Below are 72089 nucleotides of genomic sequence, written 5' to 3' on the forward strand. Positions count from 1 at the left end.
TGGCTCAGTGGGTTAAAGCCTCTCCTTCGGCTCAGGTCATGATCTCAGGGTCCTTGGATTGAGGGATTAAGCCCCTCATCGAGCTCTCTGCTCGGCAGGGAGCCTGCTTCCTCCTCTCTCTCTGCCTGCCTCTCTGCCTACTTGTGATCTCTGTCTGTCAAATAAATAAATAAAATCTTTAAAAAAAAAAAAGAAAGAGAGAGATTATGTACTATATATTTTAAATGCAGGGAGTTTTAAAAAATCATCATAGTGCTTAAATACCTGTAATGGTTCCTCATTATCTGCAGGATCAAGTCCAGACTTTCTTATCTGGCTAGCAAAATCACTGGTTTGTTTGTTTGTTTAGTTAGTTACTTCAAGATTTATTTAGTTATTTTTTTATAGAGAAAGAAAGAGAGAGAGAGAGCACAAGCAGGGAGAGGGACAGGATGAAGAAGAGGGAAAGGGAGAGGATCTCAAGCAAACACCCTGCTGTGTGGAGCCAGACTCCAAGTTTGATCCCATGACCCTGAGAACATGATCTGAGCTGAAATGGAGAGTCCGAAGCTTAAGCGACCAAGCCACCCGGGCACCCCACCATGTATTTCTTTCATTTTCTTCCCTTGCCATACTGTCCTGCTCCTCACTTTCCCTTTCCCCAGGTTGCCCAAGTTTCTCATTGCTCCTCAAAAACACCCATTCTTCCCACACCTTTGCCCACTCTTTCTTTCACCTGGGATTCTGTTCCTTCTCCCTACCTCTGAAGATTCAGGGCAGATCTTGCCTCTCCTCTGAAGATTTCATTAATATGTAAATTGAGATATAAAGAGATATAAATTACCTGAGATCACATCACCACTTACTATTGATATGATTTTGTCAGGAGTATGAATATTTTCCTCTCCCCTCCTAAAAACTTTCCTCTCCCTGCTTTAACTCTGCTTAAAATTATATTTAATTAAAAGACATAGAAGGGAACTTCAGCCAATTTTAGTTTTAAAATCTCTACAAACAACGTGTTGACATATAAAAATTTTCCAAATTCTGCCTTAGTTCTCTGTAACACAAAGAATATACACCTTTATATTTAGAGACTATTGTAGTCAGTTTGAGCTGCCGCAACAAATATTCCATAGAATTGGTGTTTTATAAACAACAGAAATTTATTTCTCACAGTTCTGGAGGCTGCTAGTCCAAGATCAGTGTGTTAGCTAGTTGGGCTCTGGTGAGAGTCCTCTTCTGGGTTACAAACTGCCAACTTCTCCTCGTATCCTGACAAAGCAAACAGAGGGCAAGCTACATTTCTGGCCTCTTCTTTAAGGGCAGGAATCCCATTCATGGGCTCCATGCTCTTGACCTAATCACCTCTCAGTGGCCCCACCTCCAAATACCATCACTTGGAGATTAAATTTCAACATACACATTTTGAGGCGATACAAACATAGAGTTCATAACAGAGACCACTGTCATCGATTTTGTTTAAATGGTTCTTAACAATGGCAATGGCTAGGAGAGTCTTGCCTGACAGTGTTTCCTAAAGTCATAAATGTAAAGCCTAGAAGTACCTAGACAAATTACCTCCAGACCCTAATGTGAGTTTCGCTAATTCTAACTCTGAAGTTTTCTGCTCCTTCTCTTGGAACTTCAAAAGCTGTCACATTAACTCTCCAAATTTCCCTGAAAGATCACAGGACTTTTTATTTTAGGGGATAGTCACCACATCTTTACTCTTCCCCCATTAGTTACATGAAAGTTACCGTGTGCTTCCCCTAGTGTCAATTCTGAAAAGCCTCAATGGTTTCAAACATTTGTCTAGAATATGTAGTGAACACTTACTCTGGTAATGGCCTAATTTGAGAATTTAATATTTCATTTAGAGTAATAAGTAGAGACAATACAATGGAACAGTTAAGGCTATTGGCTATGGAGTCAGTACATAAAGCCAGTAGTCTTAACTGTGATACTGTACTGATACTGTAAACCAACCTCATGCTGTATAATCAGCTCTACTATGAGCCAGGCATGTGTATATATAAGAAGCATAGAAAAAATGATCACAGAAGTGATAATGATGTTGAAAACAATGATGATGAAAAAGACAATCCTCTGAACAGAGAACTAAAATTCCATCAAAAAAGTTGCAAGTTCTTTCTCCATGGTGGATATTTAATAAATTGTTGCTTTATTTGGACTTTCTTAGACATACACTTAAGTTGGGAAAAAGTACAAACATTTGTGGAACATCCTGGAAGACATTTTATTGTAAAGACTTTGAGGGGTAAAATGAAATTTTCTACTTATTTCAAACAAAAGGTCAATGACAGTTCTGGACATATAGCCAATGCTCAAGGACTAAAGTTAATCAAATGTTGAGTAGTAAATACATACCGTAAATACTTTGTTCTAGTCAGAACTAGGGGAGTAGTACATCTTGTTTTATACTTTCTTACATACTTGTCCTTTATATTTTTGGAATTAATGTTTTGTGGTTTTCACAATTTGCCAGGAACTGCATGATAATTTGATTTGGGCTTAGATACAAAATACAACCGAATATACCATGGGGTTTTATTTTGATCATAAATATGGAGACTTCTGATATCATGAAATTTATTTCTTGGAAAAATATCCTAGCAAATAAAATCAACCCATAGTTGATGTGGTGGGAATCAAGTCATTGCCCAAGCATGATATTGAGTAAAGCAGGTAAATAGGAGGAAACATATCCTAGTGAGACAGGAAGGCATTCAGGATAGTGCTAGCAAGTTTTCTTCTCTACACACACACACACTTCACTAACCCCTTTTTGCTTCAGTCTACTGTTAGTTAGGGACAAAGTACACATTTTAGATAAATTATGAGAACAAATAACAAATTTGCTGTTGGCTCTATGATGTGAATGATTCTACCCTGTTTTCTATTAGAAATAAGAGAAAATAATTTGTAAAATTATTTCAATAGGTGTTGTAGCCTATGTAAAACTATGAGTGAAAAAAATAATGAATATTGTGAAGATGTTAAAGTAGAAGAACGTGCCCTCAAAATGTGTGGCTCTCAAAATAAATTTTATTTGGGAAAAGTTAAGAGCCTGTAGAAACATATCTCTAAAACGATCGCTGGCAAATTACTAGTTCAGGTACAGAAATAATTTTCATCATGCAGCATTTTTTTTCATTTGAAGGAGGACTGTATATAAACTTTACATAATGTAAACTGGAAAGACAGCATCTTTAGATCATAACCTCATACATATGGTATCCTCCTAAGTTAAAGAAACACATAAAGAGGGGCGCCTGGGTGGCTCAGTGGTTAAAGCCGCTGCCTTCGGCTCAGGTCATGATCTCAGGGTCCTGGGATCGAGTCCCGCATCGGGCTCTCTGCTCAGCAGCAAGCCTGCTTCCCTCTCTCTCTGCCTGCCTCTCTGCCTACTTGTGATCTCTCTCTGTCAAATAAGTAAATAAAAAATCTTTAAAAAAAAAAAAAAAGAAAAGAAACACATAAAGAAGTTTAAATAGCATTCAGCCTCAAATGAAACTGGTTGGAAGAAATTGCCTTGGTAAGAATACCCAATGGAGAGAGAGCATAAGTTTTCAGGTGGCTCAAACCAAAGTGACTTCAACTTTATGGCAGTGCAGTTGACAGCGTATTTAAGCCAGGCTTATTTACCATTCTACAAAAGGCCATATTTCCCTGGCAGACATATATGAAAGCGTGGATCATGGTAGGTCTCTTTTGAGACTAGTTTAATGAATATTTTAGCCAAAAGTATAAATACATATTGCTTCCCATAACTATGGATTTATAGTTCTGCCAATAATATACCAAATATGCATAAGCTCTTCCATTTTTATGATTGAGTGTCAGTTAATATGGTTTTCCCTTCCCCTAATATCCTGACTCTCTCCCAGTCTTCCAAAGCAAGGTATGATGACATAAACACTATGGGAAAAAATCTAAGTACTGACACCAATTTTTGGAAGAATTCTTCTATTACCACGTTGCTAAATGATTGATGAACATTAAATCATTAATGGGTAAGATGAAATGTAAAAAGAGAATTTTTTAGAAAACTATGTGGTTGGAGGTGGGGTTCCAGCCGCAGACAACAGTGTTGCCCATTATGAGAGTTACCTGGAAAGAGAGTGGGGAGGAGTCCATGGACACCAATGTAGATCATGAAAAGCTGATTAAAGTGCAGAAAATTAGGGAACTGGTTTCAAAGTGGCAACAATTACAATACAAAAGCATTAGACCAAGTCATTTTGGATCTTTGAAAATATATACTTTTATATATATAATATATATATTATATATAATATATAATATATATTATATATATAATATATATATATAAAATATATATAAGGCTTTCTTATATGCTAATGCAAGGTTGCTAACACATACATTTATTAGTCATAACTAATATATATGTTGACCGCCCTCCAGGAAATGCATGAATAATTGCAAATGGCAAAGTGATAATTGTCATTCATAATAGTATTCAATAACCTATTATTTCACAAGTCACCTCCCTTCTGGTATTCTTCCATAAAGTGCTTTGCCATTTTATCCCTTCTATTCTCTATCACTGGCTGCTTCTTCGGTAAAGGCTCCCTTTATATTTTTGTTTGCTTTTTGTTTGTTTGTTATTTCAGTTCCCTCCTAATAATGGGTCACTGCGCAGAGATTCTCTATCACTGGCTGCTTCTTCGGTAAAGGCTCCCTTTATATTTTTGTTTGCTTTTTGTTTGTTTGTTATTTCAGTTCCCTCCTAATAATGGGTCACTGCGCAGAGGGTGGAGATTTTGGCAAATGTGTCTTTGCTTCTCCTACCTGTCTCAGTGTGATCCTTTGATCCTTCGTTGTGGGTCAGGTGTTCAGCTGGTTCTCAGGTTCTTTTCAGAGAGACTTGTTCCAAATGTAGCTGCATATTTGTTGGGTCTGTGGGTCCTGAGTTCAGGATCTCCCTACACCACCATTTGAATCACCTCCCCTAGGAAGTATTTTAACAGCAGATATCACTATAACTACATCACTCTCAACTAAAAGTTACACTTATTTACAGCAAATTCATTCTGAATTCTGATTAATCAGCATTGTAGTAAAGACATTCAAAAACGTAATTCTCATTTGGAGCCATCATCCACTCCCATTTACGTTCATAGTCATTGTCGATCAGCTTGTGTATGTGAACTAAAGAAAAGATCATGGCCTCATGAGTTTCTAAATACTTAGGGCTCCCATAGGATTTTACTTGGAAAATGAATTATGTTGATCTAAAATTATAAAAAAAAAGTTTAAACTCCTTGTTTGATAAATATAAAATATTTTTTAAAAGTAGCTATTTTGGGGGATGCCTGGGTCACTCAGTGGGTTAAAGCCTCTGCCTTCAGCTCAAGTCATGATCCCAGGGTCCTGGGATTGAGCCCCATATTGGGCTCTCTGCTCAGAAGAGAGCCTGCTTCCCCATCTCTCTCTCTGCCAGCTTCTCTGCCTATTTGTGATCTCTCTGTCAAATAAATAAATAAAATCTTTTAAAAAAACAACAACTTACTAGGAAATACACATAATAAAATATTGTTTAGAACGGTCCATTTTATCTATGATTATTAATTTAAATGCAATCATCAATCAAAAGTTAAATGCAATTATCAATCAATTCAAGTTAAAATCTGTAATATCTTTATCTTGTGAAAAGGAAATATTTTTGCCTACTGTTTTGTTTCCTATTTGTTACAATATTTAATGGGGAGTAAATAAGGAAAGCACATAGCCTACTGATCATGACTAAATATTTAAAAGCATTTAAGGTAATAATTATTTAAACTTATTCAAATAAAACCAAATTCACCAAATTTTGTAGATGTATGCTGTAATCATCATCAGATTCGACAACTTAATATATATTTAAATTTGGGTGGGTTTTTTTTTTTAACCATTAAACATAGCTTGAGCCCATATTTCACAAAGCCTTGGGAATGATTCAAGCCAAAAAGAAAAAAATATATATTAGTTGAATTTAATTCTTTTCAGCCAGTTATGCCTAGGGAAATACATATTGGAATGTAGATAGTCAGTTCTCATGTGTTTGAAATGAAAAATTAATGAGAAAGTAGCAAGTTTGTGGAACTTGGTAATAAAGCTATTGGTAACTTCTTAAATCCATAAAAGTTAAATCTAAGGAAAAGTTGGCAGAGAGCAACTGATTTTCAAACATGATGAATTCATCACAGGTCGAACCTCCACAGTTACATGCTGAAAGGCAAATGACCAGGAGTGCTTACTGAGGAGTTCACTGCCCATTGAAAACACGTGACTCTTAAAACTTTTGTTTATGCATAGAAGTGTGACTTTAAGGACTGGAGAAATCTATTTTAACAAAAGCTAAACTTTTCTGAAACTTAAGACCACCCTGGACTGTGACTTTCTCAGCTCCCATAAAATAAACTAGGACTTATTTTGTCATTACTTAAAAGAAAGACCACCAAAGAAAATCCAAGGTGCAGTTCCATGCAGTGATTCAATAAATAGTCCTTTTTGTGGAGTCGGCATTTAATATTGCCTTCAAACTAGTGTTCAAAGCTGTTGTAACCACACACACAGTCTACATGGATTGCTCTGGTTCCCTGAGGTTAAATTCAGATATTGACCCTTTGGACATTGTGGAGAAGACAAGGATTAAAAGTGGAAATGCTGCAAAACTGATTCAACTCAAAGGTATTGGAAAAGTAGCAGGCTTTGGTATACAATAGCATATGCAGTCAGATCAGAAATGTATTCAAATCATTTCTGGAGGAACTCTTGGCTCCCTCCCTTGGTACTGCTAGTCTTAGACAATTCACTTAACATTTATGATCCTTGGTTTCCTCATCTGTAAGGAAGAAATAATAATCCCAACTTCATAGAGTTCCTGTATGGAGTAAGTAATCTATATAGTTTCCTACACACAGGAAATGTTAGCTTCCTTTCATCCCTATTTCTGGGAACCCGTTTTTGCCAAACACCGGTTCAAATAGTCTGGCAAGAGTTAGTTAACAACAAACAGGAGGAGGAAGTGAAGATAGGGAAGTCATGAAAATTAGAACTAAAAAATAGAGGAGGCAAGGTAAGAAAGTAGAGGGCAGTATAGTCAGTAAAATGCATTTGTTGCTATTCTGCTCAGATTATTTTTTTTCCTTTTTATGCTCTAAGCTTTCTGTCATTGCATTACTTGATATCCAATAATTTCCAAGGAAAAACAAACAGAATACATGTCACCAAAGCACAGTTTACCCAAGAAACCACAGGCTCCAGGTGTTGTGTTTTTATACATATACAATATGTGCACCTTCTAGGTTAATAAGCAAAGAAATTCCCAAGTGATGTGAAAGATTCCAATTACTAGAATGCCTTTATTCTGTTTTAAATTATATGGCATAAAACCAGTCACACTTTCTGGCGTGCACACACACACACACACAGACTTTTCAATCTTAGTACTATCATTTGTATTATTTCATTTATTCCTTTTTTCACAAAGCATTTAACCTTGAAAAGACTCCACTAGTCCATCATCAATAGATCATTTTAAGATAATACCAAAAAAAGACAAAACTTTTATTTTAAAGGTAAGTCTTATGATAACTATACTCAGAGAACAATATCCTGTATACAGAAAAAGAAAAAGAAAGAAAGAAAGAATAGGAAAGGAAGGAAGAAAGGAGCCATTTGAATATGGAATTCTGAAAAGGGGTCACTTACTTGGTTTGGGTTACTTTAGACACCAGAATTTTGTCTATTAAGCTGCCCAGTGCAAATATCTATGTATAATATTTACATGGGCTTTTAAGTAGAAACTTTATGAGAATGACTAAAGGATTTATTTATTCATGATTAAACCCATATTCTATGATGAGAGTTATGTTTCTATTTGGCACTTCTATATAAACTAATGATATAATAGTTATCATTCTGATATTTATATTTAGTTTCTCCACATTAACTAATTGGTGGTAACCCATATCCAAAGGTGGGAGACAGTCTTTGTCCCCTCCAGATCATCTTTGTATGCCTTGTGTTCTTGTCCAACAGAGTCTGGCCTTTTCTGATACATCTTCTTTTTGGTTCTGGGCTCCTAGTGTGTTCACAGTCAGACCTGTTAACCTAGTCCAGTTTTCCTTTGCCTCTCAGACAACTGCTCTGAGATTGCACTCTCTCTGAGAGATCAGAATTCTACAGCTCTGCTTCTTATGACCTCTTGGGGATCTATTCTTTGCTTCTTTTTTTAAGATACAAGACTCTGGCTGGAGAATTTCAAGCCCCTTTTGCTAGGTAAAATAAAATTATGACCTTCCTAGAGCCATAATTGAAAATGGGTCCTTCCATTACTCAACCCCTTGACATTTCATGTGCAATCCATTCTACACAACATTCTTTGACAACAGTGTCAGTCCCTAACGGCCCAGTGCTGTAATGGATGACATATGTAAGATCTTAAGCCCAATATTTTGGTAAATGCCTGTAAATTTTATTTTAGGCAGATTTTAATATGACACATTCTTACCATATTTATCAAAAATATATTTTACTTGTGATTTCTTTTGATATGTATTTTAATAGCTATTAACATTCTATAAGAAGTTTCAAACATGAGCTATTTATACATAAGCCATTTGAGAAATAAGAAAAAAATTATGGGAAGTGAAAATTATTAAAATAACATGTAGGTCAGCTTTGCCCTCAAATTTCACTAACATGGCTGAAATCACATCTCAGACCAAATCCATGTGATTTACTTTCTATCAACAACAACTTACTCTATCTCTTGAAAGATATGTCTGATGAAAGCATGTTTGGAGCCAATAAGAGACTCCCTTAGAAACACTTGTTTTATGTGTATACAAAATTAAATCAACAAATATTTGAAAAATGCAACCATAAGAATTAAAAGATGACAAGCACTGAAAATTAAGAATACATGAATGCTTTTCAAGTATTCACAAAATCATAGAGGAGTTAAAGGTTAAGAAACATGGGAGAATAACATGCTGACATAATAATACATGGATATATTTTATTTCTATTAGAAAATATGATATAAAGGAATAATTAGAATGTTATATGTGACTTTTTCTTTGGCTTATTATTTTGAAATAATTTCAAACCTACAAAAATGTTTAAAGTTAATTAAAGAACACATCCTTTACCAATGCTTTAGTGTTTTACAAAATTTGTTTCATCATTTTCTCTCTGAGAATGAATCCCTAATAACAAGAATATTTGCTTATATAACCACAGTACAGTAATCAAATTCAGTAAGTTTAACCTTGATAAAAATATTTTTTTACTAATTTGATTTAATCTATACTCCATATGCCCATTTTCCCAACAAACTTGTAATATTTTTTTTCCCCTTCAGTCTATTATCCAGTCTAGGATCAAGTATTGCACTTAGAAGTCATATTCCCTTAGTCTTTTTTAATCTGGAAAAGTAGCTCTGTCTTTCTTTGTTGTTCATGACACTGACATTTTTGGAAAAGATATATATTAGAAACCACAATGGTGGTATCATTCTGATATCACCAAATGCAGTCCAGCTTCACAAGCATCTTCCTTGACATCCCTGTTATATATTTGTGTTTCCCTTTTCCACAGTGAAAACTGTGTCTCCCACCATAAACACACTTACCCATTTGACTGATCCTATAATAACAACAGCTTTCAAATTCCTACATTCATACAACCAGAAAAAAGAAAGCTAAAAGAGTTTAAGATCTAGAGTCAAAGTACCATATTCAAACGATTTGGATTAGTTCTTTTTATTCCTTCAACGTGGTCATGTCATTGATTTGAAATACAACTGCAGTTGACTCATGAACAACACAGGGGTCAGGAGTACCAATCCCCGATGCAGTCAAAAATCTGCATGTAATTTTTGAGTCCCGCAAAGCTTAACTACTAATCTCTTACTATTGACCAGAAGCTTTACTGATAACATAGTCTATTAACACATATTTCATATGTTATATGTATTATATAGTGTAATCTTACAATAAAGTAAGCTGGGGAAAATGTTGTTAAGAAAATCATAGAAAAAATACATTTACAGTACTGTGCTGTATTTATCCAAAAAAGTCCACATATAAGTGGACCACTGCAGTTCACACCCATGCTGTGAAGAGGCAACTGTACTGGAAATATTGTTAGTAATCAGTTTGGTGGGATTGTTATTCTCTAACTTTATTGATTTAATGTCATTTTTAAATATGTGGAATATTAATATGCATTCAAATGCTAACACTGTACATAAAAGTACACCCAGACACACGTCTTCCTGCCTGCATCTCTTTCATCCCATTCCTTCCTTACGGGTAAACACTTTCAGTGTTTCCTGATTTATCCTTTCATGTTTCTTTTTGAGAAGGTAAGTGGGTATGTGTTTGTTTCCTTATACCCCATGTTTCTTATATAATAGTTAATATACAGATTTTTTCATATTTTGCTTTTTTCACTTAATAATGTATCCTAGAAATCACTTCTTATCAGTTCATAGAGCTCTTCCTCTTCCTCTTTTTTTTTTAACAGGTGGGTAGTATTCCATTGTGTGCATGCAATTTTTTCAATGAATCTCCTGTATTTAAGCATTTATAACAATTTGCAATGACAAGTAATGTAATAAGAATAACGGTGTACATATGTAGTTGTGTACAGTTGGAAGTGTACCTTTAGAGTAAATTCCTAGAAGCAGAATTTCTGGGCCAAAAGATTAGAGCATATATAGTTTTGATTAATTCCACTTTATCTGACATCAAGATCTAACCTTCTGATTTCTTAAGCTGTTTTTATGTGCCTGCTATATCTCTTCCCATATGTTTACTTAGAGCCTCTTTGAATCTTGTGTATTGGGCATGACTCCTATAAATGTATAGACTTGCATTTTGCTTTATTAATCAATTTGAAAATCTTTTTCTTTTAATAGATGATTTAGAACCATTTACAGCTCACAATAATGAATGTGTTTTGTACCAACTCTAATATATTATGTGATGCTGTATTTACTTGGTTTACTATGGTGTACTTGCCATTTTACTTTCTCCTTGTGGTATGAATCTCTGCTAGTTTTAAAATTTATGTATCGTTTAGGAAGATTTATCTTTGTCCTATACCCAATTTTGGATTTCAACACCCAATTTTCATCAAAAGTTAATGGGTATAAATAATAAATAATTTAATTTAAGTACAAATGTTTCTAAACACTAACAAACACTTTTATACGTTACAAACTCAGTTTTAACAGGGCGTTAGACTGTACACCACTGTGGCAGAATATCTCAGCTGAGAGAGAATGAGGCTCAAGTCTTGCCCAGAAGATTTAAACCAGGACACACATGGTCCAAATTCTTCTTGATTCTATTGAGCTCAGTTTGCAAATAAATGATCTTGAAGGATAAGGGTTCGGGACACTTCACATAACCTGTTTGTATAGGTAGGGTTATGATGGCTATACCTCCTTATCCCAGCCTCTTCTTTGCCCCCACACTGTTATTTTGATACAGCTAAAAGTTCAACTCCCCAGCTCAGCTCCAGTCCCTCCTAATGAGGGAAGCGTAACACTATCCAGGCATCTCCCAGCACGGTGATCCAAATGTCGTTGCTCCGCACAGTCTGATTTATATCAGCTTGGTTAAAAATCACCCACATGTTGGAAACCCCCTATGGAGAGGTGTGTACTGGCCTCAGGCCACAGCTCGCTTCTTCTTATTTTCTTCTCTTTGCCCCAAAATCTGTGGTTGGAGGGACCTGCTGTGTACTTGTGAAATTATCCTCATAGGGACTCAAAGAAGAACTCTGGCCTCCTTGAAATAATTTACACCTAATTTAGTTAAAGGAGCATAAATGATGGGCCTGCTTTCTACCATCAATAAGAAGCATCGCTTGCAAGATTTTTTATGCAAGGGTTGAGCACATGCTGCAACGCTTTCTATCTTCTGGGGCTAGAAAAAAATCTCTTAGAGTAAGAGATTATTTTTGACAATATGGTTCTAAATCCTTGGGAGGAAAAAAAAAAAAAAAAGTCAGGGCAGATGGCCTGGGGCCAGTCAGGAAACCCTTAATCACCCAGAAAAACAAGGAAAGGGAGAGGTCATTATTCTTAGTGGGCCAGACTGTAAAACAATGTTTTTAAGTCTTCAGATTTATAGCAAAGCACCTTGAAATATCTCAGGCAATTATGAAGAACAAAACTGCTCCAAAAGGCATTATGCAAAATTTTCCTGCTCTTTTCCCTTAAACAAACAAAACTGCCTAACAGTCTTCTAACCTCACTCCAGAGCTTTCCCTATTGTATCTATCACTGAATACTTTCATCGTGCTAGATTTAGCACAATGACTAAATAAACCCTAACACCATCACAATTTAATGGAAGGAGAAATTAACTGGGGACAAGATGCATACACTTATTCCTTTTCAAGCATATAATGGATGTAATGGATGTAATATCTTCCACCTGCATAAAGACTACAAGAGATTGGACTAGACAGCCTTCAGGTGGGTGGGCTATACTAGACCAGTAGTCATAAATCCTGAAATGAAAGGCAGTAGTAGAGATTTAATAGATAATGAAATTAATAGTTGTTGAGCCCTGCTATGTGCCAAGTTTTCTTCTAAATCCTCTCATTATAATCATTATATAATATACACATTAAATAATTTAATATTTATAACAAACTGTGAAACAAAAGCTTATTATCAATGTTTTTATAAATAAATTGCGACATTCATTGATTAAGAGACTTGCCCAACCTCATGCAGCTGGCATGTGGCAAAGTTAGAACTCATTTCTGAAGTCCATGCTCATTCTAGAGCTCCAAACTAGCAATGGGCTGGTCCATGTGGAAACAGGGCCTAAAACATCATATAACAAAATAACGCAATAACCGTTTCCCATACCAAAAATTAATAAGAGTGACTATCACCATGTCACTCTTATTTACAGTACATATTCACCAACACACTCATAATATCGTTTTATCTCTATATGTAAAGGAGAGAGAGTGAAAAGAAAAAAATCGATAATCTTGAATAGTCATCCTATGCTATCATGAATCTATCTCCAACTATAAAGAAATTATGATCAGACATGAAAGGAAGTCATTGTAGAAGAACAGTTACCTTCTAGAAATAGGATGAAGCCAAGAAAAATTGTTGAAATTTCTAGACATAGTTGACTACTATTGCAATGAAAATAAAATTTGGTTCTATTTGAGGTGATATTAACATGCAGTTTAGAACAATTCTAGAACACAAGAGGTAGAAACCCTGCACCTTATTTTTATTACCACCTAAAAGATAAAAAGGGAAAGATAGATTTATAAAATCCATGTATTTCCTTTTTATAGCAAGCCACACACAATAAAGAATTGATACCTAAAATAAAAAGAATTGAATATAGGGCTTTTGCATCTAGCATAAAAATAGAGAATACAAATTCATAAGATCTTAAAATGACAAGAAAAGTAGCTATTAGCTGTTAAACACAAAAGACTTACAGTGAGCATACCCAGGCACAGATGTTAGGAAGCTCTGACAATGAGTGGGAATGTGGTAAGATACAGGTCATAGATCAACAGTTTAGCTTTCACATTCTTAGTGGTCCAAGTAGTATTTCTGATTTTGGAATTTCTTATGGGTCTTTTCATATGAAAGGCAACATACTTTTTTGAAGAAATAATACACACTTAGAAGTCAAGCAAACTGTGTCTTAGTCCAATTGAGTCACCTACTTAGGTGACTTACCTGGGCCACAGTTTCCTCATCTATAAAATATAAAGAAATACTAACTAGATTATTATTTATATTAGATTATTATATGAAATAAAACTAGATTCAAAATAATCTAAGATCATTTTCAAACATAAAATTCTGATTCTGAGCTATATTATGTCAATAAAGAATTTTTTGTTTGAAAGGGTGGCTTATAGTCCTGAGGTCCTTAAACTCTTCTCCCTGAAAGGAAATCAGGATAAGTGTTTATGGGAACATGGATGGAAAATCACATTCAGAGACAACTCCAACAAATTATAGATATACGTTCCTTTGACCTTAATATTTACTAAGTTATGTGCTACTGATATGACTTTAAAAAGAATGATATATAACGTTTCTAGAACATAACTTTTTTTTCACAACTAACATACAAAGGTGAATTATTGATGCTAATATCAAGTTTCCTGGCTCTCAGCAAGAATCATTCCATTTGTATTAATTAACCATTGGAAACCTGGTAAATGTTTGTCCAAATGAGTAAGTGCTGCTGTTAAAAAAAAAATAGAAGATTAAATGCATTAGGTAAAGTTACACATAAAAGTTATAAGCTATAAATTATAGAACTGTAAAGTGATATGGTAATTAAGAGTACATGAGGAATTTAAATATAAAGCTTATACATTTTTAGAAGAAATGCACACCAATCAATATGAAAAAGTATGCCTACAGATAAAATAGTGAAGATCTTTTTGTGGAAACAATAAAGATAGAAACTAGAAACTAAATTATCTTGGAAGAATTAAGACCAGATGTCTATGAATCAATAAATCAGTAGGGACTAAATTCATATTTTAGAGGAAAACCTCTCATTTTGGACCACACAGTAAATCCCTACTAAGCATCATTTACAATAAATACATATTTTAAAAATTGATTCAGAAAGGTTAATAAAAATAGTCATATATACAACATAATAAATGCACACAAATGGAATGGTATGGTAACCAGAATTCCAACATATCTCCCAAGATTTCCTTCCCCCTGATGTGCATGCCCTTAGACTAGAAATATGATCGATTTCACTCCCATGATTAAATTATGTTATATGACACAATCAGTCCTAAAGAGGGAAGTTATCTAGGTGGGCCTAAAATAATCACATGAGCCCTTTCAAAGCAGTTTTTTCCAGCAGGTAGAAGAAGAGAAAGTCAGAGATCTGAAGCACTGTAAAGATTTAATATAGCGTTTCTGGCTTGAAAATGAGGGTGGCCATTTGGCAGCCTCTAGGAGCTGTGAGCAGCTCCCAGCTGACACCTCAAAAGGAACTCCATCTTAGGAACATAAAGAAAATAATCATGCTAACAAGAATACACTTGGAAGCAGCTTCTTCTCCAGAGCCTCCAGACAAGAACTAAGTCTTATATCTTGATTTCATCCTTGAGAAGCCAGCAATAATATTCATATTACTGACATACAGAATGGTGAGTTAATAAATGGGTGGTGTTTTAAGCCACAAAGCTCATGATAATCACTATGCAGCAACTGAAAACGGATACACAGAGAAAGGTATTTTAAGATCTATTTGAGATTGATGGGTGCCTGGGTGACTCAGTCAGTTAAGCATCTGCCTTCAGATCAGGTCATGATCCCAGGGTCCTGCCCCATATCATGCTCCCTGCTTGGTGGGAGCCTGTTTCTCCCTCTCCTTCTGCCTCTCCCCCTGCTTATGTTCTCACTCTCTCACTCTCTATCTCTGTCAAATAATTAAAATCTTTTTTAAAAGATCTATTTAAGATTGAATTGAAGCCATAAGATATTAAACAAGACAAAAAAGGCATCTTATTACAGAAATGATGCAATTCACAATGAATATATAAAGTAAGTATGAACAAATAACCACAAAATAACCTGGCTCAACACTCACAGTGAGAAAACTATAATAAATAAAAGGATAAATATTTACAAACACATTAGCAGAAGTAAACTTTATTTCACTTATTTCAATCTATATTGGATACAGTGAGCAAAAATTAAGTAAAGATAATAGGAAACCTGATAACATAATTAGTGGAATAGTTTTAATTTGAATTTGGGGCTCCTGGGTGGTTCAATCAATTGAACATCTGACTCTTGGTTTTGGCTCAGATTGTGATCTCAGGGTCATGAGCTCGAGCCCGGACTTGGGCTCTGCATGCAGCACAGAGCCTGCTTGAGATTCTCTCTCCCTTTCTCTCTGCCCCTCCCACTCATACTCTCTCTTGTGTCCATGCTCTTTCTCTCTCAAATCAAAAAACAAAAAACAACAAAAAAACACCTTTTTTTAAGAAATATTTAAACTTGACTTCCCCAAAAAAGTCAATACGATTTGCTTTTAAGTGATAGTGAAAATGGCTTCATTTTAACTTCCAGTTTTAATGATTTGTTACCAGAAAATTTTATCTGAGGTTGAATAATACACGACCACTTTTTGATCGGAGTTCAAGAATATTATTCCCATTGTAAGTGCACAAATGTTAATTAAAGTCAACAGTGGAGATAATCTATGGAGAATAGAAAATGAGAAAAGAATCTAGAGAGGCCCATGAGGAGTCTCAGGATTTGAACAGAGGAAGAAATGAGTGATTGAGAAGGACTTTCCAGAGAGGTAGAAGGAAAATTAGAACCTAAACTTTTTACACATAGAAAGGTTTTCAGGAAGAAGATCATATGGACACTGCCAAGTGCTGCTGAAAGTTCAAAAAGCATAAAGAATAAAACAAGTTCTATTGGATTTGTTGACAACATTACTAATGATCTTAGCAGGGGACATTTCAATTGAGAATATGAGGAAATGGATAAAGCAATTTTTTACCACAAATTTGATAACAAAGAATTAAGAGTAGCAGGAGGGGAAAGTGGTATTGAAGAATTATTTTTAAATAGATGAAGAAGATCTAAGAATATTCAATTCCTCATGAGAAGGATCTGGCAACCAGAGAGAGAAAAAGACATGGAGAGGGAGAGGGAGATTCATGAGAGGGAAGTGGTAAATGGAAGTGTTTCTTGTGTTGGAACACCATTTTCACTCAAAGGTTCTTCAGTCTAGATGTGAAAGAAATCAACAAGGCTAAAGATTGTAACTAGTACTTATGGCCAAAATTTTTTTTAAATCTTTGAAAGTGGTAGATTCAGTTTCTTCTAAAGGTCATTCTGGAACATATGAGCAGAAGAGGTTTTTGGTGGCATATTCTTTAATGGTATCCCTATCTTAACCATGGTATAATTAGAAAACTGAATTTTAGAATTAGTCAGACATATGTTTTTATTCTCCTACACCTTGTGATAGATATTTGATGTTGGGCAAACCTTTCTGAACCTCAAGTTTCTCATTTTTATAATTTTATAATGGTAGGGGCACCTAGCTGGTTCAGTTGATAGAGCTTATGACTCTTGATCTCAAGGTTGTGAGTTTGAGCCTCACACTGGGTGTAGAGATTACTTAAACATAAAGTCTTCAAAAATAAATAAGTAAAAATAAAATGTGGATGGTAATTTCTATCTTGCAGTATTGTCAGATAGTTAAGGTGATGAACATAAGTTATATAAGACAGTGGCGGACATATGAAAGATGTGGAACAAATATTAAATAGACACCGCCAGTCCCCCCCAACTGTGCACACACATAAACTCATTAGCTATGTTCATACACACTAGTTTTGATAACTATAATTCAGCCAAATTGTATTTCCAAGTATAAATCTAACATGGAACTGATATAACAATGAGAGCCATGACATACATATATACTGAAGAGACAGAGATTGGCAAATAAAAAGCTACATACCTAGCTAGGAAGATAGATAGATTAGTTGCTACAGGTAATATTACTACAAATTCTCCTTATCTAGGCAATATTTTTAGAAGGTCTTCAAAAATAGTATTTCAGAGTTTTCTATAATATTTTGCCGTTGTTTCATGTCTTAAGTTTCTATAAATTTTTTAAGATATTTTGGTTTCATAGACATAAAAGCAAATGAGGATTGAGTAATCAGACAGAATTAAGATTATTTTAACAGTGAAAATTAGAAAAATATCTTCCAGGAAGCCAAAATTAGGGAGAAATTATGGAAAATGCTTTCAATTATAAGGATTTAGGCATAAACATTAGATTTTAATGATAAATTGGCCAATAATAATAACAGGGGGAAATACTACCATTATGCAATGATAAGTATGGTGAAGTGAGTCTATCTTCATAAGATTAATTACATGTTGGGGCACCCGGGTGGCTCAGTGGGTTAAAGCCTCTGCCTTCAGCTCATGTCATGATCCCTGGGTTCTGGGATCGAGCCCCGCATCGGGCTCTCTGCTCAGCTGGGAGCCTGCTTCCTCCCTTTTCTCTCTCTATCTGCCTCTCTGCCTACTTGTGATCTGTCAAATAAATAAATAAAATCTTTTATAAAAAAAGTCATTGTGAAACACACAATACTTTAAAAAAAGATTAATTACATGTTGAGGATAAGATTTATCACCTTCTTTCATTTTTTGTTTTGATTTTTTTCATCATTCTCTTTGATTAAGGGTTTCCATAGCAGAAGCCAAAACTTTGTAACTCATATAAACAAGGCCACATAACAGACATTCAATAACTGTATACTGACACATATACGGGTATACATGTATGTATATGAAGGTAAATGTGAACAAATAGTAAAAAATTGAATTACAAATTCAGTAAGCAGAAAAAGTGTTTCTATGAAATGAGATTCAATGTAATACTCAAAAAGTCAACAGACGTAGGTCTGAACCTTGACTTCCACACTTACTAACTGTATTAGTTAGGGTTTTCTAGAGAAACAGAACCAATAGGATGTGTGTATATACATAGAAAGAAACTTAAGGAGTTGGCTCATGTGATTGTGGAGGCTTGGCGAGTCCAAATCTGAATCTACAGGCCAGAGATTCAGGAAAGAGTTGCACTTAGAGTACAAAGGCAATCTGTTCTTGAACCATGAAGAGCCAGTGTTGCAGATGGAGTCCAAAGGCAGACTTACCAGCAAAAATCCCTCTTGCTTGAAGGGGTTATTTTTTTGTTGGTATTTTATTCTATTCAGGTCTTCAACTGATTGGATGAGGGACCTATATTATGGAGGACAATCTGCTTTATTCAGAATTACCCAATTTAAATGGTAATCCCATCCAGAAACAACTTCATAGAAACATCTAGAATAATGTTTGAGTAAATATCTGGACACCTTGGCTCAGCCAACTTGATATAATAAATTAACCATCATATTATCTGTATAAGCTTAAGCAAATAAATAGCCCTCTCTGAACTTCTGTCTGGGTAAAATTAGGTTAATAATATTTACCTTCTTGAGTTATAAGATTATGTACATATACTTAGCATATAGTAGACAATTAACAATAATTAGTGTTCCTCTACATGTTATATGTGTTCAACATCCCTCAATTGTAAGGAAATAAATGAATAAGACTAAAAATGGAAACCAAATAATAATGTTTTGAATATGTAAACTCACAGAGCTGATGAAGCACAACACAATAGAGAATATTTTATTCCTGTTTACTCTCTATGCTTACGGGGACTATATTTTATGGTGTTCCTACAACTTCATTTAAGGCTCCATTGGTGAGATGCCCCAAACCACACCTAGGTATGTGTTAATGATCATTGATATGCCCTTTGCCATTCTGAAGCAATCATCTGCTGTCAAATTCTTGTGACATGTAAACCAGCAGAGTTTCACTATTTTTAAAAAATGTTTCAGTATATTGCCCAGCCAAAAACTAAGAAATATTAATGACCTTTCATTGGGAAGATTAAAATAGAATTTTTTAAGGATGGCTAAATGCAGCCAGTTAAAATAGAAGCTGTTCATAATCCCTGACCTTTGCTCCAAATTTTACCAAAGCCTCTTTCTGAGGTTTGAGGAAGTTCAGCATTTCCCCCCAATTATTCTTCATTTTGCCTCTCTCTGCAGTTTCGCTTTCCAGCTGGAATCTAACATACCCAAACGTCCCAGATGAAGCTGTTCTTATAAGATGTCCAGCCCAGTTTTCAAGACTTAAGAAGTTCAGATAGTTCAGATAAGGTCTGGGATCAGTAGCCAAGCACTTGGATACTTACCTAAACTGAACCTTCTAAGTTTTGCCAGATATTAGCTCCTATAACTGGAGATAAATATTACCTCTAATAAGCTCTCCATGTCTTAGATATATCTGGCTCTCACACAACGTTAAGATGTTACACACTTGACAGTTTGCATGTTTTTGTGGAGATTTTTGTTTTGTAATATTTTAGTAAATTAGAGTCAACAGAGGAAATAAAGAAGTATTTGCTGAGCCATTTATATTTTTGCCAATTACAAATATTATTTTATACTTAAAGATGTACAAGTTTTAGGTATAGAAATGGGGATCACCTAATTCTATGGCAGATGAGGCATATGGTACACAACTAGGATTCACTATTTTTCTCCCAACATAACCAGCATGAATAATAGGTAAATATTTCAGAATCTAGACAGAAAACCAAGTGCAGCAAATTCATTTTTATTTAAAAGAAAGAAAAACAGGGATAATGGCTCAAAATGGCTACTTTGCTGAACACAACTCTCCCCTCCTACTGGAGATCCCAATAAAATGATAGTAAAGAAATAAACCTTTGACAGTGAAGACAAAAGGAAAAGGATAAGAACAGGTAGGAGACTGTAAGAAATCTATACAAATCAGAGATAAGATGTAAGAGTGTTGCTTACATGGTTAAAGATGAGCAAGAAAGGGCAGTCCAGAATGTACAAGAGGGAATTACAGGAGGAAGAATGCTGACCTTCCACCCAAATACAAAATGGTTGGAGGTATAGGATCAGTTCAGCCAGTGGTAAGAGTGAGGAGGAAGGCCAAAAATAGGGGCCCTGTGAATGTTGTGATCTGTAGCAATCATCGATTACATTATCAATGACCTCATTTCCTTTCAATGCATACCACACCCTGGATCATTCCCATGGGTGTCCTTTCTCCAACTAGAATGCCTTATTCAACAGTCAGCATCTAGGTATGATTCTCCACCTCTGAGGAAAATCTCTGTCCCTAGCATAGGAGGAAGAAAAAGAAATGTACTATACCCAAATCAAGGCAGGAATCACAGAAAGTAAATCATCTAGAGGAACATTTCATAGCTAAACAGTTGAGTAGCATTATCAGATGACTAAAGAAAAGAAACAGTCCTGCTTCTAGTAACGTCACTCTAATATTTTTTGTAACTTATGAGGGTTCCCTGAGAAATCTACTGGGTCTTGTTTTGAATGACCTAGAGCGGTGTAACATGGCGATAGACATACGAGATAGGTTCTTGTGCTGAAAAAGTCAATTAGCGAATTATACTCATCCAGACATCTTTGGGCCTGAGTGTCCTCATCTTTAAAATGGGGAAGGGGGGATTGGTAAGTGAATTATGTCTCTAAGCGTTCTATGCTTTAACAATCAATTGTTCTGAGAATGATGAAAAACTAACATGTTTTTAAAATAAAGAGAAAAAAAATTATTAGAAAGTTAAGGCTATTGAGCTATTAAAGGTTACTGAGCATGACTGTAAGACTCTTCCAGAAATCTGACAACATTTAAAGAGGGCTTAGAAGGGGAAAAAATTCCACAGAGGCATAAGTAACCAAAGAAATTTTTTTTTAGATTTTTATTTATTTATTTGAGAGAGACAGGGAGAGGTAGAGCACAGAGGGAGATTAAGAGGGTGAAAGAGACACCATGCTGAGCAGAGAGCAAAATGTGGGACTTGATCCCAGGACCCTGAGATCATGACCTGAGCTTAAGGCAGATGCTTAGCCAACTGAGCCACCCAGGCACCCCAATAACCAAAGAACTTAAATATTTATTAAGTACCCAGCATGGGCATGTATTTTGTTAAGGCTGGTAATATAGCAAAAACAAGGTATATTCCTTACATTCCTGGTGCATACAAATAAATGTAAAAAAAAGAAGAAGAAGAACAGAAGAAAGAAGAAAATAAAAAGAAAAGACACAAATGATCTGTGATCAGGGCTGTGATAGGTTAGTGTGGGATGCTATGGAAGCATATAGGAAGGGTATCTAATCCAGACGTAAAGTGTCAGGAGAGTTCTTCCAGAGAAAATTTTGTAGAAGGCGACCCAATAGGAGTTAGCTCATCAAATAGTAGAAAACACTATCAGAAAAAAGTTAGAATGGATTAAGCAATTTCTTGTATGTTATCTCTGTATGACAGCCATCAAATGAATAGTTAAACATTTTAATGGCCAATTCCATGAATTTAAGTTAAGACAAACTTACTAAAACATCTACTTCACATTTACTACAGAGAAGTGTTATCTTGTAGCAATTCAAAATTGCCTACTGTGTGATATAGACAAAGTTTGTTACCCCACAAAATTCAGATGTTGAAACCTATTCCACAATGTGAACTTATTTGGAGGGGAGTCTTTGGGAGCTATTAGGTCATGAGGTTGGAGACCTGATGAATGGGATCAACGCCTTTACAAAAGAGACCCCAGAGGGGCACCTGGGTGGCTCAGTTGGTTAAGCATCTGCCTTTGGCTCAGGTCTTGATCCCAGGGTTCTGGGATGAAGACCCCCACCAGGATCCCTGCTCAGTGGGGAGTCTCTTTTCCCTCCACCTCTCCCCCCACCACTCATGTTATCTCTCTTGCATGCTTTGCTTTCTCTCTCTCTCTCTTTCAAATAAGTAAATAAATAAATGATTTTTTTTTAATAAAAGAGGAGAGACTCCAGAGAGCTCCTTTTCCCCTTCCACCACATGCATATACAGTGAGAAGAGGGCCATCTATGAACTAGGAGGTGAGGTTTCACCAGATATGGGATCTGCTAGCCTTGATCTTCCCAGCCTTCAGAACTATAAGAAATAAATTACTATTTCTTATAAGCCACTCAGTCTATAATGCTTTGTTATCACAGCTTACACTGCCTAAGGCACACTGTAATATTCTGGAAAGTAAATTTTTCAAGGGAGGAAGATAACAATAGGGTGGAAAGGTGAAGGGGCAGAGATAAAAATGTCAGAAATCAAATTCTTCTTGCTCTGTTAAAAATCAGATGAGAAACTTTTTCAATAAGACAAAACATTTCATTATAAGAGATAGCAATACCTAAAAAGATCTGTTGAAGAAAAGACTAACTAAATTTAAAAAGGCCCAAATCTGAAAGTCAGGACTGTATTATGTCAAGATATATACAAAGAAACCCTGACATTTATAAAGCAAAAATTGGTGGAATTAAAGGAAGACCAACATAAAAACACGTAAGTCTTGCAAAAAACTCTTTTCAAGGGGCACCTCAGTGGCTCAGTGGGTTAAGCCTCTGCCTTCACTCAGGTCATGATCTCAGGGTCCTGGGATCGAACTCCGCATTGGGCTGTCTACTTGGTGGGGAGCCTGCTTCCCCCTCTCTCTCTGCCTGCTGCTCTGCCTACTTGTGCTCTCCGTCTCTGTCAAATAAATAAATAAATAAAATCTTTTTAAAGAGGTCAGAGACCATACCTGTTCTCTGCCACAGCAAGAGGCTTTAAAGGTAGAAGAACATCAGTCAAAAAGAGCACAAAACCCCTGGGGATAAAAATACATTATATGCTTCTCCATGTCCTCATATCAGGGAGATCATATGATAGTTGTCTTTCTCCGATTGACTTATTTCACTAAGCATGATACGCTCTAGTTCCATCCACGTCGTCGCAAATGGCATGATTTCATTTCTTTTGATGGCTGCATAGTATTCCATTGTGTATATATACCACATCTTCTTTATCCATTCATCTGTTGATGGACATCTAGGTTCTTTCCATAGTCTGGCTATTGTAGACATTGCTGCTATAAACATTCGGGTACACGTGCCCCTTCGGATCACTATGTTTGTATCTTTAGGGTAAATCCCCAGTAGTGCAATTGCTGGGTCATAGGGTAGTTCTATTTTCAACATTTTGAGGAACCTCCATGCTGTTTTCCAGAGTGGTTGCACCAGCTTGCATTCCCACCAACAGTGGAGGAGGGTTCCCCTTTCTCCACATCCTCGCCAGCATCTGTCATTTCCTGACTTGTTAATTTTAGCCATTCTGACTGGTGTGAGGTGATATCTCATTGTGGTTTTGATTTGTATTTCCCTGATGCCGAGTGACGTGGAGCACTTTTTCATGTGTCTGTTGGCCATCTGGATGTCTTCTTTGCAGAAATGTCTGTTCATGTCCTCTGCCCATTTCTTGATTGGATTGTTTGTTCTTTGGGTGTTGAGTTTGCTAAGTTCCTTAGAGTAAATGAAACAAGATGGGATTGGGAGGGAGACAAACCATAAATGACTCTTAATCTCACAAAACAAACTGGGGGTTGCTGGGGGGAGGTGGGATTGGGAGAGGGGGAGCGGGCTATGGACATTGGGGAGGGGAGGCGAACCATAAGAGACTATGGACTCTGAAAAACAACCTGAGGGTTTTGAAGGGTCAGGGGTGGGAGGTTGGGGGAACAGGTGGTGGGTGATGGGGAGGGCACGTTTTGCATGGAGCACTGGGTGTTGTGCAAAAAGAATGAATACTGTTACACTGAAAAAATAAATAAAATGGAAAAAAAATACATTATATGTTTACAAAAAAAAAAAATTGGAAGGGGAGGCGAACCATAAGAGACTATGGACTCTGAAAAACAACCTGAGGGTTTTGAAGGGTCATGGGTGGGAGGCTGGGGGAACAGGTGGTGGGTAAAAGGGAGGGCACGTTTTGCATGGAGCACTGGGTGTTGTGCAAAAACAATGAATACTGTTACGTTGAAAAAATAAATAAATTAAATGTTAATAGACCAAAAAAAAAAAAGCACAAAAGCTGCAAACAGGTCGGCACAGGGGTTTATTAAACAGAGGAGAGAAATAGATGAAACAAGAAACACTGGCTAGGGCTTAAAGATATCTTTAACAGCCATGGAGAATTCCCATAGACCTATCAAAAAGCACTGACAAAAAAAAGATCAAAGGGAAAAAACATACTAGAAAACTCAAGAGTTAATTCAATGCATGGTGGAAAATTAATACTGAATTTAGAAGAAATGCATATGCAATATTTCTGGAAATCTTTTCACTTCTTTGATGGTAAGAGAGGAATTGTCAATAAATGAACATAGGCAATATGTGAAAAAAACCACATTTTATAAATAAAATATTTTAGAAGATAAATTGAGTAATAAATGTGAAAACACTTGGCAATGTATTAAGTACAACACAGATGTAGAACATTGTCATTAGAACACAGGCTGTTTGAATCTTAGGTATTTATAATCTATAAGTAAAAACTTATCATGTGCTGTGTGACAGTGGATGGTGGATAGAAATGAAAAAGAAGAAAAGAAAAAAGACTGTAGCTTGTAAACCTCAGCACAATGATCAATTATCAAATTACAGTCAAACAACACAGCACATCTGCAATCACTCAGAAAGCCAAGCTTCATCAGATTGATAACTGTAAGATACTGCTGCTGGTGGTAAGACGCTTATTTGTTTATTAAAATAAACCTTTCTTTCAGGGCACCTGGGTGGCTCAGTGGGTTGAGCCTCTGCCTTCAGTGCAGGTCATGATCTCGGGGTCCTGGGATTGAGTCCCGAGTCAGACTCCATGGTCGGCGGGGAACCTGCTTTCCCCTCTCTCTCTGCCTGCCTCTCTGCCTACTTGTGATCTCTCTCTCTCTCTCTCTCTCTCTGCCAAATAAATAAATAAATAAATAAAACCTTAAAAAAAATAAACCTTTCTTTCAAGACTTTTTTTTTTTGATAGTATAAAATCACCTTTAAGTTAAAGTCTAATCAATAGAAACTTTCTTAGGTAAAGCATAGTCATGATATCTTTGTCTTTCTTTCTCATTCCACTTTTCTTAGTCTCTCCATATCAGACTATTTCCCTCATATCCAAGAATAAAGACAGAAAGAGGGGGATGGGGAGTCATGCCATTTGATTCACTCAGCTCTAATTATTAAGTTGCTAATTATGCCAAGCACTAGTCTTGCTGCAGGAGAAAGCAGCGAACAAGAAAGCCACATCCCCTTTGTTATATACCGCACACCTTTGTGGGAGAAATAATAAAGAAAGATGGAAAGGTAGGTAGGTAAGTAGGTAGAAATGAGAAGGATTTTAGAGGTAAATGTTATGCAAAGAAAATAACCGGTGACTATTTCAAACCAGGTAGTCAGGGAAAGTCTGTGAAGCAGGGACAGATCTAACATGTAAAAAGGAGCCAGCCATGTAAAAATTAGGAAGAAATCAATTCAGGTAGAAAGAAAAGAGTTAGTGCAAAGGCCCTGAGGTGGAAGCACACGTAGCACTTTCAAGAAGTGCACAGTGTGACTGGAGTGTTCCTGGGAGAATAGTGGATAAGCAGGAAGATGGGATGCTTATAAGCATGTGGTTGCAGAAAGATCTTGCAGGATTTTGTAAGCCAGAAAAAGGTGTTTGGATTTTACTCTAAGAGTGATGGAAAGTATTGCTGGGTGTTTATCAAGCAAGTGGTAGGATTGGATTTAAGTTTGAAAAAAATGACCCAGCTGCTCTGTGGGATAGAAGAGGAGGCCAGAAGACAAAGAAAGAGCTGCTATCAGCAATCAGGTGAGAGATGGTAAGAGATAGGCTACTGGTAAAGCAGAGAGAGAAAGGGAACAGATTGAGTTCTTAAAAAGTACTTATTGTGAAATATGTCATTTAGTGTAAAATGTTAAATTGAGATACCCCAGAAAGGAAATATTCTAGAATATGTTCCCACATCATTCACCCTAAGAGTTTTTGGACACAGAGCATCTTGCAGCACTAAGGCTTAAACAGAGAACTAATAAAAACCAAAGAAACTATTCCTTACCATCTAACTGACATATGAAACAATAGACTACATGTCCAGTGTTCTCACAGTGGCAGGAATTATCTGATTTTGAAGATATAATGTTTTAGATTGTCCTCCTGCATCCAGTTTGGTTGCCTCAGAATCAGACAGGTTAAATCATCAAAATCAATACGTGTAACAAAAGGGAGTCTAATGTACATTCATGAGTACCTGCTTTTGCCAGAGCCTGTACTCTGTATTTTTCCATGTGTGCCTAACAACAACTTTGGGAGGTAGTATTACGCCCACCTACTAAGTGAGACACACGGAAGTTAAATAACCTACCCAGATTCATCACTATTAACAGAGCCAAAATTTTAAGCTCTATCTAAATCCAGAGGCCAAGTCCTTTCCAACTGTGTTAGCCTTTGTCTTCTTTTAGCAGAAAGTCTGCAATTTCTTTTTTTTAGAGCTTTTATTTATTTATTTGAGAAAGAGAGAGAGAACGAGTGGTTGCAAGGGGCAGCGGGAAAGAGAGAGAAGCAGACTCCCTGCTGAGCAGGAAGCCTGTATGGGGCTCTATCCTAAGACCCAGAGACCATGACCTGAACTGAAGGCAGATGCTTTAATTGACTGAACCACCCAGATGCCCCAAAAGTCTGCAATTTCTATTAAACATTCCTAATAGTTTATGTCCATGATTCCAAAGTACTCAGTCACAAAAATTAAAAGAAAAAAGGAATAATCTAGTACACTGTATTTAAGAAATTGACATATTTCACTTTTTTTAAGATATTATTTATTTATTTGACAGACAGAAATCACAAGTAGGCAGAGAAGTGGGCAGACAGAGAGAGAGAGGAGGAAACAGGCTCCCTGCAGAGCAGAGAGCCCAATGTGGGCCTCGATCCCAGGACCCTGGGATCATGACCCAAGCTGAAGGCAGAGGCTTTAACCCACTGAGCCACCCAGGTGCCCCTATGTCAATTTCTTAATGATAAACCATATCAACCTAATGAATATTTTATCAAACTATATTTTAATTACTATTTTTTTTCAATTTTTCTTAGGTTTCAGTATGATTAGTTAGCCAGTGTCTTAAGGATTCTCAGAATAGGGTGCCTGGGTGGCTCAGTTGGTTAGGCAACTGCCTTTAACTTGGGTCATGATCCTGGAGTCCCAGGATTGAGTCCCATATCAGGCTCCCTGCTCAGTGGGTAGTCTGCTTCTCCCTCTGACCCTCTCCCCTCTCACGTTCTCTCTCTCTCATTCTCTCAAATAAATAAACAAAATCTCTTTTAAAAAAAAAAAGAGTTCTCAGAATAAATGTTGGCACAACATTTTTTCCATTCTTTCCAGCCATAAAATCAATTAACTCATAAAATCTTAACCTATTCTCCCAAATCCTCATCACTCTCCTTCCTTCATGAGCTCCCAAGCCGTGAAACTGGAGGAAGCAGGATTTAAAGTCACTTTCAGAGACAAGCCTATAGAAGTGGCCTTCTATGGGACATCCAGATGACCAACAAACACGTGAAAAGATGCTTACCATCTCTCATCATCAGGGAAATACAAATCAAAACTACAATGAGATACCACCTCACACCTATCAGAATGACTAAAATCAACAATAACAGAAACAACAGGTGTTGGCAAGGATATGGAGAAAGGGAAATGCACTTGCACAGTTGGTGGGAATGCAAACTGGTGTAGCCACTCTGGAAAACAGTGTGGAGTTTCTCCAAAAAGTTAAATATAGAACTACACTAGGATACAACAACTGTACTACTAGATATTTACCCCAAAGATACAAAAATACTAATTCAAAGGGTTAAATGTGCCCTGATGTTTATAGCAGCATTATCAATGATAGCCAAATTATGGAAAGAGCCCAAATGTTGATCAAGTGATGAATGGAAAAAGAAGAAGTGGTATATATACAATAGAATACTACTCAGTCATAAAAAAAAATGAAATCTTGCCATTCGCAATGATGTGGATAGAGCTAGAGAGTATTATACTAAGAAAATAGAGAAAGACAAATACCATATGATTTCACTCATATGTGGAATTTAAGAAATGAAACAAATGAACAAAGGGGTAAAAAAAAGAGGGAGGTAAACCAAGAAACAGGCTTAACTTCAGAGAATGAACTGATGGTTACCAGAGAGGAGGTGGGTGGGGGGATGGGTCATATAGGTGATAAGGATTAAGGAGCACACTTGTTGTGATGAGCACCTGGTGATGTATGGAATTATTGAGTCACCAAATTGTACAACTGAAACTAATATTACACTCTATGTTAACTGAAATTAAAATAAAAACTTAAAAAGAAAAAAAAAGTGGCCTTCAATGAACCTAAAATATTTGCTCTTCAAAATTGTTTCTCTGATAAACTACCACAACTGAACCAGGAAGAAATAGAAAACCTGAACAGACCCATAATCAGTAAGGAGATTGAAACAGTCATCAAAAATCTCCAATAAAACAAGAGCCCAGGGACAGACAGCTTTCCAGGGGAATTCTACCAAACATTTAAAGAAGAATTAATTCCTATTCTCCTGAAACTGTTCCAAAAAATAGAAATGGAAGGAAAACTTCCAAACTCATTTTATGAGGCCAGCGTCATCTTGATCCCAAAACCAGACAAGGATCCCATCAAAACAGAGAATTACAGACCAATATCCTTGATGAACACAGATACAAAAATTCTCACCAAAATACTAGCCAATAGGATCCAACAGGACATTAAAAGGATTATTCACCATAACCAAGTGGGATTTATTCCAGGGCTGCAAGGTTGGTTCAACATCCTCAAATCAATCAATGTGATACAACACATTAATAAAAGAAAGAACAAGAACCATATGATACTCTCAATAGATGCTGAAAAAGCATTGACAAAGTACAGCATCCCTTTCTGATCACAACTCTTCAAAGTGTAGGGAGAGAGGGTGCATACCTCAATATCATCAAAGCCATCTATGAAAAACCCACAGCAAATATCATTCTCAATGGAGAAAAACTGAAATCTTTCCCGTTAAGGTCGGGAACACGGCAGGGATGTCCATTATCACCACTGCTATTCAACACAGCACTAGAAGTCCTGGCCTCAGCAATCAGACAACAAAAAGAAATTAAAGGCATCCAAATCTGCAAAGAAGTAATCAAACTATCACTCTTTGTAGATGATATGATACTATATGTGGAAAACCCAAAAGACTCCACTCCAAAACTGCTAGAACTCATGCAGAAATTCAGTAAAGTATCAGGATATAAAATCAATGCACAGAAATCAGTTGCATTTCTTTACACCAACAACAGGACATAAGAAAAAGAAATTAAGGAGTCGATCCTATTTACAATTGCATCCAAAACCATAAGATACCTAGGAATAAACCTAACCAAAGAAGCAAAGAATCTATACTCAGAAAACTATAAAGTACTCATGAAAGAAATTGAAGAAGATACAAAGAAATGGAAAAATGGTCCATGCTCAAGGATTGGAAGAACAAATATTGTGAAAATGTCTATGCTACCTAAAGCAATCTGCACATTAAGTGTAATTCCTATCAAAATCCCATCCATTTTTTTTCAAAGAAATGGAACAAATAATCCTAAAATTTATATGGAACAAGAAAAGACCTCGAATACCCAGAGGAATGTTAAAAAAGAAAGCTAAAGTTGGTGGTATCACCATTCCAGACTTCAAGCTATTACAAAGCTGTCATCATCAAGACAGTATGGTACTATCACAAAAACAGACACATAGATCAATGGAACAGAGTAGAGAGCCAAGAAATAGACCCTCAACTCTACCGTCAACTAATCTTTGACAAAGCAGGAAAGAATGCCCAATGGAAAAAGAGCCTCTTCAACAAATGGTGTTGGGAAAATTGGAAAGCCACATGCAGAAAAATGAAACTGGACCATTTCCTTACACCGCGTGGCTGCAGCAACTTCTTCCCAGGAACATCTCCAAAGGCAAGAGAAGCAAGGGCAAAAATGAACTATTGGGATTTCATCAAGATCAAAAGCTTTGCACAGCAAAGAAAACACTTAAAACCAAAAGACAACTGACAAAATGGGAGAAGATATTTGCAAATGACATATTAGATAAAGGGCTAGTATCCAAAATCTATAAAGAGCTTAGCAAACTCAACACCCCAAGAACAAAAAATCCAATCAAGAAATGGGCAGAGGACATGAACAGACATTTCTGCAAAAAAGACATCCAGATGGCCAACAGACACATGAAAAAGTGCTCCACATCACTCATCTACAGGGAAATACAAATCAAAACCACAATGAGATACCACCTCACACCAGTCAGAGCGGCTAAAATTAACAAGTCAAGAAATAACAGATGCTGGCGAGGATGTGGAGAAAGGGGAACCCTCCTCCACTGTTGGTGGGAATGCAAGCTGGTGCAACCACTTTGGAAAACAGCATGGAGGTTCCTCAAAAAGTTGAAAATAGAACTACCTTATGACCCAGCAATTGCACTACTGGGTATTTACCCTAGAGATACAAACATAGCTATCCGAAGGGGCACATGCACCCGAGTATTTATAGCAGCAATGTCCACAATAGCCACACTATGGAAAGAACCTAGATGTCCATCAACAGATGAATGGATAAAGAAGAGGTGATATATATATATATATATACACACACACACACATATATATATATATATAGTATTCCATTGGCTGCATAGTATTCCATTATATATATATATATATATATATATATATATATATATATATACACACACATATATATACATATACACATATATATGTGTGTACATATATATGTGTATATATATACATATATACACACACACACACACACACACATATATATATATATATATATATAATGGAATACTATGCAGCCATCAAAGGAAATGAAATCTTGCCATTTGCAATGATGTGGATGGAACTAGAGGGTATTATGCTTAGTGAAATAAGTCAATCAGAGAAAGTCAACTATCATATGATCTCCCTGATACAAGTAAGTAGAGATGCAATGTGGGGGGGCTTGGGAGTAGGTAAAGAATAAAGAATAAATGAAATAAAGATGGGATTGGGAGGGAGACAAACCATAAGAGACTCTTAATCTCACAAAACAAACTGGGGGTTGCTGGGGGTAGGGGAGTAGGGAGAGGGTGGTGGGTTTATGGACATTGGGGAGGGTATGTGCTATGGTGAGTGCTGTGAAGTGTGTAAACCTGGTGATTCACAGACCTATACCCCTGGGGCTAATAATACATTATACATTTATAAAAATAAAAAAAATATTATTTAAAAAATTGTTGCTCTGTCCCCCTTTAATATGATGTCATGTCAGCTTCAGCTAGGACTTCCAAACTTTGACAAATTATGTACAGAGTAAAGATTCTCACTTAGGGTAAACATTGCTGTGGCTCTTGTCTGCATAAAGATCATAAAGTAATGAACAGCAGATAGTGAAAGGTAACTGCCTCTTTTTTTTTCTTTTCATATTTGAAAGAGCCAACAGTGCTCCTGTGTGCAGAGACACTAGGCAAATATTTACTTTTAAGAAAAAGCTGATGGAATCTTGTTAAATATGTTTGTTCAGATTCAAATGTCTTGTTATGCTCCATTTTCTTAATCTGTAAATATTTGAACCACATTTGTCTTCACTACCTGAATCATTTCCAAAACTTTTGCCTCTAAATTTTTTCTTTACAAAACTTCTACCCAGTCAAACTGGGAGGCCAAAGGTTGAAGCTAACTATTTTTCAAAGAAAAGGTTTAAAAAAATAAACTCTTAATTTTATGCCTTCCCCTTCTCCAAACAAAAAGAAACAAAGAAAAATGACCTTTTCTCCTAGATTAAAAAAAAAAACTATAAAGTCTACTTGGTAAGATTTGAATATAGACTGTATATTAGACAGCAGGCAAGTACTGCTAATTTTATCAGGTGTGATAATGGTATTAGGATTAGAAAAGAAAATGTCTTCATTGTTTAGAAGTATGATAAAATATTGTTAGATGAAGGTTTACCATGCCCCTAAATAACTTTTAAATAATTCAGGAAAAAAAGTCTTAATAAAGTTAAAGAAAACATGGCAAAAGTTTTTACTGTTGGAGCTAGAGATCTCGTACACCGTCATAATTGGGGTAGTTGCTGGCTACAGCAAGAGCCAATCATGAGGTGACCACATAGAGTAATCTGTAACTCCCTAAAATCAGGAGCAGTAACAGTAAAATCAGCACACTATTCTACAATTGTTTAAATGTTTCTGTATCTTTGAAATTTTCATATTAAGTATTTGAATAAATAAACTGAAACGCATGATTTCAAATAGTCACCTTTGGGAAGAATGTCTAAAGTGAATGCTTCATAATGAAAGTGGAGGAGGCAACATCTCCTAATATTAGTTGTTTGCCAATCCAGTCAATGTCTTGTCTAGATGACGGGGAGGTAAAAAGAAAGTGAAAAATGATTTGGTCAAAAAACAACGAAGAGTTAGAAAACTTTTGTTTCTTGTAGCCAAGTGGCAAATCCAGTCAGTAATACTCCACACACAGGAAACCTGCCTCATCAAATCATGGTAAGGTCAATTCATAAGTTAATTTGCACACCCATCTTGAAATGTGAACATATTCATGTCAAAAAGAACACTGTCTTCTCGGTGCTTCTCAGTGTACTTATGAATCAGCATGGGATCTTGTGAAAACACAGATTATAGTCAGTGGTTCCAGCAGGATCTGATAGTCTTCATTTATAAAAACCTCCATTGATGCCATTGCTGCTGGTCCAAGGGCCTACCATCCAGGCAAAATATAGGCCCAGTGAATGTCAAAATACAAAGATCGATCTTCTACCATGTTGTATATGTATGATACAGTCTTTCCCATGCAGAGACTTATAGATTCTCTGTACATCTATATATTTAGAATCTTGGAACCAATACACACAGATTGCTGAGATTTCCCTTCTTATGCAAATGTCCATCAAAATAGAGTTGTATTCTATCTGGTCCTCTCTTTTGATTAACTATATGCTATGACAATATAAGTATAAAGCAAAAATTCATCTCTAATATAACTATATATAATGTTCTAAATGGAAGATAAAAGAATTTGTATTATTCTGATTATTTGGTGAAATTCTTCTAAAAGATTCGATAATTTTTAAATGATTTTATTTATTTATTTGGCAGACAGAGATCACAAGTAGGCAGAGAGACAAGCAGGGGGTGGGGGGAAGCAGGCTCCCTGTTGAGCAGAGAGCCCAACGTGGGGCTTGACCCCGGGACTCTGAGATCATGACTTGAGCCGAAGGCAGAGGCTTAACCCACTGAGCCACCTAGGCACCCCAAGATTCAACACTTTTAAGGGAAGTCTTTAACATTCACTCTTACAATTTAGAATTCTATTAAATTTTATCATTCATTGTAATAGTAAATGCTATGCATATTTTTATTGTTACCATCAGTTATTTGTTAATATTATATTTATGATTTAATTTTTTTAGTAGAATTAGAATTTCAGATGTCACATTTAAAATTAAGTATAAGTAATTAAATATATGTATATATTACATATAGCATATACAATATTGTGAGTAAATTGGTACCATACGATATATGGCTTGAAGTGCCTGAGAGATTTTCATTCTTTTTTTTTTTAAATATCCAGTTGGAATCTCTTTTTTTTTAAATATTTAATTTATTTATTTGACAGACAGAGATCACAAGTAGGCAGAGAGGCAGGCAGAGAGAGAGAGAGAGGATGAAGCAGGCTCCCTGTGGAGCAGAGAGCCCAATGCAGGACTCGATCTCAGGACCCTGAGATCATGACCCGAGCTGAAGGCAGGGGTTTTAAGCCACTGAGCCACCCAGGCACCCAGCATTTTCTATTCTTGACACGACTTAAAGTCTTGGTGGCTATGGTAGTTTGTATTTTTCAAAAGTGGAAACACCTATACAAACATCTATATGTTTTTTTTATAATGTGGCTGGCACTCTTCCCAGTAAAAGGTGATATCTATATTCCCTCCACCTAGATCTGCATGGGTGCTTGTGACTGCCCAGACCAATGTAATACAGCAGAAGTGATGCTACCTGTCTTCTAAGGCTAGGTCTCTAGAATCCAGTCACCATGTTGTGGTAAAGTAAAGGCCATGTGGAGATTTAAAAAAAAAAAAATGTGGCTGTGAAAACCAACAGCCCCAGCTAGACTTCCAGTCAACATACATATAAACCACTAGACATGCAAATGAACAAGTTTTCAGTGCTTCTAGTTTCCAAACTCTGCATCTTCTAGCTGAGACCCCAAACATCATGGAGCAGAGAAAAACTATCTCCTCTGTGCCCTGTCTGAATTCCTAATCTAAGGAATCTGTGTGAAATAATACATGTTTATTTTCCTCTAACCCACTAAGATCTTGGGTAATGTATTTATACAGCAGTAGGTGATTAACATACATTTTGGTATCTGGAACTGAGTACTGCCATAACAAAAACCTAAAAATGCAGGAGTGGCTTAGGGATTGGATGAAGAGCAAACACTGGATGAATTTTGAGAAGCCCATCTGTGAAAAATCTAAAGGGTCTTGAACAGATTGAACTGAAGTATTAAAAGAACCTTGTAGTCTTCTACAAGTGATGTGGGAAACAAAGGCAGAAGGAAATGTAGATAAAATTAAATGTCTTTATAACCTGCTGTCCATTGACAAATACTTGAGATTGGCAATTTTTAATGTTCCTCCTGGATTCTTTAGTATATGAAAGTCCTTTTGGAAGTCCCCTTATACTTACTTCTCCCAACCCCAAGTTATATAACCATTTGCTCCTCACAATCCCCAAGGCAGCATCCAGCAGCAGCTCTTTCTGTCCACAGGTCCTATGGACAGAAACTACCTTTTTTGGCACCAAAGACAATAAACTACCTTTTTGGCACCAAAGACATCTAAAGAATTCTTTCTTCGCTGTGGGCTCTGAATCCCACCCACCTCACCGACATTCAAAAAAACTACATCACAAAGTTGTTGGTAAAAGCAAAAAAGAAATAAGGGAAATACTATTGGAAAAAGAAAAAAGGATCTTGATTATGTTGCAGCAAACAGTTTACCAACATTTTTGATTGTGATAAGGTGAGAACATAAAAACTGTACCTCATGAACTGGGTGAGAGAGCCAAGGAGATTTCTAGGCACTACTGAAAGCATCATATGGATGCTTCTTCAGCTTATAGTAAAATGCAACAGAAGAGAGAAGCAAAGGAAGGACTATTGAAAAGCGAAGAATCATGGCCTCTCCAGACTATACACAATGCTAAAATTAAGAAGTTGCCTCCAAGTAGGCCCAATCCAAGGCCCAATTAGGAAACATGGTGTAAAGATAAAACTAAAGGCGTGACTGGAAAATTCTTCGTTGAGACCTCAGGAAGGAGAAAGGCAGTGCCTCTGAGAACTTTTGTCAGTAAAAATGCCCTCAAGGGGTTTGAGTGGTATCCTCTCATACAAATAACCGGGCAACTCTTGGGATGTCCTGGGTGGCTCAGTCCATTGACCATCTGACTCTTGTTTTCACCTGAGGTCATGATCTTGAGGTCATAGGATTAAGCCCTGCTCTGTGCTCAGCTTGTAGTCTGTTTGAGATGCTTTCCCTGTCCCTCTCCCTCCCCATCTGCTCCTCCCACTCCCCCAGACCCCTCCCTTGCATGTGCATACTGCCTCTTTCTAAAATAAATAAATAAAACCTTAAAAAAAATTGGGCTCCTGAGGTGCTGTCCCTCAGGAATTTCAGCAGAAGCCCACAGTAGATCAGGACTTATCCTAAAGGGTTTGTCTCTAGAGTGAACCCCAAAAATATTCAGGAAAGACCCACAAAGCTTTAAGGGATAATTGTGTTAGTATAAATGTCACCAGATTGGACTAAAATGGGAAGGGACAGTACAAAATGAAAAGAGCCATTAGAACCAAAAATATAAAGTAGGCCAAGAAAACTACTCACTTGGAAATGCAAACTAATTTTTATGGCAAACAGGAGAGGATGATTTAGAGATTGGAATGAACAGACACAAGGGCCATCAAGAATCAATACCAGGAAGCAGCAGGAATGAAAGTTTATCAGGAAGTGGCAGGATATACCCCCAATGGATTTCAGAATTGTTATGAACTAGTAATTGCCATGTGCCTCCCATTTCCTCCTTTTCTGAATGGAAAGTGGTTATCCTACTCCTGTCTCACTATACCTGTTGGGACATTAGGGACAGATAGTTTTTCTCCAGGTTTTCAGGCTGGTAGGAATTAGAGGAGCTTTACTTTGGGAAGTCTATATAAAAAGCTTCATCTCTACCTGGGCCTGATTTACATTATGAGATCCTGATTCTCAAGCTGATGTTATAATGAGAAGAAACATTGGGGGTTCTTGGGAGACAGTAAGTATATTTTTTTATTTGGGAGCAATATCAACCATTAGGCATCAGAGAGCAGACTATGAACCCCATTGATCCTCACCTCTCTGTGTTCAGACCCCTGTGTAGTGCCTTCCCACACTGAATCAAAGCTGACCTATGTGACTAAAAGAATACATCAAAAGTAGCTGCATGTGATTTCCAAGGCTAAGTTATAAAACGCACGGAAGCTTCAGCCTTAGCCTTTTGGATTGATCCCAGGGAACACAGCCATCATATGTTAAAGACAATCAAAGCAGCCCTGTGGAAACACCCATATGAAGGGAAACTGATGTTGTATCTTGTCAAATGCTTTTTCTGCATCAGTTGAGAGGACCATGTGGTTCTTCTCTCTTATTGATTTGTTCTATCACATTGATTGATTTGCAAATGTTGAACGACCCTTGCATGCCAGGAATAAATCCCACCTGGTCATGGTAGATAATCTTTTTAATGTACTGTTGGATCCTATTAGCTAGGATCTTGTTAAGAATTTTAGCATCTGGAGAAAGGGGAACCCTCCTACACTGTTGGTGGGAATGCAAGCTGGTGCAACCACTCTGGAAAATACCATGGAGGTTCCTCAAAATGTTGAAAATAGAGCTACCCTATGACCCAGCAATTGCACTACTGGGTATTTACCCTAAATATATAAATGTAGTGATCCAAAGGGGCACATGTACCCGAATATTTATAGCAGCAATGTCCACAATAGCCAAACTATAGAAAGAACCTAGATGTCCATCAACAGATGAATGGATAAAGAAGAGGTGGTATATATATACAATGGAATACTATGCAGCCATCGAAAGAAATGAAATCTTCCCATTTGCAATGACATGGATGGAACTAGAGGATATTATGCTTAGCGAAGTAAGTCAATCAGAGAAAGACAATTATCATATGATCTCCCTGATATGAGGAAGTTGAGTTGCAACACAGGCGATTTGGGGGGTAGGGAAAGAATAAGTGAAACAAGATGGGATTGGGAGGGAGATAAACCATAAAAGACTCTTAATCTCACAAAACAAACTGAGGGTTGCCGGGGGTGGGGGAGTAGGGAGAGGGTGGTGGGGTTATGGACATTGGGGAAGGTTATGTGCTATGGTGAGTGCTGTGAAATGTGTAAACCTGGCGATTCACAGACACAGATCTGTACCTTTGGGGCTAATAATACATTATATGCTAATAAAAAATGTTTAATTAAAATAAATAGAGAATCTTAGCATCCATATTCGTCAGGGATATTGGTCTGAAATTCTCCATTTTGGTGGGGTCTTGGCCTGGTTTGGGGATCAGGTAATGCTGGCTTCATCAAAAGAGTCTGGAAGTTTTCCTTCTGTTCCTATTTTTTGAAAGAGCTTCAGGAGAACAGGTATTATTTCTTCTTTGAATGTTTGGTAGAAATCTCCGGGGAATACATCAGGTCCTGGGCTCTTGTTTTTTGGGAGGTTTTTGATCACTGCTTCAATCTCCTATTAGATATTGGTCTATTCAGGTTGTCAATTTCTTCCTGATTCAGTTTTGGAAGTTTATAGGTTGCCAGGAATGCATCCATTTCTTCTAGGCTGTTTAACTTATTGGCATATAACTTTTGATAATAATTTCTGATGGTTGCTTCTTTTTCCTTGGTGTTAGTCATGATCTCTCCCTTTCCTTCATAATTTTATTAATTTGGGTCCTCTCTCTTTTCTTTTGGATTAGTTTGGCCAAAGATTTATCAATCTTACTGATTCTTTAAAAAAAACCAGCTTCTAGGGGTGCCTGGGTGGCTCAGTGGGTTAAAGCCTCTGCCTTTGGCTCAGGTCATGATCCCAGGATCCTGGGATGGAGCCCCACATTGGGTTCTCTGCTCAGCAGGGAGCCTGCTTCCTCCTCTCTCTCTCTGCCTGCTTCTCTGCCTACTTGTGATCTCTGCCTATCAAATAAATAAAATCTTTAAAAAAAAACCAGCTTCTAATTTCATTAATATGTTCTACTGTATCTCTAGTTTCAATCTCATTGATCTGTGCTCTCATCTTGATGATTTCCCTTCTTGTGTGTGGGGTTGGCTCAATTTGTTGTTGATTCTCCAGTTCTTTAAGGTGTAAAGAGAGTTGGTATATTCTGGATTTTTCCTTTTTTTTTTTTTTTTGAGGGAGGCTTTAATGGCTATGTATTTCCTCCTTAGGACTGCCTTTGCTGTATCCCATAGGTTTTGGACCAAAGTTTCTTCATTCTTACTGGTTTCCATGAATTGTTTAAGTTCTTCTTTGACTTCCTGGTTGACCCAAACATTCTAAAGCAAGGTGGTCTTTAGCTTCCAAGTGTTTGAATTCCTTCCAAACTTTTTCTTGTGGTTGAGTTCCAGTTTCAAAGCATTGTGGTCTGAGAATATGCAGTGAATAATCTCAGTCTTTTGGTATCAGTTGAGCCCTGATTTGTGACCCAGTATGTGGTCTACTCTGGAGAAGGTTCCATGTGCAGCCAAGAAGAATGAATATTCTGTTGTTTTAGGGTGGAATATTCTGTATATAACTATGAAGTCCATCTGGTCCAATATGTCATTCAATGCTCTTGTTCCTTTATTGATTTTCTGCTTGGATGATCTGTCTATTACTGTGAGTGGCATGTTAAGATCCCCTACTATTAATGTATTCATATCAATATGGCTCTTTATCTTGATTAACAGTTGTCTTATGTAGTTGGCTGCTCCCATACTGGGGGCATAAACATTTTCAATTGTTAGATCTTCTTGGTGGATAGACCCTTTAAGAATGATGTAGTGTCCTTCTTTATCTCTGACTACAGTCTTTAGTTTAAAATCTAATTTATTTGATATGAGAATTGCTACACCAGCTTTCTTTTGAGGCCCATTGGCATGAAAGATGCTTCTCCATCCCTTCACTTTCAGTCTGGATGTATCCTTAGGTTCAAAATGTGTCTCTTGTAGATGACATATGGATGGGTCCTGTCATTTTATCCAATCCATTCCTGATTAAAATGATTCAAAGTAGAGGGATAGAGGAAAAATTCCTCAACTTCACAAAATCTATCTATGAAAAACCCACTGTGAATATCATCCTCAATGGGGAAAAGCTGATAGCCTTCCCCTTGAGATCAGGAACATGAAAAAGATGCCCATTCTCACCACTCTTGTTCAACATAGTACTACAAGTCCTAGCAACAGCAATCAGACAACAAAAAGAAATAAAAGGTATTCAAATTGGCAATGAAGAAGTCAAACTCTCTCTTCACAGATGACATGATACTTTATATGGAAAACCCAAAAGACTCCACCCCCAAACTCCTAGAACTCATACAGCAATTCAGTAATGTGGAAGGATACAAAAATCAATCTACAGAAATCAGTTGCTTCCTTATACACTAATAATGAAAAAATAGAAAGGGAAATTAGAGAATTGATTCCACTTACTATAGCATCACGAACCATAAGATACCTGGGAATAAATCTAACCCAAGAGGAAAAGACCTGTACTTGAAGAACTACAGAACACTTATGAAAGAAATTGAGGAAGACACAAAAAAGATGGAAGACCATTCCATGCTCATGGATCAGAAGAATAAACACTGTCAAAATGTCTATACTGCCTAGAACAATCTATACTTTAAATGCCATCCCAATCAAAATTCCACCAGCATTTTTCAAAGAGCTGGAACAAACAATCCTAAAATTCGTATGGAACCAGAAGAGACCCTGAACTGCTAAGGACATGTTGAAAAGGAAAAACAAAACTGGGGACATCACATTACCTGATTTAAAGCTTTACTACAAAGCTGTGATCACCAAGACAGCATGGTACAGGCACAAAAACAGACACATAGACCAATGGAACAGAGTAAAGAGCCCAGATATGCACCCTCAACTCTATGGTCCAATAATCTTCAACAAAGCAAGAAAAAATATACAGTGGAAAAAGACAGTCTCTTCCATAAATGGTGCTGGGCATATTGGACAGCTATGTGTAGAAGAATGAAACTCAACCATTCTCTTACACCATACACAAAGATAAACTTGAAATGGATAAAAGACCTCAATGTGAGGCAGGAATCTATCAAAATCCTAGAGGAGAACATAGTCAGTCATCTCTTCAACATCAGCCATAGCAACTTCTTTCAAGATATGTCTCCAAAGGCAAAGGAAACAAAAGTGAAAGTGAACTTTTGGGACTTTATCAAGATCAAAAGCTTCTGCACAGTAAAGGAAACAGTCAACAAAACAAAGAAAAACCCACGGAATGGGAGAAGATATTCACAAGTAACACTACAGACAAAGGGCTGATATCCAAGATCTATAAGAACTCCTCAAACTCAACACACACAAAACAGATAACCATGTCAAAAGATGGGCAGAAGACATGAACAAACAATTCTCCAAAGAAGACATACAAATGGCTAACAGACACATGAGAAAATGTTCATCATCATTAGCCATCAGGGAGATTCAAATCAAAACCACATTCAGATACCACCTTACACAAGTTAGAATGGCCAAAATTAACAAGACAGGAAACAATGTGTGTTGGAGAGAATGTGGAGAAAGGGGAACCCTCTTACATTGTTGGTGGGAATGTAAGTTGATGCAGCCACTTTGGAAAACAGTGTAGAGATTCCTCAAAAAATTAAAAATAGAGCTTCCCTGTGACTCTGCAATTGCACTACTGGGTATTTACCCCAAAGATACAGATGTAGTGAAAAAAAGGGCCATCCATACCCCAATGTTCATAGCAGCAATGGCCACAGTCGCCAAACTGTGGATAGAGCCAAGATGCCCTTCAACAGATGAATGGATAAAGAAGATATGCTCCATATATACAATGGAGTATTATGCCTCCTTTAGAAAGGATGAATACTCAACTTTTGTATCAACATGGACAGGACTGGAAGAGATTATGCTGAGTGAAATAAGTCAATAGAGAGAGTCAATTATCATATGGTTTCGCTTAGTTGTGGAGCATAAGGAATAACATGGAGGACATTGGGAGATGGAGAGAAGTGAGTTGAGAGAACTTGGAGGGGGAGATGATCCATCAAAGACTGTGGACTCTGAGAAACAAACTGAGGGTTTTGGAGGGGAGGGGGTTAGGGTGAGCCTGGTGGTGAGCAATGGGTGTGGTGCATAAACAGTGAATTTTGGAACACTGAAAAGAAATAAAATAAAATGGAGGGGGGGGGCTGAGACTTCCAGGCAATAGCCACACCAGTTTGCAAGTCACATGAGGGAGCTAAGTTAGAAGAGGATCCTCCAGCATCCATCAAGCCTTTCGATTAACTTCAGTCTTAGCTGACAGATGACTACATCCCCATGAGATGACACAGAGTCAGAACTGCCCAGCCATGCTAGTCCCAAGTTTCTGACCCACAGAAATCATAAAAGATAAATAATGCTAAATTTCTTTATCCTGTAAGTTTGGGGGCTGATTTGTTACACCCTGTTGCATAACTAATACAGGGGATTCATGATTCCTTTATATAAAATAACAGATGTACCATTTTTTATACCATTGTTATAGAGCATGGCTTTACATAGCAGTATGTTATTTTAATATATCACCTAATTATTTTTCTTTTCTCATTTTTTTTAACACTCCTTCCCCCCAGACTCTCCACCAATAAAAGTAGTCCAAGAGCCCAAGGTTCCTTGCATCAGGGAAGGAAAGGTCAGATATCATGCAGAATTTAAAAATCACTGCTGACATTTCTTGGCTGGGTTTCAAAATAGATTTAACTTAAGTCCATAACAAGTCAATGATCTGAAAGTAAGAACATTTGCCTTGCAAGAGGCAAAATTTTTTTACTAGAGAAATGGATTTTTTTTTCCTGAAAGTCTCAAAATTGGGATTTACTTATTGAACACCATGCCAGAACAACTAGAAGTTAGAGTTTTTCTCTCAATGATAGGAGGATGTGGCTGAATATTAGTTCCTACCAGATGGACTCTGAGAAGGAGAAAAGGGAGAGAGAGAGAAGGAATATGATACAAGTTGAGACATGTTTAAGGTGCTGATGAGGGCTGGTGCTGTTTGCTTTCAATCCTAGCTACAACTCTTCTCGGGAAAAAGGAATACATGAAATTAGTAAAATAAAATCATTTACCCTTATCATTTTTAATTTTTTCCATTATCTAAAACCAGCCTATTACATAAAGAATTCTGAACAAAAATACAATTGATATATTAGTGGCTATTTAAGAAGAGACCAACAAATGCACAGAAAAATGTTAAAGTTATATATAGAGAAAGCAAATATAAACCATAAGGTTCTGGCATTGACACAACACAATTGTGTAACTAGTCCTCAAAATTTTTTTTTCTGTTTCTTAAAATATTTTATTATGATCACATGAGCACACACCCAGATTGAGGCCACTCTGCCCTATGCCAAGTTCACAGTTGGTAGGGCACTAGGAAGCAAACACAGCAGATGTTTTGATTTTGGTGTTTGTTTGTTTGTTTTTTTAAGATTTATTTATTTATTTTAGCAGGGGAGAAGCAGAGGGAGAGGAAGATAATCTTCAAGCAGAATCCCTGCTAAGAGTGGAGCCCAATGCAGGGCTCAATCCTAAAACCCTGAGATTATGACCTGAGCCAAAATCAAGAGTCAGACCCTTACCTGACTGAGTCACCCAGGTGTACCTCTCAAAAAGATGTTTAGAAAGGTTATTATTTGTTTTCTGGCTTTCAAATCCATCCTCGTTATATATCTTTAGAAATGTGCTATGTTGGGATGCCTGGGTGGCTCAGTTGGTTAAGCAGCTGCCTTCGGCTCAGGTCACGATGCCAGCATCCTGGGATCGAGTCCTACATTGGGCTCCTTGCTCAGCAGGGAGCCTGCTTCTCCCTCTGTCTCTGCCTGTCATTCTGCCTGCCTATGCTCTCTCTCTCTCAAATAAATAAATAAGATCTTGAAAGAAAAAAAAGAAAGAAAGAAAGAAAGAAAGAAAGAAAGAAAGAAAGAAAGAAAAAAAGAAAGAAAGAAAGAAAGAAAATGAACGAACAGGAAAGAAAGAAATGTGCTATGTTGGGGCACCTGGGTGGCTCAGTTGATTAAGCATCTGACTTGAGCTCAGGTCATGATCTCAGGGTCCTGGTATTGAGCCCCATGTCAGGCTCCCTGCTCAGCACAGAGTCTGCTTGTCCCTCTCCCTCTACCCCTCCTCCCACTTGTGCTTTCTCTCTCTTCCAAATAAAAAAATCTTTTTTTAAAAAAAGTGCAATTTTGATTCAGCATTTCTTATACCATCACTAGCACTTCATATCCATCCAACAGGCCTCAAAGGTCACTCCCTTAACCAAAGTATTCTTTTAACCCAATGGGTGAGAACAGTTCTGTGGCAGCCATCATCTCTGCACTAAAGATGGTGGTGAAGGGTGCTGCAGTAGAGTTGGTGTCCCTGATCTCAGTAGGAATGATGGGATCCCAACACGAAACAGACCAGGAATGGCGCTTTCATATAAAAAAATAAGGTGAGAGCCATTACCACAATAAATCAAAGTGTTAGAATGGGAATAATTGACCTGAAGAAATCTATAGTGCTGGCAAGCTAATCACTGCATCTCCAGAAATGAAATGGATGAACAGTCTGGCAAGGTCCTACTTGACATACACAGATGAAAACATTCTAGGTCTCCTGGGAAGAAACCTAGCTTCAATTGCCCAGCTGGAGATTCATGGTTTTGCTCCATTCCCAGATTTAGACATTTGACAGACCTATAACCCCCTGACATAAAGATAAGCTAAGTCAATTTGAGCAAGGACCTTGCAATGTGACTGCAGGTATTTATACCATGAATTTTCTACAAAGCCTTCCCCACAGCTACCTGTGGCCTTTTACCAGGCTGACTTTGTAAAGCCTTCAAAACAAAATAATATTCTTTTGACTCGTGAATAAGATCATGCAAGTGCTTTTTTTCGTGACTTGCAGTTTTTCAGTAATAATTACATTCTTTTTTTTACCATTGGCATTGTAAGTAATTCTGCATTTTATTGTTAATTTTAGATTTCTAAAGCCATTTTATCCCAAAGTAATTTTCTCATAAAAACAGGCTGTGTTATTTATGAACTGGAAACTCACATTTGGTCTAGTCGTACGTATTTTTCAGGATATGTTCAGTAGTGTCTACGTGTCATTTTTGTCACATTGTAACATTTTTTAGACATTTAATTTATTGCCATAACAATTACTATTACAGATAGAAAAGTTTTATCATTAAAATTAATATAAAATATAACTGTTATATGCAAATCTGAAACTGCATAGTTCCTAGTTTCCCCCACTGCAAAAAAAAAATTATTTTTGTAAGATAATACCTGATAGTTCAAATATTCTGAGGAACCCAATTATCATATTATAAACAATATACTAAAAAATATCTACCATGTATTATACTAGATGAATTAGCAGGCATATTCTATACAACTATATAGCATTTATATGCCTATTTTAGATTTTTTATTCATTTAATTTAAAGACATTGAAACTTTATCATTCCTATAAAGGTATTTGATGACATGTAAATTTATTCCCATGCATTCTCATGTAAGTTGATGCCAGCTTTGACCATCATACACAGAAACTACAATCTCAGAACTGCATAGTCCCTGGGATCTTAGAACACAGAAGGAATCCAATTAATATCCTTTCTCCACCTACTTCATAAATAAATGTTTGAAAATGCATTAAAAAAACTTAGAAGTTGGTATTGTAATATTTTCAGTAGTCTGAATAACTTCAATAAGTCCTTCTAACATCCCAAAGAGGGGCTTCTTGAAATTGTTTTTAGTCATTTATGTATCACTAGGTGGTTCCTTTCTTTTTTTTTTTTTTTTCATTTTATTTATTTTTTCAGTGTAACAGTATTCATTCTTTTTGCACAACACCCAGTGCTCCATGCAAAACGTGCCCTCCCCATTACCCACCACCTGTTCCCCCAACCTCCCACCCCTGACCCTTCAAAACCCTCAGGTTGCCCCAACCTCCCACCCCTGACCCTTCAAAACCCTCAGGTTGTTTTTCAGAGTACATAGTCTCTTATGGTTCCTTTCTTAAAAATATTTTCTCCACCTGCCCACAGATACCTGTATGTTTTCTATTCACTATTTGGCTTTTTCACTTCTTTTCTTCTGTAAAGAGGGAACTCATCTTAGGAATTAATAAAATAGGCATTGTGCCTATTTTAACCAGAAGCCACAAGTTTGCTGATGCTTCTCCTGCTGAGAGGTGACCTTAGCCCCTTCTTCTCAAGTTCTGGTGGAATCTGTGACTGCTTTTACCAATAGAGTATATTGGTCATGATGCTATGTGAGTCCCAAGGCTAGTTCATAAGAGACCATGCAACATCCCCTTTGGACTCAGGAAACCCTAGTTCTTAGAGCACTGAATTGTTTTCTTGTAGAAATCCAATTATCCTGAGACCATCATGCTGGAGAACCTTCATATAGGGATGCTACTTGACAATCCCAGATGAGCCTGATCTGCAGCCTTCCCAGATCAGACACCAGACAGTGACTGAAGCCATCTTGAGAGAGATACTCCCAGTCCCCGTGTCCCAACTCTGCCATCTGAGTCACCCCCAGCTATCTGAGTCATTCTAGTTGAGGTCCCAAACATATGGAACAGAGCAGAGCTATTCTGTGCCTTTGTGAATTCTTGACTCGGGATCTGTGGGCATTTGTAGTTTGTTACACAACAATCACCAGCCAGAAGAAACAGTATTAGTCATTTACATCTTATTCATGCATTTAACATTCATCAAGGACTTAATGAGGCAAGACATTTATTAGCTTTGTTTCAGGTTGGATGAATTTCTCTGATTCTTTCTGAAGATCAGGTTTTGCTAAAAGTTGGGCTGTGGAGGCACTCGGTAAGATGTTAAGTACATTAAGAGCTGGGCACAAGTAAGCGGAAGGGCAATGCAAAGGACAGAGGAAGAAAATGAGAACAAGAAAGAATGGAGGGGAAAAAAAATCATAATTTTTTCCTTAACCCAAGATGACTAAAAAAAACTGGCATCTGGCCCAGAAAGCCAACATGAAATGGCAGAAACACCTTGACTTCATCTAAGGAGTCATTCAGTTATGAAGGACAACCAGGCTTCATTCAGTAGTCATTTCTGGATGGGAAATTAGAGGCTTTATCAATTTAGCACACTGGTCATAATAGCTAAGGACCGGGCTTTAAGATGCATAAACTTAGGAAATAAAATTTTAAATAAAAATACTGATATTTCACTGCCTTTTTAGAAATACACATGAATGGTCAGATGTAGTCTAAGATGCCTCCTACATGTGTAGGGACAGAGTTACTTCTGTCCCAATACTTTAGAATACTTCCCAATAGCTTTAGAAGCCTCTGTAGGGAGTCTGTGAAAGGCATTTCTGAGAAAAATGGGCTAAATGAAGGAAGACAGGAAAGCCTTAAAACTGTAAAAATAAGGCTCCATAAAAACGTATTGTATGCTGGCCTCATCCAAACAAAAAGGAAAATCTTTATGTGACCATTCGATGCTCTTTATATATCATGAGACTTTCATTTTTAAGTTAAAGCTATTAGATACAGCACTCTATTTTACATCAAAGTGATCCTTAAATAACCATGCTCTTCAAATGTTAGCGACTTAACTTTTACACATTCTCTCCCTTCCCTTGTTCATCACAACTTCTAGAAAACAGTTGTACACTTGTATCTTCTGCCCCTACTCCCTTTCACTCCTCATTGCAGAGGGGGCTTCCTTTGCAGTTTCCCTGCACTTGATGGAAACTGTACTCACCTGGTCTCCTCTCAATTGCCAAATCCAATGAAGTTTTAGTCCTCCTCTGATTTAGCATTTAACTCTGTGGCCTGTTCATCTTCTTATTATATAATGATATATATATAGATATATATATAATTTTATATGTAATATTTATTCAAATATTTATTCAAAATGATATATGCTCACTGCAAAAAAAAAAAATAGCTGGAAACTACACTGAAGAGTAGAACCAAGCCCTCTCCTCACTATCCCACTTGTTGGGAGAACTAATTTTCCCAGCTGAGGTGTGTAGGACCAGACATTTTTGTATGCACATTGAGTATACAATTTGAAATTTCAAACCCAAACTGAACAAGAGGATCTGACATGAAAAGTAAACTATACTCTCAATCCTCACTGATAGCCACTTATACAATTGTACTTCTTTTGGTGTTTATATCCATTATGTTTGCATTCATTCACTTATTTATCAATTTAAACTACACCTAACTACTCCCCCCATCATGAAGAATGAGGAATTTTGCTGATTTTTAAAACTCTCTCACTTCCTTATTTCCACCTGTCACACACTTCAAACTCTAAAAGTCATATTTTTAGGTATTCAGCTTTTCTATTTGCTAATCTATGCCTTCAAATAAAATACAACCTCCTCTTTCCTGACTCATTCATTTTAGGCATTACATCATACTTCATAAGACCCAATTTTACAGCACTTATCTTCACTAATAACTAAAAATAATTATTCCTTTGTCTATAGGTAATTTTTTTAAATAGCATTTACAATCATTATTTAAATGTAGCTCCCTGCAGAATCAAGTGGTGTGATTGGGCAATAATCCCCTGTCATTAAGCTTTTGCAGTTGGAAAGAACACATACCCAACAGGGAAAGGGGGAGAGCACATTGCTTTTATTTGTTTGTTTATTTTTATGATGCTATACTTTCTCCTTATCATTAAGGTCACTTAAATTTTTAATCACATGTTTTATTACAGGAAATTCTTTCTCATCTAGGACATATTTTCCTGGAGCTGTCTTATTCCCTGTTCTAATTTGTACTCTAGATTTAGTACATAAACATCATCCTGGAATTATTTTTCTTTTTTAAAAGTCTTCTGCTATTTCTTTTAGTATCATATTATATTTTCTAAAAAATAATAATAATGTAGCTAACCATCTTCTCAGTTCTCTGAGGAGAGCAAATTAACATTTAAAACTGTCCGCCCTTGGATTGACTTGCAGAAGACATCTCATTTTCAAGAAAATCCCAGGGGACAAAAATCTTGCATACAGTGTTTGAGTAGATTTCTTTTCATGTAGAAATAGCAGTAAAAATTGGTTGTCTCAAATAAAAGGCATTACTGAGTAGATGCAACTTTAGTATTTGAAAAGGATTAATAACTTAGAAAGCCTGACATTTTACTTATTACTAGTACTTGTAATAACAAGATTTTTAGTTCATTGAACAAATATTTATCCAGAACTCAGTATGTTCTTAGCATTGCTTCATGCTCAGGCGATACAGCAGTTCCTCATGAAGAGTTTATTCTAGATGACGAAGCAGAGGCAAAAGATAAGGAACATACAGAAATTAAATATAGAATGAAAAGTCAATTGTTGATGACGTTAGAAAGGTATGATAAGAGAGTGCTAGGGGCTGGAAGATGGGACAGAATTTGAGCAGGGCACACCTTGGGGGGGGGCGTCTCTGAAAATGTAACTATTTTTACCTTTTACAGTTTTATTCTTCTTTTTTTAAAAGATTTTATTTATTTATTTGACAGAAAGAGAGTACAAGCAGAGCAGAGCAGCAGGCAGAGGGAGAGAGAGAGGCAGACTCTCTGCTAAGCAGGGGAGCCCGATGCGGGGCTCAATCCCAGGACCCTGGGATCATGACCTGAGCTGAAGGCAGCCGCTTAACCAACTGAGCCACCCAGGTGCCCCTTCATTTTATTTTTTAAAATTGTTTCATTTCAAAATAATCACAAAGTTACGGAAAAGTTGGAGATATAATACAAGACTTTAGTTCTGAACCCTTTGAAAGTAAGTTGCTGGCTTGTTCCATCATTTCTGAATATTATAGTGTATATGTAGTATATATTTATATATAATAAATATATATTATATATTATATGTATAATATATAATGTAGTGTGTATATATATAGTATATATTTCCTAAAGACAGGGAAAATATTCTACATAAACATAATACAATAGATTAAATGTTTTGTTTCATGGTCCTGCTTTTTCCCTTCCTCGAGTTCCTCTGTTATTTTGTTGGATAAATAGTAAGCAAGACCTTCAAAGAGGATTGTCTAATAAAATTTTCTGACTTGCCTAGCTAAAAATGTCCTTAGTTTACCTGAATTCTAGATTGGTAGTTTGCCTGGGCATTTAGTTTTAGGCTCCAAATCATATTTTTCTCTGACCTCAGTCTTCAACCATACAATATCTCTGATGAGAAGCTGAATTCCCATTTATCAGAAGCAGTAAATAGAGGCTTTAGAGATCCTCTCTTTCCTTTTCACAAATCTCGTCTAGATGAGGTCTTTCTTCTTCATTCATGTACTCTTCACTCTATGTGCCCTTTGAAGCTGAGAACGTATGTGTTTACATCTAAAAAATTAATTATGTTATCATTTCTCTAATAAATTCTTTAGGATGCTGTGCTCTCCTCCTGAAACTTTTCAAAGGATCATAGCTCCCCTGGATGGATCCTCTAAGACTTCGAAATTTTCTCCTACGTGTTCTTATTTTTCTTTTAGCCTGGTATCTAAATTTCCTCAGGTTTTCCAGAATTTCTTTTTAATTTTTCTCAATTTCAGACATTGTATTTAAAATTTCTAATAAGTCCTTCTTGTTCTTTGGTATTTATGAAGACATATAAAATTATATTCTCTGTTCAGAATTACCTTTTTCAGGATTGGTTCATTGGTTCATACTGAGAGAGAGAGAGAGAGAGAGAGAGTGTGTGTGTGTGTGTGTGTGTGTGTGTGTGGTTATTTTCCTTCTAATATATTTATCTATTTAAAATCATGTGGTACATAAACAATGAATCTTGTAACACTGAAAATATAAAATTAAATTTAAAAAAATTTTAAAATGGGAATAACAATTTTTTAAAAAAATTAAATAAATAAAAATCATGAACTGAAGTCTAGCTTACTTGGGACATTGTCTGGCCTGGGTTCCTTCTGCTGACATATATCCTGTTCCTTACCAGGCCTCCCTTCACTGACAGGTGTAGACCATGAGCTCTGAGCCCACAAACAACTTTCCTTTAAATGGCATGAGTAGAGAGCAGAGAACTTATTCTGGGAATCCCAAACCAATTTTTTTTAGCAAGTAGCACTAGAAGAAGTGGTAACTTGAACAGATGTTCAAACAACAAGTACCACCCCTGATCTCTAACCCCTACCCACTCCCTAAACTGGACCTTTTATCTCCAGGTTGGGAGCATTTCCGACGCACCACCATCAGGGAGCACGGTTTCTATCTCCATGGCAGCCTCTGTGCATGTGTGTGCACAACTGGGCTGAACTCCTGCTCCTGTATTTCTTAATATATCATATATCTTCAATATTTTCAGAAATTCATCAAGATTAATGGCTTACATTCAAGAACTGCTATAAATTTATTACCCTTAGTATTTTAAGATTTTATTTCAATGGGATTTATAGAAGGAAAAGAGATATATGTCTCTCCAACCTGTCACCTTGAACCAGAAGCCCCACTTTCTCAATGCCAAAGCCCTCTCCCTCAGCCTGCTTTCTGCCACTTCTTTGACATTTATGTGTTCCATTAGTGCTGGCTTCTTTCCTTTTACCTTTCTCTGAATGTTGATATTCCATCCTTGTCTATCCCCTTCTTTCTCCTTCCACTTCCACTTTAAGCCAGTGAAGCCATTATACATGACTAGCTCTCATCTCTCTTCTGGGCTCCAGTTGTTTGTTTGTTTGTATAAAAATTTCATTCATTACTTGACAGAGAGATAGGAGAGCACAAGTAAGCAGAGTAGCAGGTGTAGGGAGAAGTAGGCTTTCTGCTGAGCAAGGAGCCCAACGTGGGGCTCAATCCCAGGACCCCGGGATCATAACCTGAGCTGAAGACAGATGCCCAACTGACTGAGCCACCCAGGCACCCCTGGGCTCCAGTTTTGTATTCTCTACTCACTATTGTCATTCAGACCATATTTAATTTTTTCATTCAATGTCAAGAAATGACATATGCCTTTTTATTATTAATAAATTATTTTTATTATTTTAAACAATTTTTAATTTTTAGAATTATTTTATAATTTTAATTATTAAACCATTAATAATTTTATTAATTAACTAATCAATTAATTAATGCTTAAGTGATCTAGACTGGTTTTAAGCTAACCTTTCTACTATACCATTCTATTACCGAATGATTTTTCACAAATAACTGGCAATAATTAATGAATATTGATGAATAATTAATTAATTAATTATTTGCTCACCTTAGTGTGAGCTCAACCCTGGGACTCCTCCTTACTGAAATTTTTATATAACTTATTTGCTAATAACCCAATATATTCAAATTTCATTTATCTCTCCCCACAAAAAAAATGGGCACCAAAAAACTTAGAGGAACATAAAGCCACATCAGTTTCCAGCTTCCAATGACAACATGGCAGTATACTTCCATTTCTAATTTCAGTTACTATAATCAAACTTCTGTTATATCAAGTTTTTGAAGCTAAAACACTCAAAGCCGAAGGTTTCTCTTACCTAATTGGCTACCAATGCAAGTGCAGATTCAATCCATCTGTCCTTAAGTGGATATGTGTATTTCTGCCAGTCTGCCCTTTGTCTTCCCTTTAAATTACCCTTTTAAGATTGATTTCCCATGGAAGAAAAGCTCATAACTGTCACTCTTCTAGTCTGAGCACTTCAACTATAAATTCTGGTGCTGGACATAGAACCTATCCAATTCTGCCAGAATGAGGAAAAGTTTCAAATTAGATAAGGCTTCCTACCACTATGAATTCTTCAGATATTTAAAAGCAAAAGAAAATAAAACAAGATTCTTTGCCCACATGGTACAATTATCCAGCATCGAATAAAATAGTGCAGTGTAGACAATGACCTCTTTCGTTTCAGCTCTAATCTTGTCCAGCCAATCTGCCCTCCCATTCAGGGATTCCAAGAATGGTTACTCACATAATCTTCCAAAGAAACCATAAAACTTTTTTTTAATTTAAGAAATTGTAGGCCAAGGGAATTTTCACAGATTTGGGATCACAGGTCAACATTTCTCTGGATATTCCAAATAAAAACTCTTCATATGAATAATAATAGTAATAACAATAATAAAAGCTAACATGTATTAAGTGCTAGGCCATACTCTAAACTCATTACACAATATATTTCATTTAATTTTTGCAATAACTTTTCAGGTAGGTATTATTATTAGCCCATAAAAAACTGAAACTTAGAAAACTTAAATGTCTCAGCCAAGTCATTTCTCCAGTTCATGAGTGGTAGAGCTGGGACTTGAACCCAGGCAATCTGATATCAAAGCACACATGTTTAACTACTAGGAAATGTTATCAAATGGATTTTACCTTGTATCTCAGCTTGATGGATAATGACAGTATGGAGCATAATGTTAAAAAAAAGTCAGTCACCAGAGTCAGTATGACAGACTATTAACACTGACCATTTGATGTCAACCATGAGCACATTAGAGCTGAGGATCATATTTGTTCTCTATACTTGCCCTCTTAAGCAAAGTGAAAGAAAAGGGGAGGGAGGACAGAGACAGACAGAGAGATAGACAGATTATTACCTGTGTATCTATAGTCAAGTGTCAGAAAAAGCATAGTTTAGGTTAGAGAAATTCACAGAATGTACCAAACGCTGACAACAATTTGTATTTCTTCATGTTAGGCTTATAACAAAAAACTACTAGTGATTCAAATATTTGTTCTACTTTATTTTTCTTCCACCACACACTGGTGGATTATTTTTTTTAAGTGAAGAAAGTAGTATGAAGAAGAAAAGAGAGGCAAGGTGCTTAGAAAATCATCACTTGGGTGATTGAGTCAACTGTGTTCATTTTCAAGGAAATTTCAGAAAAAATTGAGAAGACCTTAGTTTTCTTGTCAGAGGGTTCAGATAGTGGGAACTTGCACAGGTAAAATTAAGGTAAGATCACATTTCTATGATATTCACCCATGTTCCATTTTTCTTCTGGTATTTCTCACTTTTCTTTCCCCTAATCTGAGCAGACTGTCTTCCCTGTCTTCCTTGACTTTGGGTTTGATTTAAGGCAAGTTTTTTCTAGTCTCTGATAAAAGGAGATTTAAACCTGAAGGTAATCTAATGTTTATCCAGACTAGAAAAATGTTTTCTAGAAGGGGAGACAGAGAAAGAGAAAAGGAAGGTCTAATGAGACCAAAAATCTCCCTGGATCCCAGAGATTAGGTTTTGTGCCCTGCTTCCCAGAGAAGAGCCCAAGGAAGGTAGAAAGACCTGGGATATTTTTATGATATACCAAAACCAAAGGTACCTGGTTCCCAGAAAAAGCCTCCAGGAACCACAAACTACCTTCCTTCTTCTAAGAGTTATTTATGGATACACCAATCAATAATCTCTTGCTCTCTCTCCCCTAATTTCTCTTGGCAGACAAGTACCCAGGAAAAGAAAGGCTCTATGACACCTCCAGTTTAAGAGACCACAAACAGCCTCACAGAGACGCTGATATCTCAGCATGGCAACGAGAATAGATTCCCTGCTTCTATGAGTAATACAGAAGCAGGAAAGAGAACCCTCAGAGCCAAAGCAGGTATGCCTAGGGAGCCCTGGACATCTTGGCAGCAAATCACGTGGAATGATTACTTAGGACCAATTAGAAGAGAGCATATCTCATTTGCTATCTCTATAGAAGTATGATAGAGAGACCACATGGATCCCCTCTCCCAATGTCTTGGCACTGCATTTCCTCTCTAAAATCTTGAATATATTCTTAGATATATACTCTAAAGAAATGTGAAGGATATGGCAATCCCAAGTTAATAGAAATAATTATTCTACCCCACTATAATAGAAAGAGAACTCAAAATAGATAGTAAGCTGAATTATATGAAACTTTGAATGTTATATTCTTTACACTCAGTTTTGTAGTTTTGTAGATGAAGATTCATCCCCACTATATCGATTTGTACAATCTAAGAAATGATTAGGAAGAAGGGTGTTAATAGTAATAATCTATGGGAAGATAATTTCTTACCTTATAGATGCAAAGAAGGAAACATAAAATTAAATTTGAATATTAATTGATATAAGAAGGCAACACTAACTTATCAAGTGGGAAATCATATTCATGATGAAGTGGAGTCCCTATTATTCAAGAACATTTACATCTAGTGAAAGGCTTCAGTGAAAAATTAGTGAAAACAGAAGAGCCTTCAGTTTGTTTAATCCTGCTTTTGTGTTCTATGTGTTATATTCTATACCATGTCAAATACTTAAGAGCTAATACAAACATTTTCTAAACCTAACCTAACATGAGAGAAAGTTTATTTCCTGGGTATAACTGGTTAAGTCCATTTAGAGGAATCCTAAATCAGGTCACAAGTGTCTACTTAAGGAATCAAAGTAATAAATTATTGAATAAGATCCCTGTGACATGTACAAATAAACACGCTCTGGGTGCCAACATGCTCACACAGAAGAACTTAACAAGCTCTCTCTACAGCGCCAAGGCAGAGAGAAGAGGGACTCAACTGTCAAACATATTTTCAACCAACCAAATTCATGCAGATGATTCCAAATAGTCAGGCCAAAAAAAACAGCCATCCTCGCCTAGTTGGAAGGGATTGGTTAGAGCCGGTAAAACTGTTAAATACTATTTGGTTGCCAGAAAAAGACCAGAAAAAAAGTGATTTGTTAAGCTTTGAAAGCAGAGACTCTTTTTTTTTTTTTTTTAATTTTAAACATCTGTTAGGCCCAGCGAGTACAAGGTCAGGTTGCAACAATGATATACATAGAAAGAACTTCTTTTTTTTAATTGAAGTATGGTTGACACACAATGTCACATTAGTTTCAGGTGTACAACATAGTGACTCAACAACTTTACACATTACGTTTGCTACGAGTGTAGCTCCCGCCTGTCACCCCTACAATGCTATCACAGTATCCCTGACTGTATTCCCTGTGCTGTGCCTTTCATCCCCATGATTTATTCATTCCTCAATTGGAAGCCTGTATCTCCCTCTTTCCTTCACCCATTTGTCTAACGCACTCCTCTGCCCCTGGCAACCATCAGTTTGTTCTCTATATGTATAGGTCTGATTCTGCTTTTTATTGATTTGCTTATTCATCTGATTTGTTTTTTAGATTTCACATATAAGTGAAGTCATATGGTATTTGTCCTTCTCTGCATGACTTATTTCACTTAGCATACCTTCTAGGTCTATCCATGTTGTCACAAATGACAAGATCTCATCTCTTTTATGGCTGCATAATATGCCAGTGTGTGTGTGTGTGTGTGTGTGTGTGTGTGTGTGTGTGTGTATACACACATATACATATATTTAGATAGATGATAAATAATATAGATATATAAATATATAAATTCATATAGACATATAAACAGATATAGAAATAGACATCTTCTTCATCTATTCATCTATTGATGGATGCTTGGGTTGCTTCTATGTCTTGGCTATTGTAAATAATGCTGCAGTAAACATAGGGGATGCATACAACATTCCAAAGTACTGCTTTCACTCTCTTTGGGTAAGTACTCCGTAGAGGAATTACTAGATCATATGGTATGTCTATTTTTAATTTTCTGGGGAAACCCTCAATACTTTTTATTTTCTGGAGTGCCCGCACCAACATACACTCCCACCAATAGTGTACCAGGGTCCCCTTTTCTCCACATCCTCATTGACCTATGAATAAATCCAACCAAGGAGGTGAAAGACCTGTACTCTGAAAACTATATGACACTGATGAAAGAAATTGAAGATGATACAAACAAATGGAAAGATACTCCATGCTCATGGATTGGAATAATTAATATTTTAAAAATATTCTTAGTACTCAAAACAACCTGCTGATTCAGTGTTAATCCCTATCAAAATACCAATGGCATTTATCAGAGATCAAAAATAATACTAAAATTTGTATGGAACCACAAAAAATACCAAATAGCCAAAGCAATCTTGAGAAGAACAAAGTTGGAATATCACTATTCCAGATTTTAGAATACACTACAAAACTATAATAATCAAAAGTGTGGTACAGGAATAAAAACAGACACATGGATCAATAGAACAGCATAGAAAACCCAGGAATAAAACCACAGTTATATGGTCAATTAATCTATGACAAAGGTGGCAACAATGGACACTGGGGAAAAGACAATCTCTTCAATAAATGGTGTTGGGGAAACTAGACAGTCACAGGCAAAAGAGTGAAACTGGACCACTTTCTTACACCATATACAAAAATAAACTCAAAATGAATTAAAAACTTAAATATGAAACCTGAAACCAGGAAACTCCTAGAAGAGAAAATAGGCAATAATTTCTTTTACTTTGGTCATAGCAATATGTTTCTAGTTACATCTCCTAAGGCAGAAAAACAAGAGTAAAAATAAACTATTGGGACTACATCAAACTAAAAAGCAAACTAAAAAGCAAAAGAAACCATCAACGAAATGAAAAGACAACCTACTGAATGGGAGAAGATATTTGCAAATGACCTACGTGATAAGGGGTTACCTATGGCCCACAGAAGTCATGATGTAGACTAACCATAAGGATGATAACCAACAGGATTCCCTTTTCCCCACATCCTTGCCAGCACTTGTTATTTCTTGTCTTTTTGATTCTATCCATTCTGACAGGTGTAAGGTTGGTATCTTGCGATTTTGGTTAGCATTTCACTGTTGATTAATGATGTTGTGCATCTTTTCTTTTTTTAAGATTTTATTTATTTATTTGACAGAGAGAGATCACAAGTAGGCAGAGAGACAGGCAGAGGGAGAGAGAGGAGGAAGCAGGCTCCTGCCGAGCAGAGAACCCGATGCGGGACTTGATCCCAAGACCCTGAGATCATGACCTGAGCTGAAGGCAGAGGCTTAACCCACTGAGACACCCAAGCACCCCTGTTGTGTATCTTTTCATTTGCTTTTTGGTACATCTTCCCTGGAAAAATATCTATTCAGGTCCTCTGCTGATTTATTTTTTAAAGATTTGTTTATTTATTTATTTATTTAGAGATATTAAAACCATAAGATAGTAAGAACCTGGATCTCTAACATCTCATGGAGCCCTGATGATCTCCCAGAGCGATGTCACCATATCACCCCAGGCTCTGTATGAATGAGGAATAAATTTCTATTTAATGTAAGTCCTTCTTATTTTGGGTCTTGGTTACATGCACCCAAAACTTTATCCCAAATAACAGAATCGCCTTTTATGGTAAGAAAACTGAGGCACACATAAATTTTCTCAGTATGATTTAGTAGAAACTAAAATGAGGCAAAGGTGAACCCTGATCTACCCATATTCAAAACCCTGTGCTCTGTTCCCTGCCTTCCCACATTGTCTTCTCTCTTCAGAGAAACAAAAACATGAAGAACAAAGCAATTATAAGAGAAAGAAGAGCATAGGCTTTATGAAGCAATAAATGTCATCAAAAGAGAATCCAAACAAAAAACAAATGGAAAGAAAAAATGAAACAGATTCAATGTGGATATTTGCCAGCACCACATGACTTGACATTTTGAATTACGACTAGTTACAGGAAGTATTAGAAACTTTCCAAGAAAGGGATAGTTCACATAAATGATGGATCTACTATATTTTGCTTGTTAGTGCTCGCTTCGGCAGCACATATACTATTTTGCTTGTTAGCTTTGACTATAAGTTTATATAGTTTTTGGCCCTGATAATTTCTGATTTTTACAGACACAAAACATTATGTTGAGGTGAGAGCCCATGAAACATATCTGGTAAAAGCATATTACTGAGAAATATTTCCAAATACAGATCCAGTTGTTTCCTTCTAACTCTCAGGATATAGGTTCATTCCTCCTGAGCAGTTTCCTGCCTTACCAATATATCCCTCGGGGTGAACAAGGATCTCTCTCTTTTTTTTTTTTTATTTCTGTTCTTTAAATATGCTAAACAGGTTAGTTACTAATTGAATTGCACTTTTTAAAGGTTAAGATATTTTGTATACACGCTTGAATCTCAGATCGTTTCCTTGACAGTAGCCATATTTTATGAAAGCCATATTTTATTTAAAAGGGAGTCTTTCCGTGAGTCTGGGGCTTTCTTCTACTCCTTGTTTATCAGAGTAAACAAAATGAAAGGGCACAGATGTCACCTGCTCCCTGGAAACCCAAACATCTCCCTCACAAGTATATTCATGGAATATACAGCATCTCGCTATGTTTGCTGTATCTTCCAATAATAAATGTTTTAAAACCTCCAACTCTTTTTTATCATTTTGGATATAGTAATAGGAGTATCACCAGAAGACTTACCTTGCGATTATGAACTTTTATCTCCTAAGGTCAAAGCTGACCCAAAAGACAGAAAGCCACTAAGTGAATTCATATCATTGCCCATCCTGTCACAAAGACTCTGTTAGCCAGAGCCAGATCAAAGAATGTGAGACAAAGATACTCTTGAAGTATCCCCCAAAGTGGCATTAAGGGACGATAGTTTGTCATGGTATGGGGGAAAATATAAGAACTTTATATTTTATCTACACAACAAGAAAGTAAGCTTCATAACACAGATCAACACCACTTCCTTCATTCAGTCTGTATGTCAGAGCCCTCTGCCACAAGCAGTGAGGAAGGTATCTGGAAAAGAGAGAAGCCATTTGAAAACATGTCAGGGGTAACAGTGATATACTGTCTCATGAGCTTATTTCCAGTGGGCTCTACTATGTTGTACTTTTTGTGGATCCAACTAAATGGGTTAACCAATTAATGGGTTTAAAATGAAATTACACTTACAAAATGTCAAGTGGATTAAAAGTTTCTACAAATAATCCACAGATCAAAAAATGCTAGTAATTTAAACACAAAGCAAACCACTAGAAAAATGGCAAAACAAACCACTAGAAAAATGGCAAAAAAGTTAATGTCTTAACTCCTAGTTCACATTTTTGCCAATCATATTATACATTTAAAAAGTCATCTAGTCATGTATAAGAGGATCTCAGTCTGAAAACTTCAAAATTAATCAAGAATACTATTTGCAATACGGATTTCACTATTTTTAACAATGAGCAGCCACAACTTTTATCAATGAGAGCATGTTGTACCATAAGATAGTAACTCATGATTATAAGAAGCAAGCGGTTTTACTAGAAGCATGTAAAATACAGCATAGTCATTTTTTCCAGTGGTGTTTAAAACCATGCTACACTCAAGCCAGCAATTTAAAACATTTTACCAGATGGAATGATAAATATTTAGGAATCACTTCTGTGTTTCCTTAGTTAATAATGCAAGATACATCCCATTGGAGAAACTCTTTCTCTTCCTAGTGAAAAGTATCTACTCTAATTTATAGAAATTAGTGTACTGACAAACTACAAAGCATTCCTTTATCAACAAGTAGCTTTAGACAGTACATAAAAAATTGCTGAAGATTTGGCAAAACAAGCATTAGATCAAATTATCAAGTATGTGAGGTTTGCTATAAGTTGGATGAACACAGTGATGTTCCCCCATGTCTCCGTTTATGGCACCTGTCAGATTTCATTTAGGTGAAATGCACAAAGAACTGCTTTATTCATCAGTTTTCAAAGGAGAGATGAAACAAGGAAGGTAGGTTCTCAATAGTATAAAAATTCTTTACTAAAATAATGCTTTACACAACTATGTAATATAACCATTGCTACAACCAATGCTTTGACAAGACTATTAAGAAATGGATTCAAAGTTAAGCTTACAGAGTTAGCATCCTACAAGGGACAGCTTCCTGCATCACTCAGAGGCCAAGCAGGTAGGAAAGAAGTCAAAGCCAGAGATGCCCTTCAGGTCATAGGATGCCAATAGCATGACAAGTTTTATAAAGTTGAGACCTTTAAAAATAGTAGAATATTTAGAATATCCTGAATTGGGTAGAAAAATGTCAGGAAAATCTCTTGTACCTCAAAGTTGTGCTGGTTAGCTCATGGCAAAGTTCTTAAAGAGAACTGTTGAGCTTGGAGGTAGAATACATTTCTTTTAATTGTGCAAAATTTGCCGAGCTTTGTAGTGCAATTATGACTGCCCATAGTATCCTCCCAAGAAGATTCTTTTTTAATATAAACACATCTAAGTCCTCTATTGGATTTAAAGTCAGATGTTTCGACAATGAGTGTGAATGGCTACTTTTCCAAAGCAAGTCTTGCAATGGAGATGGCATTTTGAAAAAGGAATTTGAAACTGTTTCTACTCCTAAAGGATTTTGTTGCTTTAAAAAAAAAAAGTGTCTATTTTTTAAATTTCCCTAGATCTTTCCTTTACCCTTATGTTTATTACCCTTATTGTCCATTCTATTTAAAGTCCTTCTAAACAGAATTTTCAGCAAGTTTCTCTTTTAAGATTTACTTTTATTTTAGAGAAAGAAAAAGAGAGTGAGCAAGGGGAGGGGCAAAGGGAGAGGGAAAGAGCATCCTCAAGCAGAATCCCTGCTGAATACGGCACCTGAAGTGAGGTTCAATCCCAGGACTCTGGGATCATGACCTAAGCTAAAATCAAGAGTCATATGCTTAACTGAATGAGCCATGCAGGTGCCCCAATAAGTTCTAATTCCTGTTGAAAATGTTAAAATAGGGGCCCCTGGTGGCTCAGTTGGTTAAGCATCTGCCTTCAGCTTAGGTCGTGATCCCAAGGTCTAGATCAAGCCCCCTGTGGGGTTCCCTGCTCAGTGGAGAGCCTGCTTCTCCTTCCCCCTCTGCTGCTCCCCGTTTGTGCTCTCTCTCCATCAAATAAATAATATTTTTAGAATGTTAAAATGTAACACTTCATTAGTTTGCAGGAACATAACTAATGTCACAGAATACAGAAATACACCACATTTCATTAAAAGATTATATAATTGGAGAATGCTATGTAAAACACAAGTATCCTATTTAGATAGCACAGCCAAATGTACTTCCTCCATTTGGAGCCGCGTACCATCATGAAGTATCTTTTTCTACTCTAACAGCCATTAAATCTCCCAGATTTAGCAGGCATTAAAAGCATCAGAAGTAACTTCAACTTGGAAGCTGACTATGGAAGAATCACTTCATTGCAAAGGGTTAAACCAAGATTTTCAAATGTTAATGAAAAAGTTGGTAGTAACCTACAGGAAACCCAAACCTGTGCAGTCTCTTTAACTGTCAATGCCCAAATGCTTGTGAGGCTCTCAGGGCTTGCTTTGGTTTATTGGAAATCATTAAAATGGTGCATTCTCCCCAGCTGATATTAATAAGACCACACCATTCTTGCTGCCTGCAGCGCCTCTGTGTAATTCGCGGCTGCCCCCAATTATCTGTGGGCGATCTGCAGGCCTGTGGAGGGGGTTCCACACCGGCAGGCGCTTAATGAACAGACTGGCTTATAAACACAGGCTAATCTCTCCCACATGAGCACCTGAGGAGGATCACAAGTGACAGCTGTTTAAATTTTCAGAGAAATTAATGACCCCTAAAGAGGCAGCGCTTATCAGGCTCGGAGCAGGTTTGATAGAGGAGAGTCACCACGGGGCAAAATGTTTATAATCGTCCATAAGTGCCTCATTCAATGGCTTCATCTTGAGAACTTTTATTGACACAGTCCCTTCTATTAATGCTTGTGTTGGCAGAGTGACTTGGTTCAATCTGTTCCTGATATTGGTCTCCTACGGCCGCTAATGAGCATCTCCCTATCCTCAGATCACAAGCCATTTAAAATGATCAGGACTGTAGTTGGCATCCTGACCGCTCAGGGAAAATCCCATCAGACACATACATTGTTTTGGTCCACAAGGCATTTGTAATGCATCAGCTCAGCCCCAGAGCTGGCCTCATAGAGGGAATGGGAATAGACAGGCCACACTGCTGGCCGTCTGGGGTATAGAACAGGAATAGGTAATTAAGTGCAGATTGGCCAAGGGGCCAGAAGTGACAGATCTGCAGAGAAACAGCACATGGCAAAACTCACCACCCTCTTCTCCCACTCGTACCTCCTCCTCTGCTCTGGTGTTTTATGGCTTTTGTGTGTCATTATAAGAGGACACATTACCTTGTTCTTGGTTGTCTTTACATTCTACATACCCCAGGATCACTTAACAGGAAGTGGTCTCATTTCCAAGGGGGCTTTGCAGAGTCTAGTGTCATGTGAAAGGAGATATAATAAAGACACACTGAAAGCAGATATAATAGAGACACAGAGAGAGACAGATGAAGGATAGACATGCTGGTAAGCAAATAGTATTAGAAGGGAAGTCTTGAGCTAAACAAAAATAGAGGCTAGCAGTGTAAGGTGACAAAACAGAAGAATATTGTAAACATCTTCTCAGGTATTTATTTCAGGAGATAGAAGAGACTTTTGATAATAGAGAAGATGAGGTTAAGTTTCTCTTTAAAATCTATAAAACACTAGTTTTATTTTTAATTTTTTTTTAATTTTTTTAAAGATTTCATTTATTTGAGAGAGAGAGAAAGAGCATGAGTGGGCTGGGGAGGGAGCGGGAGAAGCAGACCCCCCACAGAGCAGGGAGCCCAATGAAAGACTCTGATCCCAGGATCCTGAGATCATGCCCCGAGCCAAAAGCAGACGCTTAATTAACTGAGCCACCCTGTGCCCCTATGCTATGTTTTTTATAAATAGTTTTCTTACATGGTTAAATAGCCAAATGTTCTGCAGAGATATGTAAATATATTCAAATTCAGGCTCCATGGCAGAGAGCGGAGATTATCCTGTTGGGTAAAATGCATATATCTCTCTAGATGATTTCAGTGGGAGTCTCCTATATTTAGCTGAGATTTAAACATGCCAGAATTCTGGAATACCAAAGCATGACAGTGCCATTCAGAAGGGGCATACAGCTCTCTATAGTATATTTCTCTTCCCATGACTCTCCAAGGAGAATGGCACATTTGCCCATTTTTTTCCCATGAAGCAACCATTGAAGCCCAGGTTAAGCCCCTTTTGCAGAACTATTTTAGTCCTTTGTGAGTTTTTGTTAATTATTATATAGCATATACCTAAGGATAAATATCTAAAAATAAATAAATGACTATTGTATGCTTTGGTCCATTGAAAATATACATTTTTAAAGTATGAATTCAGATCTAAAAAAGAAAAATTATGCTGGCTGCAAATAAGCTCATATACTCAAACAATTTCTTCAGCATTACTTTATTTTATTGAACATTATTTATTCTTTTTCTATCTCTAGTAAAAATATGTCCCAGATATATTATTCAATTACTGTAATATCTGTATTCCTAAAATAGGCAATAAACTCCATTTGATAAACATTTTATGTAGGAATGATTATAATTCATCTCTATTTGTTATCATGGAAAGAAAAGTAAGAAAATTAATGTGAGCATAGAAGATAATGTTAGCAGATAATATGACTTAATTTGGTGAAATATTAATGTTTATAAAATGTTCACTGACTACATACCAAATCATATCCTTAAATAATTGAGATTGGGATTAGCCAGATTTATATAGTTCTTTGCTTGAAATTCTATCTTTTGAAATAAAGTATTTTCTGCTAACTGACAAAATAAATCCTAGTAAGTCATGTCAAAATTACAAATTTATTTTATACATTATTCAAAAGCCAGTACATGATTAATAAAAACACACTCCTTCCCACTCTTCCTCCCCTTGTCTCATGGTTAAAAATAACTTTTTTTGATTTATTGTATTATATAAATGCTGGTTTTGAATTTGATTTTCATAGAAGTCTAAATGAACTAAGAGTTTCAGAGATCATTATTCATCATGTTCTTAAACTTGTTCAATGCTCCAAAGTGACATTACCCAAGGAAATGTCTTTCTCATTGAAAAGTCAAAAGCATAACAGACTCTTGAGAACCAATGATGAGAACAATCAGGAAAACATTTAGTAAGATCTGCTTTGTTTAAAATTTATGTTTTAGGAAAACATTTGGCTACACAGGCTTGACAAAATCATTCTTTATCTACAGTGTTCATTGATATAAGGAGAGGGTAGAAATGAACTTTTTCAAAAGAACAGAGAGCAAGAGAGACTGCCGGTATATCATGCCCATATATCTGGCCATGGTATATGGTATATCTGGTCATGGTCTTTCTGAAAAAAAAAAAAAAAAAAAATGGCTCCAATTACATTTTCTGGGAGAAAAACTCTGGCAACTCTGGCTAGTGCAGTAGTCAGCTTCACCTCTCTCCTCTGAGAACAAAAGCAATGACAGAAACATAATTAACCATTTGTTCCCAGAATTCTCAGAATGACTCTTTAGGTCACAATGTGGGCAAAAAAAGATAACATAGTGCTGTTGGTGGGGGAGGGAAAGGCAAACTTCCCAGATTCAAACCTGGCTCTCCTATTTTCAGACAAGTTGCTTCTCTCTCTGTGCCTTTTTACTCATGTGTAATTGGGAATAATAAATGTGGTAGGCCAATATTTTATCTAATCAACAACATTCTGGTTCTCCTATCAGGCATCAGGTATGACTGTACATCTCTGCCTCTTGTTGTTAAACACGGCCACGTGACTTACTTTGCCCAGGTGTATGACTTCTGACAGAAGCATTTAAAAACCAAAACATGATTCTCCATCATCTATCTCCCCTGATGCAATAATTGTAGAAGAATGTGGTAAGATGGGCATCTGACCTGGATAACTGGGTAACTACTATAAGGCCTCCCACCTGTTAACCATAATTGTACATGAAGCATAAGCAAGAAACAAACCTGGGCTGAGGTCATCTTAAGCCACTGGATTTAGGGTTTATCTGTTACCACAGCATTGCCTAGCTTATCCTAACTGACAGGATAGAATAATCCTACCTGCCTCATAGTATTTTTGTAAGGACAAAATAAGTATAAACCACTTAGAATAATACCAAGAACATTATAAATGCTTCATTTATTCATTATTCAACAAATATTTATTGAGCTCCTACTATGTACCAAATCCTAAGCCAAATGGAGGGAATTTAATGTGAGTAAAAACAGAAAGTTCCCATTCATGTGATATGGACCATGTAGTGGGAAAGGCCGTCGTTAATCAATGATGAAACAAGTATAAAATTGCAACTCTGCAAACTAGAATCCCTAAAGGGCAGATGCCACAAGAAAGTATATGAGATAATTGGCCAAGACAGGGAGGTCAGCAAAGGCCTCCTTGAGGATGTGCGATTTACCTGAGATCTGGAGGTCACAGAGTAATGTTAATTAGGGAAGAAAGAGCCTTCCTTGAAGAAACTACCTTGTACACAGAGACCAGTTGTAACAAGCATGGCACCTACAAGAGACTAAAATTCTCCAGCTGGAATGCTTACTAAAGGCAAAAAAAAAAAGTAAAATTAGGATAGAGAGTTAGGTGGGGGCAAGACTTTGTAACAATTTTGGTCTTTATCTAAAAGGTAATGGGGAACTATTAAATATGTTAAGTTGGAGAGCATTACACACTAAAAAGATCTTTCAGGCTGAAGAGTAGAGAACTAGTCATAAGGGAGCATGGCGAATGCAGAGATTAACCAGCTAAGAGGCTATTTATTGCTAGAGCACTTGGGATACATAATGATACCTTGTAATAGGATGGTTGTAATGATGGTGGTAGAAATGGAGAAAAAATGGTAGACTGGTTGGCCCTTAAAATATGCATCCATCCACCTAATCTAGTGTAAGGAGGATATATATATATATCCAACAGAACTTCTAGAAGGGTCAAATCACCAAGATGGAATACTCCATAGCTAGAAACACTACAACAAAGGGAAACTACCAGCAGTACAACATTGGCTATTCTAGAGGAAATCTCATGGCCTTGAAGATGCTAAGAACCAGAGAATACAACTACTGTCATGGCTTTCCCAGAAGAACCAGTCATCTTTACAACATTGCTTGCTATATGGTCTGAGCTCCTCATACACAGCTGCCATCTGTCACTCCTCATGCCCATCTTACAAAATTCACACAAATGCATGTATTTCACAGAACCTAAGTCTCATGAGAAACCTTCTACAAAGAAAAATAAATGTTATCTTCAGATTTTCAGCTTTGAAAGTATAAGGAAGGTATATTGGATAGAGTAGAGTAGAAGTTGAGTGAATCGGACTGAAGTACCTGCCACAAAGAAGTGAAATGAACTAGAATTTTGATGGATTAAGATTTAAAATTTGATGATGAGACATAAAGCTAGAAAAGGTATCAAAAGCTCCTAAGTTTTTTGCTTCCTAACTTGGGGGATGATAAATGCTACTTATTGAACTTGGCTTAAAAGTAATGAACATGAACTGAAAATGAAGTACCTTCATGAAGTCAAATAGACAATTGGATATGCAAGGGAAGGTCCTGCTGGAAATACAAATTTATGAGTCATCTGGTGATAATTGAAGTCATGCTGTATTAGTTTTCTATTGCTGCATCACAAATTACTACAATTCAGCAGCTTGAAACAACATCCATCCATTATGTCAGTTTCCATGAGTCAGGAGTCCAGCCAGGGATAAACTGGGTCCTGTGCTCAGGGTTTCACAAGGCTGCAATCAAAGTGTCAGCCAGGACTGCAATCTAATCTGAGGTTAAGGGTCCTCTTCCAAACTCACTGGCTGTTGGCAGAATTCAGTTCTTTGTAATCATACGACTGAGGCCCTCAGCTCTTAGAGGCCACCCACCATTCCCTACCATGTGACCCTCTCCAGAGTACGGCAGTTTACTTCTATATGTTCAAGAGAGTTTCCAATCTCTCTTGTTTCAAAACTCTCTCAGTTTGAATCTCTAGACCCTCTTTTAAAAGGCTCACTCAGTTTGGTCAGGCACAACCAGGATAATAACCCTTTTGATTGTCAACAAAAAAGTTGTGTTGTTAGGTATCTAAATTATATCTGCAAAATCCTTTCATCCCTGTCATTCAACATAACTTAATCATAGGAGTGAAATCCTCCTATCATGTTCACAAGTGTCACCTACACTAAGGGGTGAGGATTACAGAGCATGCGTGTATGAAGGGGTGGGACATTGGAGGACATCTTAGACTTCTGTTTATCACATATGTCTACTTAAGAAGATATCCTATAGACAAGACCATAGTGTCTAAAAAAAAACAGCCATGAAGATTTTCAGTATTTAATGATAGAAATATTGGGGATTGAGATAGAGAAGTAGATGCTCTGTTATTTTTATTATCACAATTTTACAGTTCAATATGCTCAGCCATAATATATCCAAGTATTTGAAATAATTGATCTATTGCAGACTTCGCAACTTAATAAAGAAGTGTGACGGGACCTGACAAGTTTATCAATATTTTAGACTCAATGCAGTAAAGGTTCTAAGTAGAGCAGATGTCAGAAATGATCTGGTAAAACTTCCATATTTTACCAATGATGGTAGAGATAACAGTGACTTTGCCAAAGTCATTCAGCCAGTGAATGACTGAACCACAGACCTCCGGACTCTGAAATCTGTATTGGGTTTTTTTTTCTTTAACTATTAAGTCTGTTTCATGAGATTAAGGTTGGTCATGATGCTTTAGGCAAAAAATTATCATCAACAAAATTAATAAAATTTAAGAGACACAATTCTATGCTTTCTTTTATCCATATCTTAGGATACAGCAAGAAATCCTTAGTATGCTCTATTTTCTAGAGACAATCCTCATAAAATCCCCTCACTCATCTTAACAAGTATACTTTCAAGTGGCATGCAAGGGGTCATATAAATATACAATGTTAAACCATTTTGTGGAGTTGTTAACATACTCTAAATTGACAATTTGAAAAGATTGAGGATCTTTTTCTTTACTGCTCCAGGAACTTTCCCTCAATAATTTCTTTTATATTCCCATCCAAGGGGCCATAAACATCAGTTGATGTTATATTATTTGATTCTATTGCAAGCATATTGTCTCCATTTCTGCTGACAACACTTGAACTATGCTACAAATTCCTTCCTGTTGCAAGGATATTGTTTCTGTTGCTGGTCAAAACACTTGAATGATGTTGTGAATTACCTATATTAGTCTTTCCCTACAAGTCCTTTGTGTATACCAACACTCAATAGTTCTGTTGCTCATTGGTGAAGAATCAGAATGTTTCTTGGTTTGGGAACAGAGAGAGTAGATTTGCACCCAGCCTCTATTACATATCAACTGTGTAATTTTTGAGAAATTGTTTCACTGAATCTCTGTTTTATCTACTAAATACATATAAGAATACCTACCATCTTATTTTTTTGATAACTTGATAAGGTAACAGATGAGGTAAATGTACCTCATACGGTACAGCATAGATTCTCAGTGTATTGGCCACTTTTCTCCCATTACTTCTTAGCTCCTTCATGGGCATCTATACCCTTTAGTCATCCTTGCAGCATTTTTTTTAAGTGATGGAGCCATGTTGTCTTTGTTTGCATTATATATGCTTTGGTTTCCATATAAATTACCCCATTTTTTTCATTAAATAAAAATGAGCTCTCTTATTCAGTGTGAATTTGTTATCAGCATTTATTAAAATTCTGTGCCTCTGAGGAACATTATACATTCCCATCAATAACTATTGTTCCCTTATTGAGATTCTCATCTGAGAGTGGGACTTGGCATGGGAAAATAGGCTCCCTAGAAAAGCATATAAGAAACTCTGAAAAGAGACTGAAAGCACCTTGTGTAATTTGAAAAGTCCTCCTAGGGATTTGGAGATCAACCCCTAAGTATAGGGTTGCTTCCTCTCCTTTCCCTCTTCCTCGCTGAGATCCCTAAATACTATTAGTAAATGTTCTGATGCATGTATTACTGAGAGTAAAATAAACTCCAGAGTACTTTTTCTTCTTTGTGGCAAATCATCACTCACCAACCATCCTTTGTTTCTTTTAAAATTGGCCTAAGCTTCTTTTCTTTTTCTATATTCAATCTTACAATGGCCTGACCTCATTTACTTTTTGAGCCAGAAAGATTTATTTTTCTAATTCTTTAATCAATGTCTTTAGTTTAAGCTTAATGTTCATTTTATGCACTTTGTATTCAAAATGTTCATCTTCAGTCAGACTTGTGACAATAACTGTAATGATGACATTCTATTTTTCAGCCCTTTGGTATCACTTACTAATGTAATGCACTTGCTGGCAAACAAAGACATGTTCAGTTGTTCTTCATTAATTCTGATTCTTATTTGCAAACTGAGTTAACACACACTGGCTACAGCATGGCCCTGAGATACAGCAGCCTCAGTGAGATACCCCTTTACTTTACTTTTAAGAAATGTGTGTGAAATATTTAACCGGCCTCTGTCAATTACAATGCTTCAGCCACCAACTCAAATTCTTTTTGAGTTTTACAAAAAGGAATTTGGTGGTCCATGAGAAGCTCAGAAATTTGAAAGAGTCAAAGGTACTTAAGACAACTGTGCAATCTTCAGCGACTACCTCTACTCCGTGCTCCTTGCCCTGCCCCTTCCCTATCCACCCATCTCTCATCTCTGCTCATCTTTGAATGACTTTATTTTTTTTTAAGATTCTATTTATTTATTTGACAGACAAAGATCACAAGTAGGCAGCGAGGCAGGCAGAGAGAGAGGAGGAAGCAGGCTCCCTGGCTGAGCAGAGAGCCTGATGCGGGGCTCGATCCCAGGACCCCGGGATCATGACCTGAGCTGAAGGCAGAGGCTTTAACCCACTGAGCCACCCAGGCGCCCCACTGAGTGGCTTTAGTCTCTCCTACTGGAATCAGTATCATCTTACTCTCTGACTGACCTCCCACCAGCTTCATGGTCCAGATGCAAAGAACCTTCACATGAAGCTCCATACAGAAGAATTCGCAAGAGCCCTCTGTTTAACTCTGCTTGGGTCCCTTATCCTCCTTTGCACTAAATCATTTTACACTGGGGAATACAGCAATGCAACTGGTCATGTGCTCACCAATGTGGAGACAATGTGGAGTACCACAGGAAAAAAAGTTCTACCAGAATCACTTGATTAGAAGTGGGGAGAGTCAATTCTCAGAGGAAGAAGGAACTACATTGGAAGACAATACCGCAGATCTTAAACATCATGGATGTGAAAGTTAACATTAAATTATATGACATGAGGCCTCCTGCCAAGAAGAACTAGAGAGACAAGAATACTTGGCTAAAAGATACTGTTTTTATTTGCATTTTATTTCTTCATGGAAACAATTTCTACTTTGTTATATTCAAGATGCAAGTGTAGGTGTTTTCCAAATCAAAACAGAGTTTCATTCAAAGTTATGCTAAATTAAGGTAAATTTCCCTCAAAGAAATGACTAGCGGTCAAATATTCTCTCATCAACAAGGTAACCAGAACCTATTCACAAACAGCAGTGTGCTTTGAAGGAAGCCTGTGCTTTAGCCTGGAGACAAGATCCAAGGGAGTCCTGGAGAGTTCCCTAAGTATTAGGAGTTCTGAACCAGCAACACTAGGCAAATAACCCACTGCAGATTAAAATTAGTTTTTCCATCAGTGTTATGAGCAAAAATATGATATGTTTTGAGGATTAGATGATCAGATACAGTCAGGCTTCATGTGATCCTTTTCACACTCTAACATTATAAGACACTGAGAATAACATTAATAAAATAACAGCTTTTGCACTATAAACTAACATGGAGCAACCTAAATCTGGCTATTCAGTGTGGTCCACAGACTGGCAGCATCGACATTACCTGGGGTTTGATAGAAATGGAGAATCTTGGGCCCTAAAGTCAGGATTCCCAAAGACAATTACATTTGGGAAGCACTGTCCAGAGTAAAACTATGAGCACCAACTCAAATGGAGGCTAGGTTATCACATCAAACAATCTAGACTACATGCAAATACTGGGGAACAGATTTGGCCAGCCTGACAGGGAAACAATCAGAAGAATGGCATTTTCTAAGTGGGAGTGCAAGTCTTAAAAGGCAGAGTTCTAAACAGAAACAAATCCCCAAAAGAATAACAGTGGTCATGATTACTAAGACAGTTATTTTTATGGGGACACACTTCCAGACTGAAATGGGGAACCCTAGTTAGTAACAGTATCTTTGAGTGGGAAGCTCGATTCCTGGATGTCCCTATAGACACATTCTCACATTCTCACATGTGATGCACACCTGAGTTTTTTGTCCATATGTCTGTCTGAGGTTTCTGCCAC

The sequence above is a fragment of the Meles meles genome, chromosome 5 (assembly GCF_922984935.1).
Source record: "Meles meles chromosome 5, mMelMel3.1 paternal haplotype, whole genome shotgun sequence".
Taxonomy (NCBI): Eukaryota; Metazoa; Chordata; class Mammalia; order Carnivora; family Mustelidae; genus Meles; species Meles meles.